At 34.8% G+C, this 68,219-nt stretch overlaps 11 protein-coding genes and 1 non-coding gene across 19 annotated transcripts; 8 read left to right on the top strand and 4 right to left on the bottom strand.

The window, feature by feature from the left end:
• Nucleotides 1-432: 432 nt before the first annotated feature.
• LOC110618291 (ribosome-binding ATPase YchF) lies at nt 433-5,815 on the top strand. The gene is made up of 11 exons (XM_021761444.2): nt 433-769; nt 869-1,057; nt 1,173-1,226; nt 3,194-3,304; nt 3,571-3,633; nt 3,741-3,995; nt 4,131-4,277; nt 4,361-4,388; nt 4,951-5,021; nt 5,110-5,169; nt 5,281-5,815. The coding sequence occupies exons 1-11, from the start codon at nt 539-541 to the stop codon at nt 5,347-5,349; spliced, it is 1,278 nt and encodes a 425-aa protein (XP_021617136.1). The 5' UTR covers nt 433-538; the 3' UTR covers nt 5,350-5,815.
• Nucleotides 5,816-7,686: 1,871 nt separating this feature from the next.
• Nucleotides 7,687-8,971, top strand: LOC110617511. The gene has a single exon (XM_021760351.2). It carries the CDS (start codon nt 8,223-8,225, stop codon nt 8,754-8,756), a length of 534 nt encoding a protein of 177 aa, XP_021616043.1. The 5' UTR covers nt 7,687-8,222; the 3' UTR covers nt 8,757-8,971.
• Nucleotides 8,972-9,296: 325 nt separating this feature from the next.
• LOC110617510 (ATPase family AAA domain-containing protein 3-B) lies at nt 9,297-14,145 on the bottom strand. The gene is made up of 8 exons (XM_021760350.2): nt 13,540-14,145; nt 13,057-13,152; nt 12,245-12,355; nt 11,864-12,173; nt 11,476-11,566; nt 10,886-11,216; nt 10,277-10,425; nt 9,297-10,030 (listed from the first exon to the last, which is right to left on the bottom strand). The coding sequence occupies exons 1-8, from the start codon at nt 13,879-13,881 to the stop codon at nt 9,511-9,513; spliced, it is 1,950 nt and encodes a 649-aa protein (XP_021616042.1). The 5' UTR covers nt 13,882-14,145; the 3' UTR covers nt 9,297-9,510.
• Nucleotides 14,146-18,313: 4,168 nt separating this feature from the next.
• LOC110616584 (protein NARROW LEAF 1) lies at nt 18,314-23,057 on the top strand. Of its 2 annotated transcripts, XM_021759006.2 has the most exons (7): nt 18,314-18,559; nt 19,252-19,368; nt 19,605-20,108; nt 20,448-20,591; nt 21,136-21,376; nt 21,626-22,126; nt 22,469-23,057. In XM_021759006.2, exons 3-7 carry the CDS (start codon nt 19,617-19,619, stop codon nt 22,900-22,902), a joined length of 1,812 nt encoding a protein of 603 aa, XP_021614698.1. In that variant the 5' UTR covers nt 18,314-18,559; nt 19,252-19,368; nt 19,605-19,616; the 3' UTR covers nt 22,903-23,057. The 2 variants fall into 2 exon arrangements, with proteins under 2 accessions (XP_021614698.1, XP_021614696.1); XM_021759004.2 differs by lacking the exon at nt 19,252-19,368.
• Nucleotides 23,058-23,952: 895 nt separating this feature from the next.
• On the top strand, nt 23,953-30,100 carry LOC110617766 (serine/arginine-rich splicing factor SR45). Of its 5 annotated transcripts, none has more exons than XM_021760756.2 (12): nt 23,953-24,341; nt 24,802-24,867; nt 24,959-25,047; nt 25,807-25,853; nt 25,950-26,030; nt 26,120-26,285; nt 26,390-26,600; nt 26,681-26,740; nt 27,131-27,244; nt 28,741-28,810; nt 28,909-28,946; nt 29,803-30,100. In XM_021760756.2, exons 1-12 carry the CDS (start codon nt 24,112-24,114, stop codon nt 29,861-29,863), a joined length of 1,233 nt encoding a protein of 410 aa, XP_021616448.1. In that variant the 5' UTR covers nt 23,953-24,111; the 3' UTR covers nt 29,864-30,100. The 5 variants fall into 5 exon arrangements, with proteins under 5 accessions (XP_021616448.1, XP_021616446.1, XP_021616449.1 ...); XM_021760754.2 differs by having other exon boundaries at nt 23,954-24,341; nt 26,366-26,600; XM_021760757.2 differs by having other exon boundaries at nt 23,954-24,341; nt 26,366-26,600; nt 28,920-28,946.
• A 2,126-nt stretch (nt 30,101-32,226) lies between these two features.
• On the top strand, nt 32,227-35,879 carry LOC110616713. Of its 3 annotated transcripts, none has more exons than XM_021759184.2 (4): nt 32,227-32,378; nt 32,561-33,662; nt 34,280-34,663; nt 35,689-35,879. In XM_021759184.2, coding segments are annotated over exons 2-4 (1,437 nt in total). In that variant the 5' UTR covers nt 32,227-32,378; nt 32,561-32,611; the 3' UTR covers nt 35,691-35,879. The 3 variants fall into 3 exon arrangements, with proteins under 3 accessions (XP_021614876.1, XP_021614877.1, XP_043813324.1); XM_021759185.2 differs by having other exon boundaries at nt 34,280-34,657; XM_043957389.1 differs by lacking the exon at nt 35,689-35,879 and having other exon boundaries at nt 34,280-34,837.
• A 739-nt stretch (nt 35,880-36,618) lies between these two features.
• On the bottom strand, nt 36,619-41,256 carry LOC110617980. Its single transcript, XR_006350980.1, has 2 exons — nt 39,741-41,256; nt 36,619-37,015 (listed from the first exon to the last, which is right to left on the bottom strand). It is a non-coding gene; the product is annotated as an uncharacterized LOC110617980 (transcript).
• On the top strand, nt 38,810-39,513 carry LOC110616714 (60S ribosomal protein L27). The gene has a single exon (XM_021759186.2). It carries the CDS (start codon nt 38,958-38,960, stop codon nt 39,363-39,365), a length of 408 nt encoding a protein of 135 aa, XP_021614878.1. The 5' UTR covers nt 38,810-38,957; the 3' UTR covers nt 39,366-39,513.
• Nucleotides 41,257-45,190: 3,934 nt separating the features above from the next.
• Nucleotides 45,191-46,641, top strand: LOC110618194 (probable BOI-related E3 ubiquitin-protein ligase 3). Its single transcript, XM_021761292.2, has 3 exons — nt 45,191-45,440; nt 45,542-45,884; nt 45,984-46,641. The coding sequence occupies exons 1-3, from the start codon at nt 45,385-45,387 to the stop codon at nt 46,539-46,541; spliced, it is 957 nt and encodes a 318-aa protein (XP_021616984.1). The 5' UTR covers nt 45,191-45,384; the 3' UTR covers nt 46,542-46,641.
• An 8,193-nt stretch (nt 46,642-54,834) lies between these two features.
• On the bottom strand, nt 54,835-56,318 carry LOC110617635 (DNA polymerase zeta processivity subunit). Its single transcript, XM_021760560.2, has 4 exons — nt 56,164-56,318; nt 55,899-56,092; nt 55,406-55,595; nt 54,835-55,298 (listed from the first exon to the last, which is right to left on the bottom strand). Exons 1-4 carry the CDS (start codon nt 56,192-56,194, stop codon nt 55,078-55,080), a joined length of 636 nt encoding a protein of 211 aa, XP_021616252.1. The 5' UTR covers nt 56,195-56,318; the 3' UTR covers nt 54,835-55,077.
• A 94-nt stretch (nt 56,319-56,412) lies between these two features.
• Nucleotides 56,413-59,653, top strand: LOC110617634 (KRR1 small subunit processome component homolog). The gene is made up of 12 exons (XM_021760559.2): nt 56,413-56,687; nt 56,831-56,907; nt 57,014-57,124; nt 57,319-57,387; nt 57,758-57,814; nt 58,004-58,042; nt 58,150-58,254; nt 58,343-58,425; nt 58,534-58,615; nt 58,802-58,945; nt 59,052-59,126; nt 59,307-59,653. The coding sequence occupies exons 1-12, from the start codon at nt 56,489-56,491 to the stop codon at nt 59,415-59,417; spliced, it is 1,152 nt and encodes a 383-aa protein (XP_021616251.1). The 5' UTR covers nt 56,413-56,488; the 3' UTR covers nt 59,418-59,653.
• A 1,550-nt stretch (nt 59,654-61,203) lies between these two features.
• LOC110618141 (elongation factor 2) lies at nt 61,204-65,006 on the bottom strand. Its single transcript, XM_021761207.2, has 4 exons — nt 64,875-65,006; nt 64,177-64,228; nt 63,986-64,073; nt 61,204-63,869 (listed from the first exon to the last, which is right to left on the bottom strand). Exons 2-4 carry the CDS (start codon nt 64,177-64,179, stop codon nt 61,429-61,431), a joined length of 2,532 nt encoding a protein of 843 aa, XP_021616899.1. The 5' UTR covers nt 64,180-64,228; nt 64,875-65,006; the 3' UTR covers nt 61,204-61,428.
• Nucleotides 65,007-68,219: the final 3,213 nt, after the last annotated feature.

The raw sequence follows: 68,219 nt of genomic DNA on the forward strand, positions 1-68,219 counted from the left end.
AAACATAAATAGAAATCAAATAGAAAAAGGCTATTTAGAGAACTTTGGATGGTAAATTTAGAGGCCGAAAATTTCTCACAAATTTAAAAATTAAAACTTTTGATGGCAACAGTCTAAAACTCTTTAGAGATGTGAAAGTTAAAACTTTTAAAAAGAGATTGGATAGCCTAAAATTTATATCCAAAAGTTAAAACTTTCGAAAGTAAATTAAACGGCCAAAAGATGCATGGACAAGTAGATTTGGCCACCGAACCTTGTCCAAATTTTGGATAAAAATTAGTGGTTGTATTAATGGTATACTTGTCAAGCGATAATGGGTTCCATAAATTTTAGGATACGTGTATGGGAATTGACCTGTGGGTTTGTAGAAACTTGGCGAGACATGATTGGTGAACAAGTTTTGTCCATACAGCCGTCCACACTATAGCAGCTAAACCCAGAGGGGTTTTCGTTGCCTCTCCTTTTCCTTCCCCAATCCAGAGTCTCATGAGATAAACCCTCTTTGAGAACTTCAAAGGTAAAACCCAATAAAATAGAAATGGCGAGAGTGGCTTGCAGTAACCTATTCCCCGCCTTATCTCTTCTTCCATCGAAATCACCATCATCATTTCTGTGCACTAATCCTTCTCTGTTCGCCAAGAGCTCCCAATTTATAGGTGTTCAAGGGATCAACAAGCGGTTTTCATCTTCTTCGAAGATAAGTATGAGCTTGAAGGCCGGAATCGTCGGTCTCCCAAACGTCGGAAAATCCACCCTATTCAATGCTGTTGTAAGCATTTCTTTACATCGTCTATGAGCTTCTTTGATTCTCCGTGCTTTGGTGAAATTTGATTCTCAAATGTGTTCATGAGGTCATTGATATGTGTAGGTGGAGAATGGAAAAGCTCAGGCAGCTAATTTCCCTTTCTGTACGATAGAACCAAATGTAGGAACCGTTGCGGTTCCAGATCCGCGTCTCAATGTGCTCTCTGACCTTAGCAAGTCTCAGCGAACAGTTCCAGCGTCCATAGAATTTGTGGATATTGCTGGACTCGTGAAGGGCGCGAGTCAGGGGGAGGTTGCTTTTATTTTTCTTTACATATTTCTGTTTAGTTCAGATTGTTGATGTATTTACAGTTGGCTATTATGGGTCGCCTTCTTATTACGGTTATTTCTAAACTTGTTCCATACAGGGGCTTGGTAATAAGTTCTTATCAAATATTCGTGAGGTTGATTCCATTCTTCAGGTTTTTATCTATCCCCTGTCAGATTGATGTTTCTTGTAGTGCATTGTTTGCATGTTTATTAATGTTGGAAACAACCTAGTTCAAGGAGAGATGTCATAAATTAAAATTACAGTTGGGATGGGGAAGATAGTTCTGAAGGGTTTATCTCGTAAACTTGATCTGCATATGTTAGTGCTTCATATAATTTATTTTGTTAGCATTTAATCCATGTAAATTACCCTTTTTTTGGTCCCCAGATATGTAAAAATTAAACAGATGTCTCTTAGTTTTTAAAGCTCAATTGTTTAGTACTTTTATTTTTAACTTTTTAAAGCTAGATGGTTTAGTACCTGTATATTGACTCCTTCGAATTGAGTCCATATTTGAAATATTTGATGTTTTTAAAGTTTGATAAAGCCAATATATAGGAATTAAAATTTGATTTTTGGAAATTCAAAGAAAACTTGTTATTCTTTTTTTACATAATTCAAGCATGAAAATGTAATTTATTTTTAAGGTAATTTTGTCATTTGTCAAATAATTAACAGAAAATTGAATAGATGGGTCTTTAGTTTGATGAAGTCGAAATACATGAATTAAACCATTGAGTGTTCAAGACCGGGAACATATAAATTCATTTTGACATCAACTCAAGGATGATAAAAATAATTTACCAATATATTTCTATTCAACTTGTTGCACTTTTGCAAGACAGTCTTTGAACAATGATTTCCAAGCAATCAAGTTGAGCCGTTCAGGCCTCCCAAGTCCCAATCACCTGAACTACTCTTCTTTATTCCATGCACATTGAAGTGTTTAAAATAAAAAGAGAAGGGGGAAAAAAGGGGAAAAAAAAAAAGAAAAAACAAGATGGCTTGCGAGTGTAGTAAAGGCTGCAAAATATAATGGTTGATTAACTAGAGTTATGTGTATGGCAGATCCCCACCAAAACAAAAAACTAGTTCAATAAGTGATTCATGGATTAGGCTACAATATCGTAGCCCATTACTACTGATGGATCCACTTGCCTTGTTAGCATTGAGTTGGCATTTTTTGAATACTTCAGCACACGTTGATTAAATAATTTTACATAGCTTTAACTCAAAGTCAGAGATTTGATTAGATGACTGAAAGATATAAGCTGTTATTATCTTTATCACTTGCATATTTAAGGATAACTATAATTTAATTTCTGTACTTTAGTGAAACCTATATATTACTCCCTGTATTTTTAAAAGCCAGCTAGTTTAGTCCTTGAAATTTGAAAAAATCAATAAATTAGTCATTGCCCTGAGAAAATATAGTCAATTCACTATTGTTATATTAATTATTTAAGGACTGTATGTTTTAAAACTACAGACTAAATTATTGGAATATATGAAATTACATAGATTAAATTGTGCATAAAATAAATAAATTATAGTTTGATTTCTCTTTGTAGGGACTAATTTGTTGGTTTTTTGAAATTACAAGGACTAATATAGCTGGTTAAAAAATATGTGGACTAATATATTGGTTTTACTAAATTACTGGGACTAAGTTGTATATATACTTTATTTAATTGCATGGGGTTGTTGTTTAGGAATGGAATTGCAAAAATGTATTATATTTTAGTGTAAAATCTGGACTTATGCAAGAGGTTTTGGGTCCCTGGTTATGGATTGATGAAGGAAAATTAAAATCCATAAATTAAGGGAAAGAGCTGGTTTAGTTGATGGGTGGCCAGAACAGAGAACAAAAAATTGAAAAGATAATGGCGTTATGTGGCTGGCACTATTAGATACAAGGAAAGATAATCTATTTATGCTAGGGGTTTTGAAATCAATTGAGTTACAAATTTTAATGAAATTCACTTAGATTTTTAGAAAACCTTGCAAATAGATACCCATAGTTTGAATATTCAAATATCCTTGCTAGGTAGAAACAAAGCTTTTGTTGATTGCTTCTCCATACAAGTGTTGTTGAAAGCCTACAAATTTTTGTTTCAGGTTGTACGTTGTTTTGAAGATAATGACATTGTTCATGTGAATGGCAAAGTCGATCCTAAGTCTGATATTGATGTAATCAACCTAGAGCTCATTTTCTCAGACTTGGACCAGGTAGGCTAAGTAGCGTATGTTCAGCAATGTTGTTTACTTGTTTTTCTGTGTGCACCTGTCCATAAGAGAGGATCCTTGCATGATTTCCTAACTGAAGTATTTTTATTATATATTTTCTTTGTCTGCTATTGCAGTTCAATTGCAATTCAAAGTGAAAAAAAGTTCTTGCAGTTCATAGTCTTCTAACATTATTGTTGGCTTTTACATTTATTAACCGCTGTAAGATAAGCTAATAGAACTAAATTATATCTTTTACAAGAATGCAGATTGAGAAAAGATTAGAGAAGCTTAAGAAGGGGAAGGCAAAGGATTCACAATCTAAACTCAAGGTAAACTTTTTTTCTTTGAAACACCATGCAAATAACATTTCCTATACACACATTCAGATGCATAGCATGGGGCTTTGAATATGTATATGCAATTTTCTTCACATCAGGAGGAAGCAGAAAAGTCTGCTTTAGAAAGGATTCAGGGGGCGCTGATGGATGGAAAACCAGCACGTTATGTAGCATTATCAGACTTTGAGAAGGATGCCGTAAAGCATCTCTGCTTGCTTACAATTAAGCCGGTCATATATGTGGCAAATGTTGCAGAATTGGATCTAGCTGTTCCTGAAAATAACCCACATGTGAAAGAAGTGAGGAATCTCGCATCTGAGTTGCAATCTGGACTGGTTACAATTTCAGCACAGGTTTGGTCATAACTTGAGTAAACTTTTTACCTGCATCTTGGTGAGCAGCTTTCTATTTTATTACTGTTCCTGGCCCTGAGGTTTCAATTGTCTGTAATGCATGGCAACTAATGATATAGAAGCTTAACTTTGCAGGTAGAGTCTGAGCTCACTGAACTGCCATCTGAAGAGAGAGCAGAATATTTGAAGTCACTTGGAGTAAGTGATGGTGGCCTTGGGAATCTTATTAGGGCAACATATAACCTTTTGGGGCTACGTACATATTTTACTTCTGGTGAAAAGGTGAGGAAGATTGATTTGACAAATGCATTCCTCTAAAGTGTTCTGTTGATTACGGTTTTTTTTTTTTGTTTCGTTTTTGACAGGAAACAAAAGCTTGGACCATATTAGCAGGTTAGTTTTGCTTAACTGGTTGTTGAATTTATTTTGTTGAACTCACTCCAACTAAGCACTAATGTTTTTGTTCAACTTGGTCTCTCAGATAAGAGTTCAACAATTTTCTGTTAATTAAAAATTAGGTTCTCCCCCCGGCGTTCTATTTAGTTGTTTCATTCTTGTAGATGGGACACATAGTAATACTTTATATACATGCCATTGTGGTCAAGGGGATTCTTGTCTGGGTTTTCTCCCACATAGTGATACTTTATATATATACCATTGTGGTCTAGGGGATTCTTGTCTGAGTTTTCTCCCACATAGTGATACTTTATATATATACCATTGTGGTCTAGGGGATTCTTGTCTGAGTTTTCTCCCACATAGTGATACTTTATATATATACCATTGTGATCTAGGGGATTCTTGTCTGAGTTTTCTCCCACATAGTGATACTTTATATATATACCATTGTGGTCTAGGGGATTCTTGTCTGAGTTTTCTCCCACATAGTGATACTTTATATATATACCATTGTGGTCTAGGGGATTCTTGTCTGAGTTTTCTCCTCTTTATTCAGGAATGACTGCACCTCAAGCTGCTGGAGTGATACACTCTGACTTTGAGAAAGGTTTCATTCGAGCTGAAACTGTAAGCATCTACTTCCTATCCAACTCATTTTATGTAATTTGTATTATATTTATGCTACCGACGTGATTCATTTTTTCCCCCCTTCCAGGTGTCCTATGATGATTTTGTTGCTGCTGGTTCATTAGCAGCAGCAAGGGAAAAAGGACTGGTGCGTTTGTTACTTTGATGTGTCAATTTATATTCTCTCTGACTTGCAACTTTGTATATCCTTGTCTATTCTCTTAAAAACTTGTTAACCAGACATTCTTGATTCTCATAGTTGAGATCTGAGGGAAAAGATTACGTAGTTCAAGAAGGAGATGTCATGCTATTTCGCTTCAACGTTTAACGGTGGTACCACTGGAGGTGAATGTATCTTCTTATTTCGTCTTCCAATCTAAACTATCATATAGCAGCAGCAGAAGGCAATGAAGTATTCTTTCATTAATCTGTGGAAGAATGGGTCCAAGAATTCAATGGGCTAAGATCATTGTCAATGCTAATGGAATGGGCATTCTTTCATTACCCTGATCATCGAAGAACACAGGTTTTGCTCCTTAACAATATGATTGATTCATGATGTAGACTCAGAATTTTTTAGAGAATTGTTTTTTTTTCCCCATATATATGGACTTTGGATGTGCCCACCTGCTGGGTTGTCACTTGTAATTGGTCTATAGTTAATTTTGAGAACGGCATGTATAATGCAGAAGGTTAGATATTTATTTTATTCATTTAGAGTATAGAGTCGGAGAGATGCTCATTTTGCTTAGTAAAAAAGAAACAATGTGAGAGGAAACTCTCTCTCTCTCTCTTTTCCTTTCTTCCTTCAATACTAGGGCAAATCATTCCTTTTAACTATGAATTTTTTCCCCCGCATACAAGGGGAGAATTTTCTTGTTGATTTCATTGTGCTTCTGGAATGAACCACAGAAATTAGTTCGCTTGAAGGATCTCATGCTATTATATTTCATCTCTATGATGCTGCAAGTACATGTTCCTTGTCTTTCCTAGTGATTTATATTGGAAAGCAAAAGCTTGGGACTTGGGAAGAAGAATATGGATCGGCCGCGATTATAATTGTAAGGTAATGCAAGGGTTCCCTGCATAAGAAAAAAAAGAAAAGAAAAGAAAAGAAAACCTTTGTAGGTGGGTACATACTTTAGATTATGGGCCATTGCCTTCAACTTGTATGCATCATTTGTGTTTGCTTTGTTTGGCCTCGTGGATTTGTTCTTGGCTCTATTAAAATCTTCCAAATGATGGGATGGGAAAGGCTATTGCTTCTGGGCAAGTAAATTTTCACCTGGAATTAAGCCGAAGGGAAGCTTCGTTACCATGAAATCCAACATATCTTTAATGCTGGTGGCTACGAGACAGGTCCCACTTGTAGTCATATTATGTTCACTATGCCACTATTTATTTTCTTTTTTTAAAAAAAAAAAAAAAAGAACTATTTGCACAAATGGAGTACGTGTTTTAGGTTTAACACTTAAGAATAAGGCTCAATATTTTCGAAATTATGGGACTATAAATAAGGTCTTTAGTCAACGAATCACTGTTCATTGAGGGACCTTAGAACAATATAATCAAGAATAAATCGATTATTTTTTTATTCTGTAAATTATTAAATCAAATGATACATTTGTAAAATTATTCCTGTAAAAATTGTGTGTACTTTCTTTGTACTCTCATGTATATTCTACAGCATGTGGTTTCAAATTCCTCGCAAACGTTTTTTAAATTATTGTGAAGTGTTTGCCGATTAGTACCATCAGTCATTGGCTTTAAATAATGAATTTCAGAAATGTAAAAATACCTTTGGACGTCCTTTATATAGAAGATTATACAGAACAACATTGGAGAATGATGACGAAAAGGATCAGTGAAATTGTACAATATCTTAATATCAAAAATTCAAATTCACTTACCAAATAATGAAAATGAAATAAAGTAAAATACCAAGAAATTTCATCATCTCAAATATTATAGACCGCATTTTGCTAACAAGAACATAGAAGAAAGAAACTCATTGGCAGATATGGAAGATGCAGGGAAGCAGAGCATATTTTGCATTTTCACACCGCACAAAATACAAACACAAGAAAATGCTTAAGCTCTTAGGCATTCAAATTAAAGAGATCACTTCACACGGTAACACGTACTTTGCCGTTGTAGGCATTGGAATTTTCATCATCATCTTCTTCTTCATATTGTTTGATAGTATAACCATAGCAAACCTCCATAGCAAGCCCGTTTAAAATAGAATACAAATGATCGCATAATAATGAAAAGGGAAAAAGAAAACAAAAAGGATTTGTCTGAAGAAGGCAATGAAGCATTCTTTCATTAATCTGTGAAAGATGGATCCAAGAATTCAACGAGCTAAGATCATTAGTCTGATCATAAAAAAAGAACCACAGATTTTGCTCCTTAATTAACAATATGATTGGTTCATGTAGGCCATTGTTTTGAACTCATATGCATTATTTGTGTTTGATTAGGCTTGGCCCACAGGGTTTGTTCTTGGCCCTGTTAAAATCTTTCCAAATACATGTGGTTATTTTAGGCGCTATATTCATCATCATAATCCCTTTCTTCTTATTGATGATAATCTTCCTGGCTTAAGAAGAGCCCATGCCCAGCTGGGAAGATCCAGATGCCTTTTGCACGTAATCATGGAGCAAAGGACTAAGGAGTTTGTCAATCGAATCAAGTGTTAGCTATGCTAAGACCATGATAATTAGAGTATATTGTATACGTGCTCGTCATGGGCTTTTCTATCTTTATTGACAGGATTTTTCAATTTTCTTCCTTAGACATGGCCCAATGGACCTAACTGATGAAGGTAACCCATTAGCACCAAGGACTCGTTAACAACAATACACGTATTTTTGGGCGCTCCCTGTTTTTTGGTGGGAAGGGAAAGGCAAAAGAGGTGAGAAATTCTGAATCAAATACTCCAATATGACTCAGCTAAGTAAACGGAGTTGGTATATACACTAGGACTTCGACTTCGACTGCAACTAGGACTAGAACTAGGTTTAGGTTTCCTTGTTCCAACATGATATTTCACAGTAATATAAACCCGACATTCCATCCCTTGTTTTCTCCATAGCCAACAATCCTCAGAACTCTTTGTTTTTCTGATCATTGATCAAACTTACTCTCGTCTCTCCAGGAAACCAACACCCAGAAAACCCTTCTCGTTTACTAGACGACATGGAAACCTCACCCCGTAAGCCATTGATCCTGGAAATCAACCTGATATCAGCCCAAGGCCTCGGCCGAGGAAGAAAGTCATCAGGTATGCAGACATATGTGGTGGCATATCTCAACCAGAAGCAGAATCAGAAGCTCACGTCAAGGATTGACAAAGACGGCAACAACAATCCTACATGGAACGACAAGTTCATCTTTGTCGTGGATGAAGTTGGTGATGATTCGACAACTCATTCTTGCCTAGTTTTTGAGATCTTTCGCGTTCGGAGATTCGTGAAGGACAAAAGAATTGGTGTGGTACGAGTTTTGCTGGACAACTTGATAAGCAGAAATCATGGTTGCATCGAAGGAGAAAGCCCAAAGTTTGCAGCGTTTCATGTGCGAACTCCATCTGGTGAACATGTGGGCATCCTCAACATCGGCGTGGCAAACTTGAACACCATGTTCCATCAAGAAATTCCCAAGTTTCTCTCTTTGGATTCTGCCCTGGACTATAGAAGATTGATGGGCAGTGAACCTGTGGCTAAAGCTTAACTGAGATTTTCGAGTTTCAAAGCATGCTCAGTACAAAAATTGGAGATTGTAATTGTTTTTGGAAATAGTGAAAATTAATCTCGGTGGATCTTTCCTCCGTGGATGTAGGTCACATCGGCCGAACCAAGTGAATTTGTTGTCTTTCTCGCGTGTGCTTGCTTTATTTTTTAATCCTCTCCATAATCCAGAAGGAACTAGCACAGATAAGGAACTGCAGTCGAGGGCCAATCTAGTGTAGCAGTAGAATTAATTTTGGTCATACACGACAAGATTGTTAATGATAATTTTCCGTAGTTGGAACACAAATTGAATTCGAGAGCTGCTTGTTAGTAATTAACAACCATACGTTTAAAATCGATGCCTACTTCTAGCATGCGTCCATGGTTCAAAGGCAACTTGCATACAAATAGATTTTCCCATATAGCATAAATGGCCTCCACATTACAATGATTTGTATAATAATTTTTTGTTTAATGTCATTTTCAGTACTCGACGGGCAGAACAACTCAGGGGAAGGGGGGAGGGGGAAGGTTTCAAAAGAATTAGAACCCCAAAACATTTATCTATGAATCATAGCAAATGAAATCTAATAAGATGCTCAAAATAAGCAAATTCCAAAAATCCCCCATTGGAAGGGGCAAATAATGAGAACATGATTCTCTGAACCGAAAAGAATGTTGGCTCTTATGGTTACCGCCAGATGCTCACCTACCTACGAACAATCCGATACAAGAAGATTATACCATGGATACTACTAGGCACTTTTTTCCCCTGGTTTTGATGCCAGTTTACTCCTCTGTTGATGTTCAGCAACTTTATAATCTACCACTTCACGGAACAGACTTGAATCAAGTACACAATTCTGACTCCCATAAACTGCAGCTTGGACACTTGCCATCAATTTCGCTATTTCTCTCCCAGAAAATCCCTCAGTTTTTGCTGCTGCCTCCTTTAAGATGTCATCAGTCAGCCCCTTGATCTCAATCTTCTGCTGCTGTTTTTTGAACAAATTTTGAAACCAACCACCAGATATTCTTGATCCAGCCTGGGCTATATACTTGTCCAAATAGAGCTTGAGCAGCTTGAAGCGTTCCTCTTCCCCAGGCAAAGGGAATTCCAGAACTTCATCTATACGATCTGCTACAGCAGAATCAAGATCACCTGGACGGTTTGTGGCAAGAGCAAGGACTATATCCTTTGATTGGTCACCAGTGCGAAAAAGAAGGGCATTGAGTGCACTTCGTTGAGCTTCACTCATGTAGGTCTTGTTCCGCCTGCAAGGTTTAGTCAAGAAATTCAGTCCCCATCTAGATCCATATATAAATTGATAATATCATGAGGTTAACAAAATAGCTTGTATAGTATATCTACCCTTTGGTGAACATTGTTACTCCCCTAGAACTTATTGCTAAGCTCTGAAACTAACCATTGGTTAATCTCATCCACGACTTGACATGAAGCCCAAAGAAAAACCACAACAGAAATATTTGCAGAGAGAAATTACGACAAAAACCACTTACTCGCAGAGAAATGCATCAGCTTCATCAATGAACAGCAACAAACCCCTCTTGGACTTCTTAGCCCAATCAAATAACTGATGTATCTTGGTAACAGCCTGCGATCCCAATGGAGCAACATCCCCACCAGTCATCAATGCATAATCTAATCCCTGCATGTAAAATTAAAGAAGATGAGAAGATGCACCAACAAATTATTCAAAGCTACTTGATATGACATGATAACAAATGAAACTACCAGTGGACATGCTTGATTCAAATCATCCTAAAATTTTCATATTTGATTCCCATTATAGGCTTCACATAGTTTACCAATATCTTCCTTTTTCCTTCTCAAGTAAAAACATGTCTTGTCAGGACGATGTCCATATATTTTCATGCATTATATTTTGAATTTTAAGAGTCCAAGGTCTAACCAAAATATTAAAAGCTAAGCAGCAGAAATGGAAAACATATCAAAAGTTTGAAGTTATCAATCAACTGCTACAACCTTTGTGCAAAGTTACCTGTGAAGTAAATTGTGTCAAGCTTTTTGATGATTGCAACAACATAGCATAAGCAATGCAAGACAAAAAAAAAAAAGGAAGAGGATAAATCAGATAAATCTCATACAGATTTATGAGCAAGCTCTCTGGCAGCCATTGTTTTCCCTGTTCCTGGAGGACCATAGAAAAGCATGTTCCGGAAAGGTGCCTGATGGGATTTTGTATTGGCAGTTGCATTGGACAATTGTTCAATTCTTTTCTGAAGAGAAGAATGTAAAATCACGTCACCAAAGCCATTTCCACTTTTAGAAGACCCTTTACTGGCACTCCGTGATAAAGTGCTCATGGTACGGGTAAAAAGTCCAGACCAAGGGTATTTCCCTCGAGAAGACTCTCTGATAAGTGATGGTTGTCCCAATATTCTATCCACATAGCTCCAAATCACCTTTGCACCTTCTCTGCATTAAAGAAATAAGAGATATGCATAAGTTTTTTCTCATGATAACAAGAAGTGACTGATAATGAACAGTAGGAAGGAAAAAAGATAATACAAAGTAATTCTTCCCTAGCATATGAATTGTAAGACAACTTATAGAAACTAAATTCTTCAATGAGTATCGGATCTATTTTAACCCACTGCAAATGGTTTCCTCAACTTCCACATCAAAAATTCCACAAAAACAAGAATCCAAATATTCAATAACAGTTCAATGTTACCTTGTTGTATAAATTCCAGCTGCAAGAGCTGTAACTCCTCCCACGGCAACAACTAACTTATTTTGATCTGTTAAAATGGCTCGTAAGCCCCCTGCAAAAAACAGATGCATCCACCTCAGTTGACATCTTCTCAAGCTATAACTCATGCACATAAGATATTAAATCAATTGTTTTGCAGTTAACAATTTGTAATATGTCTCCACTTGGATGAACTTATGAATTATCATGTTCCAAAGTTAATCTGTACAGCACATATCAAGATTTGTCTAAAGATATCAGTCGCCTGTATCACCAAAGCTAAGGCTCATAACGGATAATTTAAATAAAATAGCAAATGACTCACAAGCATGATTTATAGGATATTATTGGTTCATAATTGAATTGTTACCTCCTATGTGGTCAAAAGTAGTATTTATTGCAGCCACCCATTTCTCTCTTTCAGCATTAGCACGATCAATCAGCATTCGCCTATTAACATCTTCAGCCAGTTTTGCTTCATGGGCTCTCCCTTCTGCTTCTGCCATAGCTCTCACCCTGATTGTTTCACGTTCTATCTCAGCCTTTTCTCTCTCTGTTTGGCGCCGTTGTGCTTGAATCTGTTCTTCTGTGGCTCGTCGAGCTTGCTCCTGCCTTATTGATGATTCTTCTTGCAGTTTCACAAGCTCCTGATTCCTTGCTCTTTGGTATTCGTTATCAGCCTATAACATTAACCAATTAGACTCCTACACTAAAAATAATTTCATTCAACTCAAAATGAGGAATCACATGCCTGCATCCTTTTTCTTGCCAGTTCATCCTCATAACGAGCCATCTGGGATTTAGTTTGTGCCTGATGCTGAGCCAACTTTTTCTGTTCATCATATATTACCCTTTGCCTCTCCTGCCAAGGTGCAAAATCTAATAAACAGGTGTATCATCAATAGGAATTCCATGAGACTCAGAACACCAGGGATGGAGTATGCAAAAGCAAAATTCGTAATGCTCAATAATTTTCACACTCCAATAGGAGAAGAGAACATGAGCCTTCAGCAAAGAAGATCAGGCAGAGTAATTGTATGCTTGTACTTGTAGAGGGAAAAGAGATGAACCATGGTTACTAAGCATCCCAAGGGAGCACAGAAAAAATGCATTCCTTAGAATTACCCAACTCTAGATACCATCGCACCTTCCAGTTATTATAACTACCTGAACAACAGTGAAGTACCACTAACAGGGCAGAAAAAGCTAACAAACAACTCAAATATCAACTAATAACTGAAACTAAAAAGGAAAGGCTAGATGATAGAAAAGTGAAAATATGAGAGATGCCATGAGTCCATGACACGTTAATGTGCAATAAATTTAATGACGGACCAGACATTTGATTAAATATTTCAAATCAAGCACAACATACACCCCAAAAGGATACCAAAATACATATCTAAATTTCCTTGGAAGCAAGTAAAAAGGGGGGAAAGGGACATGTTTTGGAATGATGACCATTCAATTTCATGACCAACCATCTACCCCTCAGCTATGTAGATATACTGGAGGCGTCACAAGCTTTTAGTAAAATAATCAGAGTGGAAACGTGTGCCTCACAGTTTCAGCTTGCGCTTGCATCGCTTTAAACTCTGAAGCCTTTGCTGCCATTTCTGCCTGCTTTGTTGCTTCTTGCGTCTTGATCACTTCAAAAGCCTATTTCAAATACAAGAACACCAGTTTCAAGTCTGTACATTGACTAAAAGCCAATTCAAACTCAATTTCTGAATCAATCAACACATTTGAAAAAGTATCGGATTATTTATTTTAAGGAGGCAAATATAAAGTTGAAATGTTGCAATGAAAATCATCAACCGAAGACCATAACTCATAGACAAGAATCTAGCACAGAGAACTAGTGCGAAATGATCCTTTTCAACTGGAATATGCCCCCATACTTCATTGAACCTAAAGCAATTCCATATACAAAATAGGCAAATTGTTCTTTTTCCAGCTCAATTCCACAAAATTGTCATAAAACCCACCACCAAAAAAAAAAATTCAATAGAACTTTGACCAAAATTTAGAAAATCAATAACAGACCTTCTTAGCCTGACTAGAAGAGGCAATCTCCCTTAAGGCCTTGGCACCTCTCTCGAGCGCCTCCGGATCGAACCCAGCCGAGGTCGTCCTAGGGTTATCATTCCTTGGAGCTTTAGGAACAGAAGCCTCAGCATTAGCCACCTCAGACTGAGCCGAATTGGATGGCTGAGATTGACCAGAAGAAGAAGAAAGTGGAGGAGACTGTGAAGAAGCACCCGAAGTAGAGGGAAATAAGGTGGAGAAGTTGAAAGGGCCATCAGCAAAGGCAATAGAGTTCGTCTGGGAGAGAGAAGCAGAGGCTGCTAGGGCAGAGATTAGCCCTACTGCATAAGTTTTCCCCATTTTCTCTTCTTTAAAAAAAAAAATCCTGTTAAAAAACCCTCCCCTCCAGTGGTTAGGCTGAGTTGAAGAAAGGGTTTCTGGAGGGTTTAACGCGCTGAAGAGAAAGAAAGATTGAACCTGGAGTTAAGATAGAGGGGCGGAGAAGGTTACAGGAGTTTCCATTAATGGCAGTTAGCAGACCCTAGTTTTGAGAGAGAGGAGCAGCGAAGGTTTTGGCAGGGTTTTTCTAGGTTTTTACTTTTTTGGTCGGATCATGTGGCGGTTTTTCTTTGGAAATCGGGTTTGGGTGTAAGGACCCGACCATACTTGAACCCGAATATCGACATTTTCGGTACTGTGGTTCGATGCAAACGGGCTGTATGCTGCTTGAATTTTGGCTCAAGGAAAAGCAAATCGAGCTTTCGTCCTTTTTCAAAGACGAGAAATATAATAATAATAATAATAATATTAATATTAATATTAAAAATAAATTTTATATACTCGTAGACAAAAATTAACCTTAAAAAAACTAGCCCATCTCCAATTTAATCTCTACAAATAACTTATTAAAAAAATAGCACATTCCTCTCATAAAAAGAGAATATCAATAATAAATAAATAAAATACAAATTGACTTATTTACAGATTTATTTTAAAAATAAATAAATGGGCATTGCTGATGTGTGAAAAAAGTTATAAAAAATATAATATAATGAAAACATACATAAAATATAATAAAACCAGATTTCCATACAAAATAAATTATAAAAAAATAAATCAGAATAATTATTTTATATCCCAAACAATTATATTATAATTTTCAAATTAGGGCTAAAATAGATATGATTCTAACATGATCCACATAAAAATACATCTCAAAACCATATCAAGACGAAAAGCAACATTTGGAGTAAGATATTAATTTGTGAAAATTAATTTACAAATATGTGATATTTATAAGCTACTTAAAATTTATAAACATTAAAAATTAAAAATAATTATATATTTGGTTTCTCATTATTTATAGAAAATAATTTATATTTTAAAAAATATTTTTCATTATTTTCATGAAAAAATTTTTAATAGTAATTTTTTATATTATTTAATTTTAATTTAAAAAATAAAATATATTAATAAAATTGATATATAGTTGTTAAATTTGGATGAGATGTAACTCTCCAAAATCTAACTAAAGTGGGAGGATTGTCTATAATTCGCATAAGGGTATATTATTCTGTAAAATTTAATATATTTTTTACACCGTGTGACATATTTATGGGAGACTGTGATACCATATTAAATTTGAATCATATTTAATTCACCCCAAAATTTAGTCTATAACTCATATAAGGGCATATTATCTATTTCCACCATTGATGTGAAATTAAGTAGTGATATTAATAAAAATTTTAAAATATATAAAATATTGAGAGAAAATTATATTTTAAAATGTCTTAATTTTTCTTTTAATTATTAAAATATTTTTCTATTGATTGATTTTCCTAAATGTCCTAGACACCATAAAATATGAGAAAATATTTTCTATAATATAAATATAGTCTTAGTTAAAATGCTTATATATGGCTAATAAAATCTTGATATGTTAATAACAAGTATCTTATAAGTATATTTAATATTAAAATTACTAAAGATGATAGATATTAAATAAGGTATATAATAAAATTTTTAAATTAAATAATGGTAATACAATAATTTATTTTGTTAAATCAAGTTATAAATTTAAAATTATTGACATCAAAATAAAAAAAAAATATATGTTTAATTTTTGTTGTCAGGTGGACATATAAGTCGAAAAAAATTAATATAAATAAACACATTTCTTATTTTTAGAACTTATAAACTAAATTGACTGGTTTACAAATTAAGATCAATATCATTTAAGTCATTATATGTATATATATAACCAATAAAAAAGGTAGGACACACTACTACAATAAAATCTATTAAAATTGCAACTTTTTATTTTAGTTAAACTTTTTTGTTCTCCCTTCTACCATACAGTGAAAATTGCATTGAAACCCAATGGCAACAAAACAAGTAATTACAGAAATAAAATTAGCAACCAACAAAAGCAAATCCACACAACCCAAATCCTAGAAGCCCAATCCAATAACTCAAAGCAACAAGAGCAGCTCGGTTCAGCAAAGGAAAACTGGAAGCTTCCACACTGCCGTCCACTGTCTAGAAAACCGCTCAAACAATAAAAACCAACCAAAGAAGCCCATCACTGCAAGCAATCCTCCAAACACAGCCAAGCAACTAAAATCGAGCGTCGATGTCCAACAGAAACGAAAAGTCGATTTATGACGTTTCAATATATTATACTCGTGGAGCCTCCATACCGAGCATGACAAAACTCCGGTGCCGTTTAGTCCAACCATCATCACAATATCAACGTCAATTAGCCATGACAAACCAAATTCTAGCCGATCGGTGATTTATTGCACATACATTGCCAGTCCATATACAAAATATATGACCTCAGCAAATAACATAGCTAAACCATCAAGATCAAAATAAAAATATACAAAATATTAGACGGAAAGGCAATCAATGTCGATACTAGTTTCTCGCAACCAGTAAAACTTATTATTCTCTTTTCTGTTTCATTTCTCGCTTTTTTCCTTTTTTTTTTCTCTATGTTTATATATATATATATATATATATATATTAAGGAAAAAATTAGTCACTTAAATAATATTTTTTTAAGGATAGAAACAACAAGGAAAAAAATATTATTTTTAATGTAGAAAATAAAAAATAAAAGAAAAAACATATTGATTAAGTGGAAAAGTAGAATGGGCCAATATGTTAGGAGCCCAGAAAACATAAAAAGCAAGGGAAGGACGAAAACCATTAGATTAGCTTTTTGATGTCTGCTTAATCACTTGTCCGAACTTAAATTCTTTATCCCATTGTCCACTGCTTAAAGCCATTATTCGGCGCTAACTATCACTTTCAGGTTTTCAAGAATCACCTTGTCTCCTCGTAGTATGTATCCATAGGGTCGTAGGTCTCACTAGCAAAAACAATCATTTAAATATTAATGATAAATTATTATTTATAGTTTCTATAATATTGTGGAAATAATTAGTTGAATTTTGTATTTTTAAGAATATACTAAATAATTTAAACAGCTTTTAAAATTTAATTAAAAAATCATTTCATTAGTTTTTAAGTAAAATGTGAGATATAAGTTAAAAAATAATAATGTGAGGATGTTTTAGCTGACTTTTCAAAATTTTAAAAATTATTTAATATATTATTTAAAATATATTAATCAATTAATTAATTAATTTTTTTATGCTACACGAATTAAATAATAATTTTTATATATTAAATAAAAAAGTTATTAAAGTTTAATTTTTAACATATTTTTAGTTACAATATTATAAAATAACTAAATAAATTTTATATTATTTTATTGAATGTAATCTTATTATATTTTTAGAATATATATTTATCGTTTCACCTACAATTTTAAATGGAATATACATTTCTTAATTATATATATACACTTACAAGTTATGACTCACATTTAGTTCTATACTTCAGAAGAATTAGCCATCTGTCGGATTTTTTAAGTAAAAAAATTATCTTCATGGAAAAATTCACTAAGTTTAACAATATAAACATTACTAAAATAAAATTGAAACTTAAAACAAACATTTAATTATGATAATTAAATTATAATATTATGATTGTTATTCAAAAGTTAAATGGTGCCTTTAAATTTTTATACAATGTTAAAAGATAATTTTATATAAATATCTAATTTAAGATGATAAATCAATAAGCAAATAACACATAAATAATTAAAATTTATGTATTTTAAAAATTAAAGTACAAATTTATGGGAGATTATGCAAATATATTTGGTTTTTTTAACTTATCATTAATTTATCATTTTTTATATACACCGCTGCATAAAGAAATTACTTAATATATTTTATAATTTTATATTTCATAAAGAAAATTCAAATAAATTATCGTATTAAAATTTTGAATTAAAAATTTATTATTTTTTATTTTAAATAAAAAATTATTGAAAAAGAAATCAATTAAAATTGATTATAAATTATATTAATTAGTTCCATGATAATTATAGAAAAAAGGTAAAATAAAAAAACTTATCCCCTTGTAGAGAAATCCGAGGCGAAGACACGAAGAGAACTCCACATTCTCATTTTAAAATGCAAGAAATAAGGCTTATCTGAAGTGTGCTGTGTCCGCACGAACTCTTCATATAAACCGAAGGATTAGACAAATCTCATCATCAAGAATCACAAATCACATGAAATATTCAAATCTAACGGCTATAAGACAACACCCCATGGCTGTCGCCATAAGGCTACACACGTCAGGTACACTTCCCACCAACTCTTCTGCTACATGCATATATCTCATTAAATAATTACATCCATGGCTAACTTTACCTTGCCATTTATACTTTATGCTGTACTCATGGGTTTCTATAGAAAACCCCACCACCAGTTTGCTGCATTCAACGCAAACTGGCAATCTTTGTCTTCGACTTCTCTACAGATTATTGTTTCGATTGTCTTCATGATCTATATAGGTCTTAATTTCAAGCTATCCAACCTTTTTCAGTTGGACCCAGTTGTTTCTTAAGCTTCTCCAGCTACCACCTTTTGCCATTGCGCTGATCAGTTGACGAGTGAGCTCCTTCTCTTTCTCCTTTAGCTCTCCTTTTTTATTTCCTAATTTTTCTATGCATGAAACGGTAAGCGTCAGTGATTATATATGTAGTCCAAGGAATACGGTTTTTGTTTTCTGGGTTTGCTTTGATTGTTTCTTGTTCCTGATGCTCGAAAGTTCGCTCTTTTTTTCCCCTTATTAAATGACCTTCTCTGTCTCTGTTTTTGTCCCTCTATCTCTCTTTTTATTTTCTAAATAGTTGGTTTCGTGATGCTTGATTGTTTCTTTGACTGCTAAAAGCTGCAGCTTTTCATTCGACGATAAAAAGAAAATCAGGATATAAACACAGCTGAGAGATATACTGTTCTGATAATCCCCCCTTCCCCTTTTATTTTGGTGGAAACGTTTCTCTCAGTGGGTTCTGATAATTGTAGGGAAGTTCCTCTGTAATTGTTATCTTTCTGCGATTTCGATTTTATTACAACCATTTTTTTAACTTGAAGAAATGGAATAAATATTTGTTATTGTTGAGGCTTTTGCCCGTGAACAAAATAGGCATAAAAATTTGGACATTTCCAGACAAGAAATAATAAATCCTTACTTGAATTGTCTTTCCATTCTATCCAAATTATAGCTTTTCCGTAGAGCATAGCACGAGTATCTCTTAAAGAATTTTAATTATCCTGTTTTTTGCTTGAGGAATATTTTTAGGCTTGCAGCTGGAATGGCTTCAATGCCCTTTTTCTGAGAGACCCTTCCGCCCCCCGGAGGCCAGGGGACGATATTTGAGCTTGTCTTGGTATCAGAAGTGGGGGCTTTATAAGCAAAGTAGCAAACTTGAACTTATTCTGTTTTTGCTTCTACATGATTCTTTCTATCATACAATTGAAGCTGAGACTTGTCATTGAAATTATGCAAAAGCTTTTGATTTATAGATAAGACATGATGCTTCCTTTTTCACTATTTTGTGTATTTTTCTTACAAATGCGTTTCTTCATTTCTGTTTGTTTCTTTAAGTCTGTGAAGTTATGATTGATTTTTGTTTTGCTGCATTGTTTTGTTAGATATTCTGAAAGATGGATTGTAGTAGACTTAATATGAGGGCCCTTTGCTCTGGTTCAACACCATCAGAGGAGTCAGCTTTGGATACTGAAAGAAACTGTTGCAGTCATCCTAGCCTTCCTTCATTAAGTCCCCGAACTCTTCAACCTTTTGCTTCTGGTGGACAGCACTGTGAGAGCAACGCTGCTTATTTCTCATGGCCTAGCTGGCGGATGATTGATGCCGCAGAGGAGAGGGCAAACTACTTTGTAAATCTGCAGAAAGGGGTTCTACCTGAAACTCTTGGTCAGTTGCCAAAAGGGCAACGGGCAACTACATTGCTTGAGCTCATGACGATTAGGGCATTTCATAGCAAGATCTTGCGATGCTACAGTCTTGGCACAGCTATTGGATTTCGTATTCAACGTGGTGTGCTAACCGATATACCAGCCATTCTTGTTTTTGTTTCCAGGAAAGTTCATAAGCAGTGGCTCAGCCCCATCCAATGTCTGCCCAATGCTCTTGAGGTAAGGAAGGATGTCTATTGTTGTGTCTTTGATCCAGAATTTCATGCTTTTTCAGGGGTGAATTGCTTCTCAGTGACATCTAAACTTTTCCTTTTCGTTTTCACATGTTTCAATGCATAGTTTACTCTTTTTGGTTTCTTTCTCCAATTTCAAGCAAAATAAACATTGACCTCACTCTTTTCTCACCCTCTTTTTCTCTCCTATGATTACGCTGGGATAAATTGATCTGCTCTACCATGGGGTGACATTGTAACATTTTCCTATGCCTGTTCCATGTCATTTTACTTGTTATGGAACTCTGAACTGCTATTACAATGCATGTTTAATTATTATAATCAGGGACCAGGAGGTGTATGGTGTGATGTTGATGTGGTTGAGTTCTCATATTTTGGTGCACCTGAGCCAACTCCCAAGGAACAGTTATACACTGAGATCGTGGATGATTTGCGTGGAGGTGACTTGTGTATTGGTTCAGGTTCTCAGGTACTTAAAATACTTGTAGTCCCTGCACCATATCCTTTTGTGTATAGACTAAATGTGTAATTGTTGCCTTTGTACCCAATATATTATTAATTCTTCATTGATTCGCAGCATATAATGATCATGACAGGAGTTGGATTTTGATTCGATTTCTACCTTTTCATGTTGTTTATCTGTTTTGAATATAATACTCCCTTTCATGTCAAAAAAAGGCTTCAGGTTGAACATCTGTCTTACGATGATTGCTTTATAGAATCTGCGTAAGGGCCATTGCCTGGTCTCTGCTGAAAAAGTCCGATTTCAAGGGACATATGTTTGAGTCCTGAAAGTAGCCATTTTCATGTAAATATAAGGGATGGATTGCCTCCTGATTGTCCTGTGCAGAATGCACCTTTAGTGAGATCATAACTGGGTGATGGCTTTTGCAAACTATTTCATGAAGAAAATAGTTGAACATTAGTTGAGTAGTATCTATTTAATTGATTAATAATTTAAAATTCCCATCTCATGAAATGGGGATCACAACTGAGTTATTGCTTGTGCACAGGTGGCAAGCCAGGAGACTTATGGAACATTGGGTGCTATTGTGAGAAGTCAGACTGGCAGTAGACAAGTTGGGTTTCTAACGAATAGGCATGTTGCAGTTGACTTGGATTACCCAAATCAGAAAATGTTCCATCCTTTGCCCCCAACACTTGGACCTGGAGTCTATCTAGGTGCAGTGGAGAGAGCTACTTCATTTATCACAGACGACCTTTGGTATGGCATTTTTGCTGGAATAAACCCTGGTAAGCAGATTCCAAATTGTAGGCCTAATTATAGCAACCATATATATATTTAATGAAATGGAGATTACATTTGAAAAACTCTGCAGTCCAGGGGACATTCTGGTGTTAAAGCTGATTAAGAGACTGTGTGGTAGCTTCGAAATGAATAGGGCTTTTTTCTGTCTTTCATTCTGACGTTATAGTACTTAGATCCAGTAGTTCAACATAAGAACTTTACACTTACGAGTTACTGGTTGGCACACCTTGCAGAGACATTTGTCAGAGCAGATGGGGCATTTATCCCATTTGCTGATGATTTTGATATGTGCACTGTAACCACATCTGTGAAAGGTGTAGGAGAGATTGGTGATGTAAAGATTATAGATTTGCAGTCTCCAATCAGCAGCCTTATTGGAAAGCAGGTGATGAAGGTTGGAAGAAGTTCTGGCTTGACAACAGGAACTGTATTGGCCTATGCCCTTGAGTACAACGACGAGAAAGGCATATGCTTCTTAACTGATTTTCTTGTTGTAGGTGAAAATCAGCAGACTTTTGACCTTGAAGGAGATAGTGGAAGCCTTATCATAATGAAAGGTGAGAATGGCGAGAAGCCACAGCCTATTGGGATCATATGGGGTGGTACTGCTAATCGTGGCCGACTTAAGCTGAAAGTTGGTCTGCCTCCTGAAAATTGGACTAGTGGAGTTGATCTTGGGCGACTTCTCAATCTTCTTGAACTTGATCTCATCAATACCAATGAGGGGCTTAAAGGTTTGCCTTTTGAAATATCACTGCTTGTCTACGCCTGTTTATTTGTTGTCTTGTTTGATTTACTCATTCTTATGATTAAATTTCTTTCTATCTTTATTTTTGTTCACCTAGACTCCGATGATTTGTGAAATAACTGAACAAATCCCTGGGTGTGTGTGTGTAGATTTCCATATTGTTGTAGAAACTCCAATATAAACAAATCAGTAGAGGCATGGAAGAGTGACTATAGGCTAGCTAGTATGATTTTATTGGAAAACTGATTATTATTATGCGGCTTTTTCATGATTCTACATTATTATTATTTATTTTCTAATTTCCCATTGTTTGTTTTTGTATTTATAGTGGCAGTACAAGAACAAAGAGCTGCATCAGCAACAGCAATTGGCTCCACAGTGGGAGACTCCTCACCCCGAGATGGAATGCTTCCTAAGGACAAAGTTGAAGACAAATTCGAGTCATTAGGTCTTCAAATTGAGCATATCCCTTTGGAAGTAGAACACAACGACACAGAAATGAACCAATCGCTCGTGGAAAATGAATTTCATTTAGAAGATGGGATCAAGGTAGCTCCTAGTGTTGAACTTCAGTTTATTCCAAGCTTCATAAGACAGTCCCCTCTGCATAAAAACAACTTATCAGAGAAGGCAGTATCACAGAACCTCGCTTCTCTAAGGAATGGCTGTGATGAAGATGCGTGTGTTTCATTGCATTTGGGTGACAATGAAGCCAAAAAGAGGAGATCAATTGCTTCAACTAGTATTGAGAAACTGAAGTGAGTCGGAACAGTAGCTTGAACTTTTAGGTGTATGATTTTGCATTTTGAAACTTTTCTTGTACATTGTGTTGTATGCTGCTCAAGCAAATGGGCAGTGAGCATACTAATTCAGGATTTTACCTGGTATGATGACTTCTCAACTTTGCTTTCGCAAAATGATGTCGTGAATTTAAATGAATTTTTGTAGGTAAAAGAATCTTAACTTTCAAACACGCTGAGCAGGTTTTCATCGTCCTCTGCAGCACATATAATCATGAAACACTGACATGTCAACTGCTCGTAAATTTAAAGGTCCATACTCCTGGTGATTTTCATAATTCCACTGAATGGAATGTTCGTTTTAAAAATTTTATTTTAAAAGTGAATTATGTTAAATAAAGGGGACTGTCCTTGTAATTTTTATTTTGAAATAGGAATTGGGCGTAGAATATGAAACCTTTTAGATTTAGATTTAGTCATTTGGTGGCTTATTACTCTTACATATTAAGTCTATGAGTTCGACTCTTGACTTTTACAGATTAAGTTTATGAGTGCGACTCTTAATTCTTACATATTAAATCTTACAGATTAAGTCTATGAGTACGACTGCTTTTATAATTTTAGATTTAGTCAATTAGTCGCTTATTTATCTTACAGATTAAGTTTATGAGTGCAACTCTTACAGATTAAGTCTATGAATGCGACTCTTACACTCTTACAGATTAACTCTATGTTGCTTCAACTGCTTTTATGATTTAACAAGTTGTTTCGTTGACATTTTATTAATTTATTTTATTATATAGTTTTAAATTATATTATAAATTTTTATTAATATTTACATTTTTAGTCATATTCAAATTATAAAAAATTTGGTTTAAAAATAATTTATAATTTAACATTTATTTGAGTAAATTTAGCATTTGTTTTTTAGAAACTAACTCATTAAAGATATTAATTGTAAAATAATTTAAAATGTTATATATTTTAATTATAAAATTTATAAACAATTAAAAATTTTCCAATTTAATTTTGTATGAATTTTTAAAATAATACTATATCTTATAAGTGCATTTTTCTAAAAACTTGTCGACCAGAGATCCAACTCCAAAGAAGAGCTGTGAAGCACTGGACAGATAAAACTCACCTGGTTCTTGCCCCTTCTTTCTGTCGCACAATTTCACCGTAGGGGTTTACCCAGGGTTTCTTGTCCACTGTTGTTGCCTTTGTATCCATGGTGAAGCCAAAGCGAGGCCGTTCGCCGCCTTCCGGTTCTGGCTCGGGTTCGTTGTCCAGGTCCCGCTCGAAGTCACGGTCACGCTCTTACTCTGGTTCAGATTCTCGCTCCAGCTCACGCTCCCGGTCTTTGTCCTCCCGATCTCGTTCCAAATCGCTCTCTTCATCCTCCTCCCCTTCTCGCAGCCTCAGCTCGGGTAGCCGCAGCCCTACTGCTCAGAGAAAGAGGTACTGACTTTTTTGTTTCTTTTTCGTTGTTTACATTTTAGAATCTGAAAGTTTGTTTGGTTACTGTGAAATTGGATATTCTATTGCGAAGATACAGACATTCTTGTAGTTGATGACTAAATGGAGGAAGTGTAGGAAAAAGGAAGAAATTAGCTTTGAAACCGTTGGACCTACTGGACTTAAAAGTCTAGGTTCTTCATTCTTTGTGTGACTTCTCGAGTTTAGCTGAACTGATCTTTTTATCATATGAGAACATAATTTTTAACAGTTCTCTGGAATTTAACCAATCAACGCGTCTGTGTAATTTACGTTTGTAGAACTTTGTAGGAGTCGAAATGAAGTTCAGGACTTGAATATAGAGAGATTGGGATATTCCTAAGCTTTTTTTTTTTTCCATAATAATTTTATTTTTGTACATTTATTTATTTATTTTTTAAAATTGCACCCCTCTTTTCCCCAGTTCTGCTGTAGTGGCTAAACGAGGTCGTTCTCCAGACCTGCAATCTAGAAAAACTTCTCCGCCAAGGTAAATTTGATATGTAAACTATAGGAACTTGGGAAATGGTTGAAACATTTTTTTCAATTTGCCATTTATACCTGCATGGCACTGATTTCAGGAAGATTTCTCCCATTCGTGAGTCTCTTGTTCTTCACATTGACTCACTCAGCAGGAATGTGCATGAAGGCCATTTAAAAGAGATATTCAGTAAGTTCTGTACCTTCTTTTTTTTGTCCTTACAAAATCTATATGCTTTGTATTTTGAAATGGTTGACATAACTTGTCTATTTTTTTGTGTGGCAAACACAATCCGCATTTTGCAATCATGTTAGTTTTGTAACGACAGACATCTAGTTTTTCAATTAGGTACGTATGCAAAATTTGAGTTTCCTGTGAAATGTGTAGCTCCAATGCGAATGAGCAAATGAGGCTTGCATCTTAAGCTCATTTGTGAGAGTTTCTAATTGCACTGAGTGTCTAATTGTGAGCAGTAAGATATCCACCAAATGGACTGGTATATGAAAATTCCAATGTCCGCATTTGCAAGCTGTTGGACCATTGGAGAGTGAATGAGGAGTATTTTTTTTGAAACTTTGCCTTTAAAGATAAATGGTCTGTTTTTTAATGAGTATGAAGCTAAGGAGGGTGTGGGTTTTAATTGCGGACCAGTTGGACTTGTCTATTAATGATCAATTTTTTTAGTGCCTACTAGCTTTTACTAGTACACAAAAAGTAGTCTTTCCTTATTCAGTAATTCAATCTTTGTTGATGACTGTTTGATAAGGCTTATTTGGTTAGTGAAAAATTCTGATTTTCTGCCTACCAAATGTATGCTACATGGATGGTGACTGACTGATTGTCTAGGACATTGAGTCGGTTCTCTCTCTCTCTCTCTCTCTATTAGTCTGTTGATGCATATTTCTATTGATTGACCTTTTATCTTTCTTTGTTTTTCCTGTTACTCAGGTAACTTTGGTGAGGTTGTACATGTGGAGCTGGCAATTGACCGTACTGTAAGTTCTTAAAAGTTGTTATATTCATACAGTTGGAGGCTTGGAGCATTTTTTTGTTTTATCTTCCTAGTGCAATGACATGTTTCACTTGCATAGGTTAATCTTCCCAAGGGATATGGATATGTTGAATTCAAGGCAAGGGCTGATGCTGAGAAGGCCTTAATATACATGGATGGGGTAATGGTTACGGAGATGTGGGATTCAATGTAGTTGGTTCTATGCAACCACATTATTTATGGTGACATGATCTAACTGCCTTGATGCAGGCCCAGATTGATGGCAATGTTGTTCGAGCAAGGTTCACATTACCTCCGCGACAGAAGGTTTCACCACCCCCAAAACCTATTGCTGCTGCTCCAAAGCAGGATGCTTCCAAACCTGATAATGCAAGTGTCGATGTTGAGAAGGATGGACTAAAGAGGCAAAGAGAATGTATGTTTGAATATTTGTATGTTATGGAGCTTTTTGTTATTTTCTGTTTGCAAGTAGTTATTGTGTCTAGTTGATGTCAGCTTCTCCCAATTGTAAACCCCTAGCCTCACCTCGAAGAAGAATGCCTGTTACTCAAAGAGGTGGATCCCCTAGACGTCTTCCAGATTCCCCTGCACGTCGACGTGCTGATTCTCCTCCATGTCGGCGAATAGAGTCTCCTCTTCATCGTGGGGATGCACCACCAAGACGGAGACCAGCTTCCCCAGCTCGAGGTCGTTCTCCATCTCCACCAAGGCGTTATAGATCCCCTGCAAGGTTGGCTGCCTGCTAAACAACTTCTTGCTCAATGTCATAAGTAACTTGAAATGGTTGTTGACCAATTATCAATTCTGCAGGGGCTCTCCCAGGAGGATTCGTGGTAGTCCTATCCGCAGACATTCTCCTCCAAGGCGACGGTAATTGTTTGCTAATTAAACTATTATGTTTCAAAGCTGAAATGCCCATCCTGATAAACATTGGAAGTTATGTTTATTGAGCACCAGGCTGAAACTTTGTTCCCTGATTAATAAAATGTTGATATTTTATACATTCTATTGTATTTGGCTAAGCTTGATTTAAAAAAAAATATAGGCTTGGGTGGCGCCAGGCTTAGGTTAAAAGACCCAGCCTGATTTGGCATGGTCTGAACCTGGTCCAGCCTGCCTTTTGAAGAGGTCTTTATCCAAAGTATGTTTTTAGTAATCATAAACCATTAACCGTAATGATTGATAAAATATAATTTCTGAGGAATTGGTAGGAAAAATACAAGCTAAGCAAATTTTTAACTTTTTTTCCCTTTATCTCAGTACACCTCCTAGACGAGCTCTTAGTCCTCCAAGAAGGTCCCCACTTCGTCGACGTAGCCGCTCTCCAATTCGTAGGCCTGCTCGCTCACGTTCAAGATCACCTGCACCGAGGAGGTAAGTGTATTGTTTATCTGAGCTGTTTTATGTTTGAGAGAATCGAGGTACCTATTGAGCATCAGTTTGATTCTTTTTTATGCATTCTCAATGTGTTAGCATTGGCTATGTGAGGATATAAGAAGGATATCTTTATATTACCTTTTTATCTAAGCCTTTCAATTTCTTCTTTTCTATATTATTTCCACAGATGATGAAGCTATATTTAGGATGTAAAAGGAAGGTTGTTGTAGAAATTGAATAGGATAGTCTTTTTTAGGATGGATAAATGGCTTCACAGATGAGGTGTGCAAGCCTCAGTAAAATCCAAGATGACAGTTGTTTTTTCTAATGGATGTTATGTATAAGGGTGTGCTTAATTCTTGGAGGTCCTGAACCATAGAACCATATTGTACCAAATTGACTTATTATATTGTTTTGGTTATTCATTAAGAATCGAACCAGAACCATCCCAGAGGACCTGAACCCTTATTGAACTGGAACCCAACAGAATTGATTTCATACACATCTTTTCTAGGATTTTTTAGATTATATATTTTCAATATAATTATATATATTTGTATGCAATTAATTGTAACGTATGTATATTACAGCCATTATTTTATATATATAACATTATATAAACTATCATTATCTTTCATTCATGTACTTTTCTTAATTACTCTTATACATCGTCACTTTATCATTCTTATTGTAAGTGTGCTACATTTTATAATATGTTTAATCCTTCATATAATTAAGAAGTACTAAAATGTATGAAATATGATATACTCATACTACTATGTTTAGTTATTTATAATAATGTATAATTAAATATTATAGAATTCAGAAATAGTTCAAGGGTCCAACCTTAAAACTTAAATGGCAATTCAACATACTTATCACGAAAATAGTTGTATAAAATTGTTTCAAGATACGAACCCAAACTGGATTCGAGGAATTGAGAATTAAAACAATGAAACTGAAATTTTGGTTCAAAATTATGGTTCTTAAACTAAAACCACACGCACCAAGTGGGAATCAACTTAGTTTAGTGGGGTAGGATGAGGAAAATTCAGTTAATACGGAAACGGACTAGATTAGTAGGGAGAATTTTGAATTTTGGTTTGAAAGCAGATGGAGATGTTGTGAGAATAGATTTTGAATTGTTGAGAACTGAAGCAAAGGGGAGGAGGGGGAAGCTATGTTTAGAACAGTAGACAGGAAAGGTTAAAAATGTTGTGGGAACTTCTATGGTAAATTCTTAACTACCAAGAATTCTAGTTCACTGCCAGTTGCAGGTGACTATTATATATTAAGTTTTTTACTCTCTATATCTTTTCATCTCACAGGATTGATCCTTTTTCCTCGCTGTAAGAAACTTATGATTTTTGAAGTTGAATAACTGCCGTGTACCTTATATTATTTTTTATCCCATCATTTTTTTGCGAATTTTCTATTGTTGCTAAGCCACCTTTGTCTGCATGTCTTACAATTTTTGTGATCATGTTGTATAGCAGAGGCCGAGCTCCTGCTGCAAGACGTGGGAGGTCATCATCTTATTCCAGGTCGCCTAGTCCACGCAAGGTTTGTCATTTGTTCCTTTGCCTAAAGGTTTATTGTTATTATGCTAGGAAAGGATCTCTGTAATTATGTAGTTGGTTTTACGTATTTGATCATGATAGGTCACCCGCAGGATATCAAGGAGCCGAAGTCCTAGAAGGTGAATTTTCTTTTTTAAGAAAATCTATGATCATGTTTAAGCACACATTGTCTTGCTAGCTCATATGAGATTTCATTTGTTTGAGGTTTGTTAAAATCTAAGTTTTGCATGATATAATGGCCAATACATTCTATGAAGATATTCTTGTTCGACAAAATTCCTTCCAAATTCTCTTTTTGTATTGGATTATTCAAAATTGTTTGAATAAATTTTTAGTCTCATAATGCCTAGAAAATGTGCACACAATGCTTCCCCCTTTTTTTCTCCTTTTCCTGCTATAAAGAGAATGCAGGAGGCTTGGGCTAGACACTGTAAGGAATAAGTGGGATGGGTGATATGGTAGAGAAAGTGAATGGTTGAAGAAGTGCGAACTGTTGAATGAAAGGCTCTTAGCTAGAGAACAAAAATATGGTGGGCTTTTGGGTGAGAGGATGCAAGGGGCTTGTGCAAGTTACTAAATATCTGCATGATTTTACTATGAATTCTTTCCATGTATGGTTAAAAATTCTGTTGGACTTTCTGGTCTATTGTAATGTTGTATTTTTGGTGTATATTTTGTCTTGGTTACAATTCTTCTTTAAGGTTCCATTTATTTCATGAAAAATATTTTTTTGAGAATATTTTCTGCATATCTGGTGTTTGGTCAGAGGAAAAATATAACTTTAATGATCTTATCAACACTCTCGAACTTTTTATACATAAATGTTATAACATTTTTTTTTTAACATTGCAACCAAACAACTGAAAGGAAGTTATTTCTCTTGGAGAATATTTTCCATATACAAGTTTTCTACAAAACAGTCTTTTAACATTTTCTAATTTCTTCTTAAAATAACTAGAGATGCTTCTTGTATAGGCCTTTGAGGGGAAGAAGCAGCACCAGCAACAGCAGCAGCTCACCACCTCGTAAATCATAGGTAGTATTTGTGGCAATCTCTTCCCCCTCTCCCTCCTCTATATCTATGAGTACTGAACTAGTTAAGGTCTGTTTCAGTATGGAAAAATCCTTTGATGGCTTGTGATGTAAAACAGTGATAGAAGTTAATACTGTTCTTCAGGATTGTTTGTTTTGCTTCATGGAACCATGCTGTGCGTGCTAGTTGCCAGTATTTGTGGAGAATTATCTATTACAGTTTAGCTGCTTTTCTGTTGAATTTTATGCCTTTTTTCCCCCCCTCTCTCTCTCCCCCTCAACAGTGAACAAACTTTAATTGTCTCTACAAGTTGGAATTTTTAATTTGTACACAATAGAGGAGAGAGTAAGAACGAGTGAGAAACTTCTGTTCCTGAGTTCTTCCAAGCAGCAGCGGCCTTCATTTACCATTTGATTGCAGCAGAATTTCATTTAGAAATAGTTGTGGCGTCGTGCGATTAACAGCGCTATTATTTCCTTCACCTTCGCTTTTGGTTGGGAGGGAGAGGGGACCAAATCCCTGGCCTATTAACCTCTTTCGGTTGCAGGTATCTGTTGGAGTAAATTTTCAATAGATATGAGATGATTGTTTTAATTGGTTAATAAATTGAACATTGATAGATGGATTAAAGGATAAATTCTCATATTTAATTTGTAACCATTAAAGTACACGCTGCCAGTTAATTTAACGGATGAAGCAAATATAAATCCTCCAAAAAGCTTGGTAAAGGAAATATCTTTTGTTTTTTCTTTTTGGTATAAAGGAAGAGCTCAGAGCTCACACCAATTTCATTCCAGGTACACTACCATGTACTCAAATCACGATCCATCCAACAATAAATCATTCGGAGGGTTCTCAAGAACTGTCAGACCAGCAGCATTCAACTCTGCTATTCTTGCTAATTTATCAGCATAAAAGTTGGCCTCTATGTAGAGATGGACAATAGAAACGTCCAGCTGAGCAAGAAGCTATGGATGGCTGAAACACTGTTGAGAACTCCACGGGCAATGCATTAGCTTGTTCAAAGTCCAATAGAGAAAAGTTCCAAGCCCGTAATTAAAGAGAACTAAAAATTTAGTTTTTCTTTTCCTAAAAAAAAATTCAAAGAAACAAAACTTAAGAGTTAGGGAATGATGCAGTGAATTGGGATAGGGAAAATAATTTTTTATATATATTTTTAATTTTTTTTTTGTTTTAAATAGAAATATATTTTTTTAATTCACGTTTTTAACTTGTGAGAGCATCATAATGATTTTTAATGAAGAATTGTATTTCTATGTATTTTAATAATATATTTAAACAATAAATTAAGTGGATTGAATCAAAATGGTCGTCAGAAAGGCCGTTAATGAAACATAATACTAATTGAATTAAAAATCATGACAAACCTAAGATGATAGTTTTGCGTTTTCTTCGATGACAACTTAGTGATATTTGGAGATTTTGCAGCCAACAATAATGGGGTGACCTTCTCTTATGTTTCTAGATCTTGTAATAAAGTCGCACATTGTTTAGCTTTTAAAGCTCTGTCGAATGAAATTTTTTTATACAATCAAATGCCTCAAGTCAACTTTATATTATGCACTCTGTCTATTTAATCCTTGCATTTATGAAATTATCACCTTTAACAAAAAAAAAATGTTGTGTTTATTCTCGACCTTAATCATATAAGAGAGCTGCAAAACTGCAACATATGAATTGAATTTTAATTGAAAGGTAAGTGCTACTCATGTAATTTGTCATCATTAATTAATTAATTTATTTGTCAATTCATGAAATTTGTAATTCAATTCGGTTTATGATTTTGTTTGAATTATGGGAAAATTATTGACAATTAATGTATAGAGGTATTACTAATTATAACAATTTTTTTTTAAAAAAAATCATAATTTACTTAAAAGTAAAGCTATAAAAATTTCGGAAGAAATAAAAATATTGCAAAAAAATTATCTAAATTTGTAAGACATTTATATTGGCGGGAATTTATGAGTGGAAACTCAAGATGGCCTCACTAATAGAGTAGAATTAAATAGATAATATCTAATTAAATAAATATAAAGAAATATATAAATATATTTAAACAATAACAAGAACTAGCGATATATTTAAATGATTAAATTATAAACTTATTGTTAGTGTTTTTATTATTATTTTATATTTCTTAAGATGACAAAAATATGTAAGAATTGGTTATATGACATAAAAATTTGAAAGACAGACCGTGAATATGTAAAATTATGACAGTACTCACTCAGTAGATTAAGTATGTTTAAAAATAATTTTAATTTATTCAAATCTTTTAAGTAATTGAATATAAAAGCAAAAAAATACGGCACTTATTTATTTGTTATATTTATAAATTAAATTAAATTAAATGCTATTCTACTTCACTTTCTACGTACAAGTGAAAAAAATTTCAATAGCCAAGTTTCTGTGACCCCTCTTTCCGCCAAACCCTAATTTGTGTTTCATCAAATTTCCTTTCGATTCTCCAAATTTACACATCAGCTCTTCGAAGGTCAGTTCTTTGTTATCTTCCAGAATCATCATCAAAGTAGATGCAGAAAATTTTGATTTTTGTAGCTAAATTTGCATTAGAAATTGTTTCTTCAATTACTTAATTTCTGAATTTTTAAGCTTCACAACATTTCTCCTGTGCTTGTTATTGATGATGATGCCGCTTTCTGTTTCTATTTCCAGTGAGCTTCTGGCTTCCGTTCAAGCTTTAGCACAGGTAACTCTGACAATTTCATGGCAGGCAATGGCCTGCCATTGCCGTCTTTGGGTCGTGTGAAGCTCAGTGATCTTATTCCCTCTGAAGGCCTTCCTTCTGATTCTTACAAACTCTCAGTCTCTACTTTATCACAGTCACTTGCTCAGTATTCTGCTGCAATCATTCAGTTCTCGGGTATCGATGGGGCTCTTTTGAGATCCGGTTTGGATTCTGCTCGCCTTTACTTCCATCAAAGATCATCATACCCCTCTTCGGATGTGATTCATACCAATGATTCTCGCGAATGGTGCAAGACATCTGGTTATTATGCTGATCCTCAGCTGTGGCAGGAAACCTATGATTATAGACCAGGCCTGACTCCTATAGAGCCGAATAATTCCATGGAATTTCCTCCTGGAGGATTGCCGGACATATTTGCCCTGCTTGGAAAGGCAGCTAGAGATATATTGGATGCCATCAGTTTCTATTTAAACTTGCGCAGCTCTCCTTTTACGGAAATACTTGATAATGTTCCCTTGAGAAGTCGGGAAATATCTTCTTCGGTATTGTCTGTTTGTTGTTATGCTCGACCATCATTTCAGGGAGCACAGCACCATAATTTAACTGCTGAAGAGGATGGTCAGGTGGTTATGTATCCTGACCATGAGAACCAAGTTGATAAAAGCCTGATAACTCTTGTTAAGTCAGATAAGGCTGGTTTACATGTTAGAGATTTTCATGGTCGCTGGGTTCTGGTGGATGGAGATCTTGGTCCTCAAGAAGCCATTGTTTACCCTGGACTTGCCCTGTACCAGGCAACTGCAGGCTATATCAACCCTGCGCTTCACAGAACAGAGATTAATGACATGCAGGGCAACATGTATGGGCGCAGTTCTTTGGCTTTTAAACTTATGCCGAAGTCTATGACCAGTCTCAGTTGTTCGGAGATGAGAGCAGCTGGTCATGGTGTTGAAGCTCAGTTCCAGCTGCCAGTGCCAGTGGATGACTTCATGCAGAGACCTCACCCCACTGATCAGCTCTTTAACAGGCATAGTTTCCAAAGTTTTAATTTCTCAACATCTCAAGATGGTAGGTAGTACTCCCAAAACATTCTTGTTTTGATTGTTTAATTAGTAAAACTTTTTTAGAAATGCACCCTCTGATCAAAATTGTCTCGAATCCTTTGCATGAACACTTCACTTTGAATGGCATTTATCATCATACTTCAAGCAGCACTAAAATAGACGATGCTTCATTCTATTATTTTTAGTTAGTTGGTTCTGTTGGAGGACTTGACCATCCTTATCTCTCTTCATTTTTGAACAGTTTTTCAAATACCATTTCATTGCGAACCTTTTTTCTGATCTATAATGGAATTCAACTTAATGATTCACCTTATTGTTCAGTATTTTAGGTGTTCAGTGTGCCATTTGCTTATCTTTGTTCCAGTGACCGTGCAAGTTTATTAAATCATGGAAAGATTTTCTGCTCTCTTGTGACAAGTCTGAAAGCTTTAACATCGTTATTTTTTTCTATCATGTTAGAGGTTTTCTCTGTCCATATGTAATTTTGATAACTTCTGTTGGCAATTTAAATCTTTGGACCCTCTTCTTTTTGGTTTTTTTCGCTTTCCTTTTTCTGTGCAAGTAGTCCTTAGTGAGAAGTTTTTAACAGCAGGTCCTTGGATCGATGACATGCTGGTACAGGATCTATGAAGCCCATGATGAGGAGGAGAAAAAATAATTCAAGATCCAAACCTCTGCCCCCGTCTAAGAGGCTAAGGCTTGAAGCCCAAAGGGTTCTGAAGGAAAGAGTTCAGGATATTGCAGATAAGAAAGGGATCAAGCTAAGGTTCTGCAACCTCAAGGAGTGTGAGAATCACATTCATGGCTTGGATAGCCCATGTGCTAGTATTCGAATGGAGATCGGGTGGCCTGCTGGAGTACCATTTGTTCATCCCCATGATTTGCCTAATAAGGCAAAAATTGGTTTTCTTGAAGCATATGAGCCTGGGTGGACAGCAACTCATGCTGTGGAGCTAAATCTGACAGAACCTGGACAAGGCAGTCAACAGTCGGCTAATTGTACCTGTAACTGACCTCTTCAATGTCTATATCAATACATATCTTTTTTGTCAAATGTCTCTCATGCTTGAGGCCTCACACACACACGACTGCATGTGCATGCACAAATGTATATTTTGCATGTAGCATGCTCATAAAAACAATTTCTTGGTTATACATATCTGATGGTGATTTTCTTGAGGTTCTGTTATGAGTAGAGAAACTGCACTTATATGTTGGCTGATTGAAAGCAGCACAGAAAAGAAATAGAAAGAAGCTCTATTATTAGTGATATACTTTTTAACTCAAATGGATTAGATACACTGTCTCTGCGCATGCACACGTGTGTTTCAAGAATACTGGGAAATTATATAACCATTTTGTTTAAATTCCTATGGATGCTAGGAACTAATAGTAGCAGTGATTTATCTGCGACAAAAACGAATTGGCAATTCATTGAATTACATTAACAATGAAACAGTTGTGCCATGTAGACTTAACCAAAAAAGAAAAACAACAACAACAAAAAACACTAAGTGGATATTAACTATGTGTGTCCTTATTGTTTTTACCATGGATGATATGAAGGAAACATAACGTTTGGCTAAGGGTTATATCTGATAGGTGATCTGGTTATGGGCAGATAAAGGTGTTCAACAACTTCATTGAGTTTTTTTCTTCCTCAATAATGGAGTTTATATTTATTTGCCATTCCACGTCCAATTTTGTATAGCTGAGCGATCTGTATAGTGAACATTTGACTAGGTGTATATTGTTTGGACTTTTGCATTGATCAATGGCTGATCATGCATAGCCTTTAACTTAATGTTACCATGGGTTGATTGTAATAGGATGTCGTCCCCATCCAACATCCATTTTATTAATCTCGTCATCATGATCATTTTTTTCCATCTGCTTCTATAATCCTTTCCAGTCCCTTGTCTTTATCTCCCACTCCCCCCATTCTCACATGCACTTGTAGATATGCACGCACATGATCCATGCATATCTTTACCTTCGTTTGCTGATATTCCTTGTACTTGTGTTTGCAGGAACCAATTTCTATCTTTTCCAAATGGCAGTAATCCTTGATAAGCTTCTGACTGTGTCTGACAGAATTGATCTCCATGGTTTACTATCAGCTGTGTCGTTAAGGAGCTTGTTTGATTGTGTTGATTCCTTAGTTCTCGTAGGCTTTGAGATTGTATATTGGCTTTTCTAATGAAACTTTATTTTCTGAGTTTGTTCGTTCTCTCTTATAATGTGTTCTTTGAGCAGAATGGGACTGCATTATAGAACAAATAACAAAAAGACATGCACATTCAATGCCTTAAGAGAGAAATAACGATTTAATTCAGGGCATTATCCATGGCCTCTGATGCGGGATTGGCGCAACATTCCAAGATTCTGCAGATTCTATATGCGAAGAAAAAGTTTCAATGACAATTGAATAAGAATAAAATTACCGGTCCCGTTGCTTCTGTAAAAGTCCCTGTTGGAGTCACATTACGAAGTACCAACATCTAAACTCCCAGATCTCAGCACTGCTACCAGCCACCGTACAATTAACGAACTCCTGTAGCGGGTTTGAGGTCTATAAATCATGCATGCTCCCGGCATGGCAGGTTCTAATATTTCTGTGTGAAGTTGTGTGCTAGTTTTAGTGGGCATGGAGTATAAATTGAACAGTGCCTAATCACTGATCACTGGCATTCGCTTCAATTTCTTTTATATGTTAGTTATAATGGCAGGCTGTTAAAAGAGAACGAGTACAATGCTGGGATGAGTCCGTCTTTGCATTCGCTCGAGCATGATATTGATCCCTGCAGACCCAATTAATATTTTGTTTCGCTTCTGACCTTTCCATGTTTTTGTTAATGACCTTTTAAACTGTGAAAACCTTTGAAGAGCTTGCAACTATTACATGATTAACAACGAAACCTAAAGGGAAAACGCCCAGTAGCTAGAGGAACATTTTCACATCAACTGCAAGAACATCATGTCCAAACTTTCTTATAGCAATGGTGTGTAGCTCATACACATGATATACACACGTGATTCACCAACTTTTTGGAGTAAACTATGCAACAATGGATTCCAAGCCAGTGGCATTCCTCAACATTAACCAATGCTCATCTTTAGCAAGAAAATTGTCAACGTTGCCAGGCCTTGAATGCATGTCACGCAAATTCAAACCAGCAGATTTGAAATTGGCTCGTAGTCATCCAGCCATAAATACAGGCTTCTTATGTCCATTTTCACTTCGAAATGGTGGTTGGTTCTCCAAAGGGAGTTCTATGGGACTTGCATTGCCATAGAACTCTTCCAAGTTGTAGAAAGCCCTCTGCCGAGGAAGAAATATGTGGATAACCACATCACCTGAAATTCAAAGCCGAAACAACAATAATTATATGGATCAACAACAATGGAACAACGCTTCAGGCAAGATAAGACCCAACCCACAAAATCAATTTTTCCCGTTGAGTAAATTCCATGCTATACAAAAGGTGCTAAGCCGTCATTCAATGGCACCCGCCAAAATCCAACAGCGTCCATGAGCTAGGTTTTGTGTCCCTGATGGAACTTTTCCATAGGTCTTTTCAGCAAGATCTCTTATTTTTGACCTACAGAGTGACAAAATATCAGCTCATCCAATGCATCAATTTTAACATGCAAGTCCTGTATCTATACCAAGACTCAGACGCAATAGCATCAATACGAGGGCGTGAAAAATGCTGTTGCAGTGATAAAAAAAACCGAGTCCAATACGCCAGAGGCTTTACAAAAAGGATCCCTATATCAGCAGCTTTAACCTCACTTGAAACCTTGGCCATTGCCACAGCAACTGATGGGAACAAAGGGCCAGGTAATCATCAAAGACGGGTATTATTTTATAAGAAATAAAGGATTTAAGACAGTAAGAAATACGAGGGTTGTGAAAAATTAACAAAACATTAGCGTACCCCAGAATCATTTACACAACCACATGATAGAAGTAACATCAACAATCACAAAAACATCAATATAATAAAACACAGAAATAGCACAATGAAGTAGATAGATAAACGATATACACATTCAAAAGATAAACAATTATCTTGCTTTAATACATGTGTTGTGAGATGAGGTTACATGACAATCTTTCAGCATCACCATCAACATCTGCAGTAGCAGGCTTCTGGTAGTTTCTCCTAAATACCACCTTCCAATAATTGTTAAATAAGTCATCAAACATTTCATTAGTATTTTATACATTATGCGAAGCAAATCACTAAGGTCAGAAAGCCATCCTTCAAGGCACCAGGAGTTGCATACATGAACAAATATAGAGATTTAAAATGATCCTAGCACCAGCATCAACTTTAATTCAGGTACTTAAAAAAGAAGAGAGAGGTAAGAATTTCAGTCAGTTCTGCTATATCAAGAAGGTTTAAAAAGTGAAAACACAATCTTGTGAAATCCGATCAAAGTGCAGGTGGAGTAGGGGAGCAAGAACAAAGCAAGGAATAAATCTCCAATGCATCATATTCTCAAAGCTTTACAAATGGTATGCAATAGCCATTATTGGTAGCCCCAAACAAAAACCTTGCAAAGCAAGAACTCAGAATTGCATTCATGCGCAGAATAATTCTAACAACTACAGTACATACAACTCAAATTCACATTCTCAGCTTTAGACGAACAGAGCGTATCTTAATCAATATCAAATTAACAGAAACAGTAAGTAGAAAGAAAGAATGAGATCCCAAAAATTGAGTCAAAAACCAAAAGCAACTGAAACATCATCATACCGAGAGAGAGCTATCTTCAGATTCTTTGCGAAGAATGAAACTTGGTTTTATTTTCGACTTTTTGCTCTGGAGAGATTCCAGTTTTAAAACGAACCGTCAGCTGGAACTCACCGGATAAATGACTCCCAGCGCCGGCGATAAACAGATCAGTGACGCTGCCATTACTGCTAGAACAAACTAAACAGAGGTAGAATTCTTTTTTACATCAACGGTAGAAGCGGAATGCCTGACCCGAATACATAATCCGAGCGATGTGGATGTGCGTGCCCGTTATCATTTGGTATAACCCACCCGAAGAAAATGAATTAGGATCTCGGGTCATGGGTCAGAAAGCGGGCCTTGAATTTTAATGAAGCGGCAGTTCTGTACTTTTATCCACTATCAAGGCCCATCTGATTCTTATCAACCTCTTCACACAAACCCTAGTTGATAGTCGAGACATTGGCCACTACAAGCAGCTGCTAGCCTGCCACAGGTAAAATTCGTAAGAAAATCTCAAAACCTCTCGCTCGCCTCCGCCAGAAACGAGGATGGTCAAGTTCCTGAAACCCAACAAGGCAGTTATCCTCCTCCAGGGTCGCTTCGCCGGCAGGAAGGCGGTGATAGTCCGATCCTTCGATGAGGGAACCCGTGACCGGCCCTACGGGCACTGCCTTGTCGCTGGCATATCGAAGTATCCATCAAAGGTGATCAAGAAGGACTCTGCGAAGAAGACAGCGAAGAAGTCACGCGTGAAGGCGTTTATGAGGGTGGTGAACTACAGCCATTTAATGCCTACGAGATACACTCTGGATGTGGATTTGAAGGATGTGGTGAATCCTGAAGCCTTGGTGACTAAGGACAAGAAGGTTACGGCTGCCAAAGAAATCAAGAAGAGGTTTGAGGAGAGGTTCAAGACTGGGAAGAACCGGTGGTTCTTTTCCAAGCTCAGGTTTTGAAATAGAAATTTGGATTTCTGGTTTTTGATGATTAAATTTACTTTGGATTTAAAGAGATTTTGTTAGTTGATTGAAAAGCTTGTTAATTTGGATTTAATTGCTAGAAATTGATATAATGCCATGCGGTTTTGATTATTTATTGATCAAATTGATGAGTTTTTCACATATACACTTACGCAGAATGAGATTTTTATAGTTTTTGAAGGCATTTGTATGTTTATCTTGGGTTACTTGTTGGCAACTTATGTATGGATTTTGTCAAGGTCAATGGAATATGGGTCTTGCTTGAGATAGCATTAAGAGAAACTGCAAACACAATATAATATTAATTGAAAGTTAAGACGTATTTGGAGATTTGAAGAGTATATGGCTTACCATGCTTTGCAGAAGCCATCAGCAAACTTGCTTTTTGGTCTCTACTAATGTATATTGGTGAAGGTTGGATATAACAGCAACTTGTTGCTGATCATATAGAGCTATTTCCACCATAGAAGATGAGATATTTGGTTGCAAAATGGAAAAATGTTGGTTTGTAGAGAAAATAAGAGCATGTTTGTCTTCATTCATAATCTGCTTTAAAGTTAAGCTAATTCGTTTGTAATAAGCATTAAGTTTATGCTAATTCGTTTGTTTAAAATATTTTCTCGGTATAACCCAAAAGAAAAAAATGGAGGTCGTAGCTTTTTCATTAGTGTCTGTAAGCATTACAAGTACTTTCTGGTGCTATTCTTGTTTAATTTTAAAACGCTCAACATATTTCACTTTAATAATTTTAATAATAAATTTCTTATTGGTTACCTTTTTATTAAGCATTTTAATCGTGTGCAAGTTATTTAAATTTCATAATTTCTTTTAAATACCCTCTTTAAGTCTTTGAGAGAACGATTCTTTGTGAGAGTGAAGTGCAAAGTTGAACAGGTCTTTTACAACGCCTGATACAAATTCTAAGCTGAAGTCTTCATTTCGTTTCAATAAATTTAAATAAATGAATTTCAATGTCAATGACCAGCAAAATAGCTTCTTACGTTAGATTGGCTTCGTTTTGTGCGATTTCCATATGGCCCCCTATATGTTTGATGTAGTGCCTGAATGTTGGACTGGCCCATTTTTCTGCAAGCTTCATAACGGGCCTAAAAGATATTCAAATTCTACGAAATGAATAAAGGCAACTCTTGGATATGACATGCAAGGAGCCCAACCCAAATTAAGCGTTCTGGGATTGATAGAGCGGATATTGGATTACCTTTTGGATCAAGAAAAGCTTATCCTGATGAGGTTATGATAAGAAAAGAAGTCATTAAACTGGGTTCAATAACCACCAAGTGCCTTGCTGATATAGGTTAAAGTAATGGGGAAAATAGCAAGGTAGCTGGCAACACATAGCTTGCTACATATCAATATCATATTGCAAAAACGGAGCAAGATGATAGTCACCTAGCGATTTTGATAAATTTTTAATACATCTATATCCAAAGTTTCTAACCTTCATGAGAATAGAATTGTCTATTAAATGCTATTCAACCACTAGATCGTAGCCAAAGCAAGTAGTTGAAAACTATACGATATATCACGAGTGATCCCACAAGAAACTTGATAGATATGAGGAAAGTAATCAATGCCCATCTAAATTTCATCCGAAGGTGATAAAGAAGAAAATAGCTAATTAATGTTGAATTGGGTCAACCAACAACCAAGAGAAAGAGAAAATATATATATATAGATCATGGGTAATAAAGCAGTGATGTAAAGTAGTTTTCAATGGGGAGGAAGCTAGCATCTGGCCTGCAAAGCAATATACGTATAGGAAATGAATGCGAAAGGAGCTGTCGATGTGTGGGACAAAGCATGGATATGCACATGGAAACATAAAGGCAAGCTCAGAAATGAGAAGTGTTTGGTGCATAGCAAACACTAAGAAATCAAAAAGAAGGTGCATTGAGAAACGTGTCCTTTGGGAAGAATTTTTATCTTTTCTTTTCTTTTCCAAAGTCCATCACTCACACCTCCCATATTCAACCCACTTTGATGTCTCCTACTCATCTTTTTATTTATTTATTTGCTTCAATTATTAGTCAAGAAAGATTGATGAATAAATGTACACAATACCATATCAGTGAAGATAAAGAGAATCAAGTACCCTACCTTTATCACTTGGGTCCACATATCCATGAATGCATTCTTTTTCTTTCTCTCTCTAAAACCCACTTCTTCTATTAACCTAACGGTCAAATTTTCTGGCAGAGATGCAAAGTTAACCTCTCTTTTTAAGAATCCTGTGTACAAGTAAGGTATGTTTCCAATACAAGAAATAATGATAGTTCAACTGACCCCATGAGCTGCAGATTGCAAAAACTAATAAATAAAAGAAGAAGCTTTCTTTATTGTTATGCTGTGAAGAACCTCATTCATTAGCATCAAAAACTGCCTACCATATGTCTGTTTCCTTTTTATTTATTTTAATTACATAGAGAAGATGCAGCAGCTGACATGCTCAAAGGTTGGCTTACATTTGTTTTTGTGGGGGTGATGAATGAGATTCCCCGAAAGCTAAATCAATGAGAGATTCTCATATTGTGAATTGTTAAAAAAGATGGAGATCACATGTACAATACCAACTTTATGTTGAATGGAACAAAAGATAAAGAAAACTCCCACGTCAAGTCAAGATTCAATATTTATTTATATATCTGCCCTAAAAAGAGGGAAAGCACAAACACACATGATATCTTATAAATTCTTTATATTTATGTCTTAATTTTATCATGACAACATGTATGGAGCAATCATAGCCGTCCAATTTAGTATCTTTCTTTTTCTACATATATTTTCACAATAAAGTCAGAAAATGTAATATGGGTTGTGACCCATTACCTCCTTTCTCCTAACTTTATGATTTTTTTGGGTGGTGGTTAAACTAAAGTGTGGTGGATATTATGGTTGGCTTGATGCATGCAATAATAGAGGGGTAGAATAAAAGAGAAAGGTTTCCAAGAAAGGGGAACACCGAAACGAAATCCATCTATCTTAGCTAATAGCTATAGCTACTTTTCATCTAATCTTCTTCATATCTTGTGGGGTGGGGTTCCCTATCTTCAAGTTTCTTCATAATTATCAACAATCCCAAGTTCCTTAGTGAATCACTTTTCTTCAAATTCAATAACAAGATTTTAATATCAAAGTATTTTGATTATATTGTGTTGGTCTAATTCAAACGTTCACATCATCTACTTACAGTTATAAAATTAATTTTGTGTAGTAATTTAAAAGGGATAGGATATTAATAAAAGATGAGTGATTTAAGGATTAGGTGTCGTATTTTAAGGAAGTGGTGGCCTTGTGTCTGTACGGCCTACCTCATGCAGCATGTGCTTTCTTATAATTATGCGGAGAATCAAAGCCATTCATCATATCAACATATGGCTAAGCCCTTATTTTATCCAATCAAATATCTCTTGTTCAAAATATACTACTAAATATACATTTTGCATTTTCTGGACTACAAATTTTTTATTTCTTTTCAACTTTTTTATTTCTCTCCTTAATATTTATTGGATTTTTTTTTTACTTAATTTAAAAATTATTATGGATTATTTTCTCTCCAAAATTTAACTAAAAATAAATTTATGTATTAATTTGTAAGTTCTTAAAGCTTATAGAGAGTAAAATGAGGGAGCTCAACTTTTTATTTTAGTGTTTAGAAATTAATTTCACTTATTATTTTATTATATTATTTTTATTTCATTCATACTTTTATAATATATTTTATTTATTGGTATAACATAATATTCATTCGAAACGTATGAAAGTTCTAATACCTTGTAATATTTAGTCATTTAAATCTCACCCATAAAAAAAAAACACTGTATTCGAAATGATAAAAGACTCGCTCCATATGTTTGATTGAATCTCTCATGACATATAATCACCACTATTATAAAGTAAATTTCTATTATATTTATAATAATAGATCTCTTATCTACTAATAGATATTAATTATATTTTCAATAAAATTATTAACTAACCCTAATTTATTACAGTATAAAAATAAAATATATACAAAATTTAATATATTCATTCTTACACACTCTTTTTAATCTCAAATAATTTATTTACTTTCACCCTTTTAATAAATATATTAATTTGATGTTAAAGTAATTGTTTATAGTTGTTTAATCACCTCACATTTTCTTCCTTAATTTAGAGCATCAGTTTAACGGTCCATAAGTGTTAATCAACTCATTTTCTATTAAAGTTAAGAATTTTAATAAGTTTAACAATAATTACGCTCATAAATTATTTTTTACTTAAAATTATTTTAATTAAACATGCAATTGCATAAAATATTAAACTTATATAACTTCAAATTATTTTAATTACCATCATTCCAATCAGTGGCGTGCGTATTAATTAAATATCAATGGCAAAGTTTTAAGATTATTATGGCTTAATCAATACGTCTGGACAGTGAAATAAATAAAATACGAAAATAAGAAAATTACACTCATATAACTAAATTTACACATCAATGACATGATAACTCTCTTTAAAAAAATATTATTATTAAATATTTTCCTGAATCTGAATGCTAAAATTGAGGAAGTTTGAATTTTGTAACCAAGCGACAACTGATTATTAACTAAACGATACCATAAATCTATCCATTGTTTATTATGGCAAGAAATATGGATAGCTACCACAATTTTTCATTCAACTTATAAAAATACTTTCTAAATAAAAACATTAGTGGTTTAATTTCTTTCTTGACTGTTAAGCTGTTGATTAATTTTAGCATCAGCAATATAAGTTGTCAAAAGATTGTGAGCGACGTACTCTAATGGTATCAGTTTAATCGGTAATCAGTTGGGAGATTTTGTCAACATTAAGTTCAATATAATTCATCAATTGCATCAAAGTAGGCCCTAATTTTAGAAAACCCAAGATTTCCAAGCTAGAGAAATAAAAATTAAAAAGTCTCCTCCTAAATTTCAATAAATGAAATATTATCATTTTCAAAGTTTTATTTATGAGATTTTAATAAAAACAAAAAATTATAACAATTTAATCAATGAATTTGGATGGGAGTGGGGTAGGTTGTTTGAAAGCCAGGGAAGAAAAGAAAACGACATATTGATAATTAGCCACGTGGCAGACAAAGAGCAAAACCTAAGCAAACGTTTCCCATGCGACCACCACGAATTAACGTGTCTTAAATCAGAAAAAATCAAAAGAAAGAAAAAGGTTATTAAAGAGAGAAAACCGCCAAAGGTCCCTGACTGGGTACACCGTACCCTTCTCAACGGCCCCTTATTATTAGTTCCCTTTTTCTTGACAACAATCCAATCTTTCGCGGGGCCCACCTTTTCCACGCTGGCCTTTTCTGGCCCACCAATGTCATCCCTTTTGTCTCTTCCCTCTCCCCCCAGTCCTGTAATCCTGTCCCACACGTGTATTCGTGGACCCCTATTCCCCACCACGTTGTTCGCTGCGTCTACGTGGCTGGCAGATGCCCTGCTGCTTGTCAGTTGTATATTAATATCTCCAACAGCCTTCCTTTTTTCCTTTTTAATTTTAATTTACAGTGAAGGGAAAAAAAAAAAAAAAAAAGAGGGTAAAAGAAGCCAGTTACTACTCATTAGAATGCTTATGCTTTGTTTTACTTTATTTTATATATTTTATTATTTAATTGTATATAAAAAAAAACTAATAATCACCAAAATTTTAATATTTGTATCTATCACTCTACAGGACTCATTATTAATGTTTTGATTCGAGTCTCTCTCTCTACTGATCTTTCTCTCTCTAGACCAAACCAAACCCTAAATAAACCCCACCACACAGCCTTGCCACCTCAATTGCATGCCCCTTTTGTTCATTTCACCACCCCTTGTTGTTCTCTTCTCCTCTAAAAACCAAAGCACTCCAAAACCAACCACTAAGCCAAGAAAGCGAAACGGACACTGCCTTTAAAGAAACAGAGCAGAAACCAAATCCAACGCTTCTTCTTCTTCTTCATTTTCCCATGGCTGTAGAAGCTCGGCATCTCAATCTCTTCCCTCCTCAACTCTTAGGCAACAGGTATTTTTCCTATTTCCCTTCTCTATCTATGCATATCATCATGTATCAATGTGTGTCTGCATCTCAACGTAATCTTCTTCCTTGTTTTCATGAATTTACAGGGAAATAATGAATCACGTTGAAGCAAATCCGAATATCTTCAATACCCATATGGGATATCAGGTTCCATTATCAGGAACTACAACCGAGACACAGCTTCCCATGTACAGCTCTATAATCACGGATTCAATACCTCAAAAAACACCAATCAAATCAGAGAGCGGTCTCACCTACAATCTGCCTATGCCGAGAAAACGCCCAAGAGAATCTATCAACACTCTCCTCTCATACCCGAATTCCCAACCCAACTTGAAGACCGCTTCCCCCTTCTCCTTTCTTGGCCAAGATCTCTCCCTCCATATCGAGCAACAGCAACTAGACGTCGACCGCCTTATTTCCCAACATGTAAGTATATTGAATCAATGCCTTCATTTTAATCAAATCTTTTATAGATATTAATGAATAGTCGGTATTCACTTGTTTATAAATGATGTGATTGTACAGATGGAGAAAGTGAGGATGGAGTTGGAAGACAAGAGAAAGAGGCAAGCGAGGAGGATAATAGAGGCAATAGAGGAAGGGATGCTCAAGAGGCTAAGAGCGAAGGAAGAAGAAATCGAAAAGATGGGTAAATTAAATTGGGCACTGGAAGAGAGGGTCAAATCCTTGTGCATAGAGAACCAAATATGGCGAGACCTTGCTCAAACCAACGAGGCCACAGCCAATGCTCTAAGGACCAACCTTGAACAAGTCCTAGCAGCGCAGGTTAAGGATGAGCGCATCCGGGGCGAAACTGCAGCAGAAATGGACGATGCCCAATCATGCTGTGGCAGCAGCGGTGAAGGAGAAATGAAAAGGTTCTCGGAGCGGTGTATGATGGCAAGTGGGGTGCAGGATAAGGACACAAGCAGGCTGTGCAGGAACTGTAGGAAGGAGGAGTCGTGTGTGTTGCTATTGCCGTGCAGGCATCTATGCCTCTGCACTGTTTGTGGGTCTAGTCTCAATACTTGCCCCATCTGTAAAGCCACCAAGAATGCCAGTTTCCATGTTAACATGTCATGAGTTTACCAAAACACCAGAGAAACAAAAATCCGAAAGAGAAACAGTTTGAAGAAAACAAAATTAAAAATGTTAAATTTTACATCTTTATTTTCTTGGTCTAGTTAGAATTTGATTATTCTTTTATTGCGTTTACAATTTCTTATTTGTTTGTTTTTCTTTCATTTTGTGTTCCCATTATTGCCCATCTGATGATGCCTGATGTACAGATCATTCGGCTTAATTAAAGACGTTGCAAAACCAGAGAGAAATGTTATTTTGTAGGAGAAAAAGCTGCAAAAAGATTTGGCGAAGTATGAATACGGCAAAAGTAGGGAACCGGAATTACAGTGATATAATTTTAAATAATTAAACTTTGTCGAGAATATGGATAAGCAGGCGCATTTTAGCGGAGTTGGATAGACGAGGTTAGTTCGGGCCCTAGGAGTAAACGGAAGTGATGGGGCATTGTGGTGGGGCCCGGCCTCCTAGAGCAGGCATCTACCTGACAGATGGACAGCGATTGGTGAGATGGGCGTAAACTTCACGCTCGTTGAGCAACGCGTGGAGTCAACGAGAATAAGAAAGCGACAGGTGTGAGGCAAAAGCTGACACGTAGGACGCGCGCAAATGTCGCTGTTATTGTGCAGTGCCAGTAGTGGCACTCTTCTCTCTCTCTCTCTCTCTCTCTCTCTCTCTCTCTCGTGCGCTCACCCAAACGCATGATTTGCTTTTATTTTACTTTTTTCTATTTCCTGGTGATGCGCCCATTCACAGTTCAATGTGTTTGGTGCAAAACGAGGTGTTCTGCAAAAAATTTGATTTTTCTTGTTGTTTCTTACCTTTTACCTTATTCTCTTTTCTCCCCATTTTTTGTTTCCAAAAAAAAAAAACTTGTAATTCTCCTCCTTTAATATTTTGACAATTATTTCAAGAAAAATAAAGAAATTTATTGTAAATAAGAAAGGAGATGAGAGTGGGTGGTTGGAGAGGAGGATAGAGGCCCACGAAAAGAGGCAGGAAATGGTAAATAGATAACACCTAAAAATGCTGCTGGAGAGTGTGGCTGTCATCGCTGGGCGTATTCTAGACGACGACGTTGTCATTATTTCAATTTCGTTCGGCTGTGAACCGAAATTATTAAAACAAAAATAAATTAAATTAAATCGTCTGAAAAATCGTGATATGATGATGACGATATATCCAAGAGGTGGCGCAGGTTAGCGTGCAAGTTTGCTGAGAGTTGCGAGGCGAAGCCAAGAGTAGTGATGGGTTGTGTTTTGAAATGAACGAAGCCCGTCCTAGGCACGTTACTTCGCTGCCTCTTTTGTCATTGTCAATAGGGACTATGTCAAAAGCTACCATACCACCTTTGGCCTTTCCCCCCTTCTTTAATAAAAAAAGCTACCCCACCACCTTTCTTTTATTAAAATTTTCATTTGTTAGAAAAATAACTATGATTCAAATTCTTTTATAAAAAAATATTTTAATGTAGCCATGTATTGATATTTGGGTGAAAGTTGAAAATACGTGTTTGATGGATAAAATTCTACATTGTTAAGGCCAAGACAAATTGTTAGGCAGGTTTATCATATAACATTATATGGGAAAGAGATAGACTTTCAACTTTATGTTATATTCTCTAATAAAATTTGCTAATTTATTTTCATGGTGTGTTTATTAAATATTTAATAATTACTAAATGACATATTTATATTTATAATTTAAATTATTTGTGATATTGAATTTATACCGAATACAGGCTGTTTTTATTTATTCACTGATAGGCTGAAATGTTTGCTGCCCATTTGTGAATCATCCTTTCCCATTATTTCCAGTATAATTTTTAGTGCATGAATATTGAAAAGTTGGTCCTTTTTTCTAACTTTAGCACGTCACCTAAATTGTAGCTTTAACCCAAACGTATTTTTTATTTAGTACATATATTTATTTTTCCCTTTATTAATTATATTTAATTTTTGAATTCTTTTTTTTTTTGAATTTTTGAATTCTAGCCTAAAGAGAACTAACTTTTATACATATTTATCTATATTTTTTAACATAAAACGACATACTATCTAATATAATTTAAAAAATAAAATGTGATATATAATAAAATGATTGTCAATGGAGGACTAACAAAAAAAAAAAAAATTTGCACAGAATGATAAGGTGTCAATTCCAATTAAGATAATATTGAATTGGGAATATTAGATGGCCTTCAATAATAGTCCTACCTACATAGAAAGTGTATCCAAGTTGTTTACGAGTCATCTTCAATTCCCATTCAAGGATTTCAGCTTTCAAAATTGTCCACCTAATTAATGTGCTATTTTTCAGAAAAAAAAAAATTGTAGTGTTTGGTTTAGGAGAAAATTCAGCAAGAAAATTGAAAAAAAGAAAAGAAAACATGGAAGTTATCATGGGTCCCACATAAGCACACACAAAAATCCAAAGTTAGCATTTAATAAGGAGAAAGTAACAAGGACAACACAAAAATAATAGGAGATTTTGTTTGTAGGATCCTGTGGCCCACACATGGGCCCCCACCATATCAGGACCATCTGTCCCTTTATGACCGGCATGCCCTCCAATACACGTGAATCGGATTCCCTCCCGGGTTCTTTTCTCTCCTTTTGATTTGTTTTTATTTTATTTCTCTAATTAATTAGGTATTAAAGAAAAGAGCATTGCCCTATTGACTCGTAATAAGTGATAATGATTTTTTATTAATATAAATGCAAAGTTTAAATGGACCTGGCATATGCTAATTAAAAAGATCCTTTTGCCTAGGAATCTAATCAAAACATTTTACTAGAAAAAGAAATGAAGAATGATCCTTAATTTGGTGGGTTTTCTTTATTTTTAATTACCTTTGAAACATCATAATGGCCACTTAGTGGGCATGCTTTTCTGACGTGGATTTTATCAATTGGGATTTTATTACCAATTTTTTCATACCCTAGTTTGCTATTTTTATTTTTATTTTCCTTAATTGTCTTCTTTCCCATTTAATTTCATTTCCCTTAATTCATAATTTTATTGTGATTTACTTGCATTTGCGTGAGAATTACTTGTGATGATTTTTAGCAATAAATTGACTAATTTGTTTTTTTTTGAAAGTTGAAATTTTGTCTCTTTTCTCTTATATATCAAATATAATTGCCGTATGGATTTGTTATTGCCCAAATGGAATATTATTCGAGGGATAGGCGCAATAGTCCAACAAAATGTCAATGCCATAATCAAATTTCAAATTTTCAATATCAAATAGCCCTTAGATTCCTAATTAAATAGTAATTAAACCCAATAATTGTGTTTTTCTAAAAGAAAGAATAATTATGTTTGAATTTATTAAAAAATAAAAATAAAAATAAAAATAGACTAGTTTGTAGAAGATTGAGATTTGTCTTGAAAGTATGGACAATTGACTATATTTTTCCCAGACATAGTTTGGTCCAATTTCAGCTTAATTTACGGTTAATCAATTGAGATGCATTGCTTCAACCAATGGCTACTTGGCTAGTCTTTCAACTATTCTCTATTTGTTTTTTAAATGTGTTATTTATCACATAATAAACAATTGATTGAAACAGATTGGTCCATGACGATGATATTTATAAGTAATAATTTCTTAAGAGACTGTGTTGGTAATTATGATTATTTAAAGAAAAATAAAATTAGGTTGAGTGTCTTATTAAATAATACTTTATCTTTGGCAATAATTTTGGGAGACTTATCTTTTATTTAATTGTACTATATCTTGATAACCTAAGCATGGGAAAATATTTTGCCTTAATATAAACGTATTATTATTTCAATAAAAAAAACAAAGCTCAATTTAATTAATATCAATTTATGGTATACAAGAAATTAATTATTTTAGTATTAATGACATTTTCTTATTCATTGGTGAGGAGGTTGATTATTAATTTATATGTGGGATTGGGCCTAGTGCATAATTAGGACATGGGTCCTATGTTATACAGTGATTAATAAATAATTTTAAACTATATTATATTGAAATAAAAAAATAAAATTAAAAAAAAGGGTATCTTAGGAGATAATAGGGATTGTCAAAATGGGATAAAATATTAATTAGTTAGAAAATGGGGGGTTGAGATGTGCAATGCACATTGGAATCCCAATCTCAAAATCATGAAACCAAACAAATAAATAAATAAAAAGAAAAGGCATGAGAAGGCCACCAAAGCAAAGACATAGAAACACACAATGTCTTGTTGTAGTGAAAGAGAAATGTGAATAAACAAATAAGGCCAAATGGGGGTTTGGTCCTCTTTCCCAATAGAATCACATATCAATTTCATGTGAATTATATTCTTTTGTTTAACATCTTTCTCTTCTTCTGCTATACACTCATCAATAAGACCTCACATGATAGAGAGAGAGAGAGAGAGAGAGAGAGAGAGCTCTTCCTTTAATAAATGCTGGAATTCATCGTCACGTACACATTACGCACTAGGCCAACCAAATTAATGCCGACTATGAAGAAAGTGACACTTGACCCAATTGCAATTTTTAAAGCAGCTTAGGTCCATGCTTGGTGCTTTATTTTTATTATTTTTGTTCACTTGAGCTGGGGTGGGGCTGCCTCGCCTAGTAATATTGGCTTTGCAGTACAAAGCATAGAATATGAATCCCAATCCAAGAGGCAACCATGATGGGAACCCTTCCTTGCTTGCTTTTCTATGTTTGAACCTCATCTCTCTTATATTCTTGTTAAATATAATTTAATTTATATGGGTTTTGATTTTAAGGACCACATATGCTCACGTAACCAACCCATCAAGTTAAGACTTTGATTTCATTTCTAATTAAGTATGATTGTAATGTCTAATGGGATATGTATCAGTAATTTGAATTTACTGAGACTAATATGGAACTCGTTGATGAGAAAATGAATTTCAATTAAAGAATTGGTAAGGATTTTGATTTTAATGATGATGATATCCAAATTTACAATAAAATTTTATTAATTTCAATCTAAAATATAGTTTAGCATTAGTGAATTTTCACAAAAATGAAACTAAAAATGTTAATTATGAAAAATTTTTATCCAAATTCAACCGTTGGCTATGCCTACCATAGTACCATACACCATTAATATTGAAATGGGTAATGAAAATTTAATTTGAAAAGGAAATGGTGGGTCAAGATAAGAATCCACAAACCAAAAATAAAGAAGGCATAAACCATTATTTATTTATTTAAATGTGGGAATTTCAATCACCTGCCATGAGTCTACTTTACGTGGATGGATTTGGTGTGATGGGTGGAGTAATGCTAAAGATAAAGCACATTATTTATTGCAATTTTGAATCTACAAAATCCCACTACGCATGAAACCTTGCAAAAAAATAATAATAATAACTTCAATAATGGTAAAAGTTTTTTTTTTTTTTTTTTTTTAAAAAAAAAGAAGAAGAGTAAAGCAAAGGGGGGAACTATTGTAACTATTCTTTTTCTAGGTTTTGAGAGATTTTGGTGTGGAAGGAGGTTCCCCCACTGGGCATAATATCCATGTGCTATGACTATCAAGTCCCATTCACCACCCCCATTAATGGGGCTTGGGAGATTGTGGTTGCTAACCCAACTCCTCCATCTTTGGTAAAATCATTTCTCTCTCTCTCTCATATCAATTGCCACTTTGTCTAAAGTGCTGCAATAGTTCCTTTTCTTGTCTACATTAGCCACCACTAAAATCAATTCATGTAGCTTGGCAGATGTAAGTGGGGAAACATGATAACTATGGATTTTACATGTGGATGGATAGGATGAAGATTGAAGAGATGTGTGATTGGACTAAGTAATGGGTTAAAATAATATAAAGTGATTCCAAAGAAATCATACCTATCAAGACCATAGAGACATAGATAGATGTGTATACTATGTTTTACATATTTATATATATATATATTTTGCTTTTGAAAGCTTTCACATTCTAGCAGTGAAAAAGACATGAGAAATTCAGATGGGAGTTGAAAGGTGACATTACAAAGAATCAGCCAACACATTGGACCAAATTACACTAAGGAAACATTTGGTAATATTGCCATTATTGAGTGCAATATTATTGTGCCATCAACTATCCATTGCTCATATATACTGTTATTGGCCCTACCAATAATGGACCATCAAAACTGCTTGCTTTAAATTTGGACCCCTTTGGATCATCATCATCATCTCTTCAATTTATTGCTTTTTTATACATGTACAGATCATGGGTAAAGACATACTAATTAATTCTAAATAATAATTATTTATAGACTTTAATCAAAATTGACTTAAAAAAAAGAAAAAAAAGTGATTGTTAATCTACGGTAGGACATCATATCATTAATAGAAAAATTCATCCTTTAATAATTGAAAATCTGAATTTAGGTCATAACATGCCTCAAAAGGCATGACCATTATAGACCTAATTGCTTGACATTCCCTTTTTTTTTTTTTTTTAAAAAAAAATTTCTAGATAGGCCTTAAAAAGAACCCACCTAAATTAGTCACTTATCAATTCACATTACAATTCATGAAGTAGATTTAACTAATTCTGTTCTGCCTAATCTATAACAGCACTGTGGTTGTGTCTGAGTCTGATGTATTAATATTTTCCAACTAGTAATGGAGGGTATTGCAAATCAAGAAGATTACATCAGTTATATAAGATCTTGAACTTTCCATCAATCAACAATTTGGATGGCTCAAATTGCTTTGGAAATGGGAATGCTTTGCTTTCTTTATGAGTTTGTATTTTTTTGACAAGTTGTGAATTTGGATTTTTTTGTACCCATTCTAGTACATCAGATGCCATTGCTTTCAATTGCCACTGTGGACTGCCAGAAGATACACACTTGGGGTGTCATTTCACTTTCTTTCTTCTTTGGCCACTTGAAACAACCATGACTCAATAAATATCATTGGGCCTCAAACTGGGTTCCACCACTTACTGATTATGCATCTGCCCAATTTATAAATGAATGGACTTTGTTGCAGTGACAAGACTTCTCCAGTGTATAATGAGAAGCTGCACAGCCTGTGACTGATCCCACCATCTCATTAGGTTTAAGCCAGACCTGGATGGATTCAGATGTTCAAACAGTGGATTTGCTGTTTGGATTCAGAGAAAGGCATTGGGAAAATAGATTTCACCTTTGTTACCTAAGGTCTCTTTACCTTTAGTGAAATTAATTATTAGTCTAAGAAGCTTAGTTCCTTAATCAGTGCATCAATCATCTGTTTCTTCCCTTCACACTTTGAGATCTTTAAGGATACGTTCCATGTGAGAGGATGTGTTTGTATCTGTGGAAAACATGTATACGAGATCAGAAAATATCCTACAAGACTTGTTCAGTGTAGAGCATGACAAGAACAGATGATGGTTTCCAATGTTTCATAATGCAAAATAAGGACAATCTCATGAATAAACAATAGAAGTGTCGGTGATCTACTCTGCTGGACCTTTATGAGAATTTTCTGATTCATCACTCATGGGAAGGTTCCCACTCTTAACCCTGCGTGGAATTACCATCTTTACAACTGCGGGATGATGGATCAGGCCCATATGGCGAATACCCAAAAAAAACAAATAAATAGAGAATGGAAATCTCCATTAGCATCGACACCTAACAAGCTAGTTATGTGGGCCTCCCGCCAACCCTTCCAACAAGGCTTCTGTGTCTTGTTCATATCCAACGAGGATGATTCTTTTATGCAAAAATAATTTCTTTTTGGGCCAAAGGTAATAATCTATTAGTAGTCGGACACATAGCCCTGGCCCACAAAAGAAAATTTTGGAACCCTAGCTAAGATCCTAACACCCTTAATCCAAGAAAAAAACAAAAAAAAAGCTCAAGGCTCATACAACCCTCCAAACTAATCAAGTAATAAATCGCAACAAAGACACAAAAGTAACAAGTGCTAGATCCCGGAGTTGCCATCGTCACGAATAACGCAAAGCCCTCATAGAGCCAACGACCTAAAACACACAAATCTACAGCAAGAAGCACAGAGCAAGCCAGACAAATCCCTCGCCTAGAGGCACATAACTGCAACACAAAATCACCATAAAAAATATACACAACCCAACCCAAAATGGAGAAAAGGTTCTACTTCTGTGCTGAGGGAAAGAAGCCTTTCATTGTCCAAAAGGGGCAAGAGATGCCACTGGCTGGTAGAAGCAATAGAGTGAGAAAAAGAGAAACAAAAACAAGAGAAAAGGGCATGCGCGTGCATGAAAATTCAATGCTCCGCCGGCCTAGCTCATTTTAATTTTGGAAGCCAAAAAGACCAAGATAAAACATAAATCGATGAAACATGTGCTTTAGATTGCCTTGATAGATTGCGAGAGAAGAGGAGCAACAATTGAAAATTTGTTCAACCACCTTCGAAGTTCTTACCAAAAAGATCATGACATAATTTTACCTTTTGGAACATGCAGAATTTCCTAACATATCATTCTACTATGTGTTAAAATAACAATTGAAAAAGAGTATCAGTCCCATGCACAGATATTCAATGACATAAATACATCAATTGCAGGAGTCTAGTAACTCCCCTCTTCAGGCTTCGGCTCAGATAGACTTGGGTGTTCCAAATATAGTTGCATGCACAAAGGCTCGCTACTCATTGACTTGATTGGGGTTATCAGTGGGGGTTGTCGCCATTGCTTTGTGTCAGTTGGGATCCATAAGTCTGCATGCTGATGCTTGCTTGCACCAACCTCAGGAATGGAACTAAAGTAGGCTGTTATTTCCCACCTACAATCTGGTAAAAAGAGTAAAAATTAACTGATCCTTTTCTAATCTCATTAAACTACTAAAGAATTCTCAACAATTAAGCAATAAGGTAAAGGCTATTGCTGTGTTCACTACCCCGTGGGAGGACTTTGGTAAGAGGCCCTGAGCCAGAAAGTTTCATTAAGAATGACCTAAGGGAGAATTCCAGGTCACTTTCTTCCACCTTCAAGTCACAAGACTGGTTCACTGTGAGCTTGAAAATGAATCTCTCTACTGGGATATTATCTGTGCTAGAAAATATTACAGCCAATCTGTTGACCAATCCCTATTTTTGTTTCAGAAAAAGATACACAACCATCAAAATTCTGCAAAGCATAGTAATCAGAACAAGCACACTACTGTGTCTTCACATGAAACAGACAGAGCAGAGTGAAGCAATCAATATCAATGAGAATTTGATCTATTTAGCAGAAGAGAGCATTTGATAAAGTTCACCTATCCCCCAAATGAATAATTCCAAGTGAAGATCAAAAGAGTCGATATTCCAACAATACAAATTCTAGAAAAGGATTATCACCCAACAGAATTGAATAAAAGAATAGCACAAGTGGAAAAAAAAAAATCCAACCTTTTGGATGAAAGGAAGGAGTCCAATCACAGCAGAGTGAATATAATCTCTGAGCTGCGGGTGTCTAGCTCTCTGCACCACAACATTCATGTACCTCCTCCTCTCAAATGCACCGCTAGGGTATACTCCTTTGAGGAAAACGATTGATGTAATTGCTACCTCTAAGAATTCCACTAATATCCGAGCTCTTTCGTCTGCGATTTTGGAGAGTGAAATTGTTAGAAGAGGGGTAGATATTAGAAGAAAAAGAGCATAGGAACCGAACCTCGAGGAGATTGATTTTCTCTGCGTTCCATGGGCGAGGTAAAAGATCAACAAGAATGCCAGTGTGTTGATCTTTTTTTTTTTTTAATTATTTTTCCCCTTTGAAATTGGAAAATAGGGAAGAAGCTAAGATTGTCAACGACCAGTCGTTTTTTATTTTTCAGTAATGAAATTTCGATTTAGCCCATGGGCCTGAAACTGGGGTTTAGGCCCAACTCCAACGTTATTTCAGTTTATCTTTCTGAAACTTCTCTTTCGTCTTCCCTTCTGTCTAGGGTTTTAGGCATTGAGTATCAGTCACAGGGAGCAATCAATTAACCAGGGAAATGGCGGCTGAGAATGGAGATATGGAAGTGAAGGAATCGACGAAGAAGCAGAAGCACAAGGGAAAGCATGACAAGCCGAAGCCGTGGGACGAGGACCCAAACATCGACCATTGGAAGATTGAAAAATTCGATGCCTCTTGGAATGAAGGCGGCATGCTCGAAGTCAGTTCATTCTCCACTCTTTTCCCTACATACAGAGGTCTCTCTCTCAGTTTCTATTTACACGCCCCTTTGTCATTTTTTATGTGCTTTTTGTAGAAAAACTTCTCTTGCTAGACTTCTTCGAGCTCATTCAGGTCGTTCTATATCGTCTTAATTATGTGTTTTCCATTCCTTACTCAGAAAAATACTTGCAAGAAGTATGGCCAATGGTGAAATCTGCTTTGAAGGAATATGGCATTGCATGTGAGTTGAACCTGGTAAGAATTTACTTTTTTCTTGTTTTTCTGAATTTTTTTTGTATGAATTTTCCATTAATTTCCTTCTACATGTTTGTGTGAATGGGCTTATGTTTCATTGCTTCAGGTTGAGGGATCAATGACTGTTTCAACTACTAGAAAAACTAGGGACCCCTATATCATTGTCAAAGCGAGGGATCTCATTAAGCTTTTATCAAGAAGTGTTCCTGCACCTCAGGTATAATTATCTAGTTCCCCTTTCAGCATTTGCCTGTGTCTGTCTTTCCAATTCTTATTGCTGTGTGATAGTTGTGAAATAATTAAAATTTTGTGCCACTTGTTTTTCTGGAAGTTAGAATCGGTCTAAATTATGACAATTGATTGACTAATGTCTTCTATTCCTTGATGTTAACTCGGTTTTTGATGTGATAGGCAATCAGAATTCTGAATGATGAAATGCAGTGCGACATCATCAAGATTGGGAATTTGGTCCGCAATAAGGTATTGATTGCCTAAATATTTTCATAGTTATTGTAGGTGGATATTTTATTATCTTACTCTTTTAAATTTCTTTTTTTATGCTTTTCTTGAATGTGGGATATAAAATCCTCGTTTTTCATGTCTTGAAGCAGTGAGGAACAGTTTATTTTTAGGTAGTTCTCTACTTGTTAGGTAAATAGAGCTTGAATTTTTTTGGGAAAAAAGAATATCTTTTTGTGAATATTATCTTTTTAATGTGCGGTATCTTGATTATGTACAGAAGTCTGGTGCAAGAACTTAGCCTGAAAAGTTTTGTGGTCTCTGCAATTTGCAATTAACTTGATAATAAAGTCTATCAAGAGCTCATCAAAGTTCGTATTGTTGCTTGCAGGAGCGATTTGTTAAACGACGACAGCATCTTGTGGGTCCAAACTCTTCAACTTTGAAGGTATCTTCAGTTCCTTAGCTGTACCCTTTTTTTTGGAAGCTTCCCTATCCCCATTATTCCAATCCCCTTCCTGTTTGAAGTGAAAACTTGTTAATTTAAAGGGAGCCTGTGTATGGACAAGATAAGCATGCTGAGAGATCATCATTTAGTTCTTTTTACTAGCTTTTCTTACACCATTACTGGGTGCAGGCCCTTGAGATTTTGACAGGCTGCTACATCTTAGTTCAGGTAATTTTTACTACCGATATTTTTCTTTTTCAAACACAAACTTTTTCTTTTCCACCTGGCATACAGTATTGTAAATTTTTTTGAAAATTATCTGTGTGATTGAATAGGGTAACACTGTTGCTGCTATGGGCTCATTCAAAGGTCTGAAACAAGTTAGAAGGATTGTGGAAGACTGCATTCAGAATAAAATGCATCCTGTGTACCATATCAAGGTGCATATAATTCTTCTAGTTCCATCTAGATTGTTTTGGCTTGAAGCCTGTTAACCGTCTCTTTCTCTGTGACTTTCTTGTTGTGTAGATTCTCATGATGAAGAAAGAACTTGAAAAGGATCCAGCACTTAAAAATGAGAACTGGGACAGGTTTCTTCCCAAGTTTAAGAAGTATGATAACTACCTGATTATTCTTCTTCTTTATGTTGTTACAATTAAACTTAAGACTCTTTTATGCCGGCTGCACCTTTACCTTTGATTTACATACAACTTTTTCAGGAAAAATGTCAAACAAAAGAAGGTTAAGAGCAAAGAAAAGAAACCATATACACCATTCCCTCCTCCTCAACCACCTAGCAAGGTAAAAGAACTACGGCTTTTCCCTATAATATACAAGTACCCGGCTAGAGATTCATTCCATTATTGCATCTCTGTTATTCACATTAACCATTTAGATTTTGAAGGAACATTTTTATCATTAGTTTATGTTTTTCCTAAAATTTATTTTGTTTGATCATTAGCATGCTACATTTTGCAATATTTGCAGGTTGATATGCAACTTGAGACAGGAGAATACTTTTGGAGCAACCAGAAGAAACAAGCAAAGAAGTGGCAAGAGAAACAGGAGAAGCAAGCAGAAAAAACAGCTGAAAACAAACGAAAACGAGAAGCAGCATTTATTCCTCCCGAGGTTCTATTCCATAACTCTTTCAGCCAGTTTTACCCATTTTTTCCCTCTTTAATCTTCATGTTTTAGAAATTAGAATAAGCTCAATGATCTCTTTGTAATACTGTAGGAGCCCAAAGAGCAGAATGCTGGTACATCTGAGGTTAAAAGTAATGATGTGGCTGCCATGGCCATCTCAATAAAGGTATATTTCATAAATTAATTCTAACGAAATTCTGTTTGCTTTACATAGAGAGGTATTTTGGAGTGTTGCCATTGCAATTTACTTATTTGTTTGTGCTACGGAAATTTCCTTAATATCAATGAGCTTTCTTTTCTTAACAAAAGAAGAGAAGGTTAACATCTGTTATTTGTTGTGCTGCAGAAAAAATCTAAGGACTTGGGGAAGAAAAAGGCTTATGAGAATATCAATGCAGAAGAATATATTGCTGCATCAGGAGAGTTGCCTATGAAAAAGAAAGCAAAGCGTGTTTAGTCTACAAAGTGCAGCCTTGTGATATTAGTTTTGGCTTGGCTAAGTTGCATGCCATTGTATTCCTTTTTCATTTTTTAAAAGTTTTTGTTGAGAAGCAAGCATGGTTCTGATACATGAAGATGATGACGTGTAGGGACGATCCTGTATGATCCTTAAACCTTTCACTAATTTTTACCCTTGTTAACAAAGTGTACACTAATTTAATGTAACAGATCATATATTCTAGGCGAACACCACATAACGAGTCTGTGTTGTCTTCATCATAGCTTGCCTCTGATGAACGGTACTGGTGCACAGGCCTTTGGAGAGATTCTACTGCGCTTGGTGAAATATTACTCACCCTTATTCAAGACTATAGTTTTTAGACATTCTGCCATCAATTTTCAGGGATTATTTCTGTGTCTTTGCAGACCTGCCCACAAATTGGTTCAACTTAGATTTAGTTTCTAATAAATCTAAATCTAAATTTCCTAATTACTATGAACTAATCAAATTTCATTTAACACGAAATCATTAAGAATTGACTTAAAAGATATTTGTACCTATGTTATTGAGGTGGTTTATCACGTAAGTGTGGAAGATGCACCCCACACTCTTATGTTGATGAGGGGACCTGTGAGAAGAGATTATGAGGAAAGGCTGGACGTTGGTTATACCGATGTGGGTGGTGTTAGAAGTCGTTGCCTCAAATTAGGGAATTAGTGGAGCTCTAATTGAGCCGTCCACAACTTTTACAGATTATTTAGGTTAAAACACAAAAATGGAATTTTGCTCTCCGAAAGACCTTGATAGCGAAGGGACTTGCTAATGAGGCTGCTGCCGTCTTTTTCTTTCGCGTTAATGGACCACAGATTATGTCAAATGTGGCTGCGGAGAGCGTAAGCAAAAAGGATACTTCTTCCATTACATTTATCGATTCGACGATATTGATTCAAGCGTGTCCAATCGTGAGCAAACGAATGGTGAGATTGGAAGGAGTATTGTTTCGCAATTTCTCGACTCTCACGGATGGACTAAAATTTGTGGCTGCCCATTTTGTGTCATTGGTGCTCCTAGTCCTAAGCAACATAACAATCATTGATCCAGCTTTGAGAAAGGTCCGCAGGTTTGGTATTTCAGAAGAAAAACGAGCGCCTTGAGTTCTTAGAATTTATACTTCTTTTATTTGGTACGTTTCATTTTATATAAAAAAAAAATTAAATAAATGTTTATAAAATCATATAAAATTTCATTTTTTTTAAATAATTTTTTTAATTAAAAAAATTTATAATTTCTACTTGTAAATGAAAAAATTAATAAAAAGAAATATTTAAATTGAATCCTTCCAGAATTATTAATTGCAAACTGAGGGAATATAAACATGGGACTAACTAAAGATGTGACCTTGGAAAAAGTAGCAAAGAGAAATCTTTGCAATCTGTGCTGACCATGTACAACAGAGCAGATGGATATAATAGTTCTAGAAGATGATACTATCAATGCTGAGATTCTCAGCAATATGGTCGTTACAAACAATTAATTCAAGGTTGCTCTAGTATTAGGAGAGGAAGCAGAAATGGCGACTCAGTTGCTACTGGCCAAGGAGCCTCGTCAAATTAGCCAGACTTTGATCTGTTCAGAAATATATATATGTATATGTTCGTTTCTACTCTTCCAAAATCATATCATAATTTAGATATATACAAGAATTAAAAAGGCATAAGATTTTGAAAATTATTTATTCACACGACCAATCCTTCATACTCGCGAGCAAGAAAAGCATTACCAAGACATGGAAACCAGAACATTAATGGAGAAAGCAACATCTATAGACTTAAATAGCATTATAATCAACCAATGTTGGTTGGAATAGTTCAAAACATGGCAAGGTAACACATATCATTGCAGACGTTACGCTAGAACAAACATAGAGGACGAATGATCCCAACAGCAACAAAAATTCAAAATGAAAACAAAGAAAAAAGGCAACAAAAGCATTCTCGTCCGTATCATCTTCACACTCAAGATTTGACTACAGCTTGTCCTCGTACTCAGATAAAGGTGTCATCTGTTCCTTCAAGCCCTTCCTCTTGCGGATATCTGATACAAGTTGTGCTGCTTGTGACCCAGCCTCCAAGGGATCAGAAGACATCATGTCCCAATGATCAAACACACACTGTGGGAAAGCTTGTCCTGATGTAGCAGCCCTCAATGTGCTGGAGAATCCAAAGGACTCGATAACCGGGAGGTATGCCTTGATGTTGTAGAGAGGGGTACCAGGCCTCTGCAATTCCTCAAAGACATGCCCACGTTTCTGGTTAAGAACGCTGTAGATACCACCAAGGGCCTGCTCTGGGGCTTGGATCTCAACCAAGTAAACTGGCTCGAGAAGCCTGGGCTTGGCTGTAAGTTGTGAGGCATAGATAACTCTCCTAGCAGTTGGAATGACTTGACCACCTCCTCTGTGAATAGCATCAGCATGGAGAACCACATCACAGACTTCAAAGCATATGCCCCTCATGTTCTCTTCAGCTAAAGCCCCTTCCTTTGATGCCCACTGGAATCCAGCAACAACAGAATCCTTGATTTCATTGAGGTACTGAACTCCCTTGCACATATCAACAACCATGTTAGGCCCAGTAGTCTCCGGACCAAAACACCAAATTTTCTTAGCCAGATCCTTATCCCAACCAAATTCCTCGGACAATATCTTTGCACGTGCCTTAGGATCATCCCTTGGACCAATACGACCATCATCAATAGCCTCAGCAAGCCCTTCCTCCATAGGCCTTGCCTCCATGTAAAGTCGGTTGTGCTTGTTGGGGGACTTGCTCATCACCACACGGCAGGATTTCTCAAGGACAGTCTCCCGGAAGGACACAACAGGGTCCGACTTAATGATCTCAGCTCCACCCATGAAATCATCCTGCAAGTCCTTCAAGCAGATCTCAAGGTGAAGTTCTCCAGCACCAGCAATAATGTGTTCCCCGGACTCCTCAATTGTACAAACCACCATAGGATCAGACTTGGCCAAACGCTTAAGACCTTCAACAAGCTTGGGGAGATCAGATGCCACCTTACACTGAACAGCCACACGAACAACTGGAGACACAGAGAACTTCATAGCACGAATAGGATGTGCATCAACTTCTTTCTCATTGGTTAAAGTTGCATTCTTGGTGATAAATTGATCCAAACCAACCATGGCAACAGTGTTACCACAAGGGACATCCTCCACAGTTTCCTGCCTCTTTCCCATCCAAATAACAGTTCTCTGAACACTCTTAACATACAAGTCTTTCTTCTCACCAGGGACATAGTTTGGACCCATGATCCTCACCTTTAGACCAGTTGAGACCTTGCCAGAAAATACACGACCAAAAGCGAAGAACCTACCCTTGTCAGAAGCTGGAATCATCTTAGAAACATAAAGCATGAGAGGGCCCTCAGGATCACAGTTCCTGATAGCAGTAGCATAAGGATCATCAAGAGGACCCTCGTACAAGTTCTCAACACGATACTTTTGAGCCTTGGAAGGAGGAGGTAGGTGAAAGATCATCATTTCCAAGAGAGCGTTGCTTGCAGGAAGCCAGGTCTGCATAACACGCTTCATCAAAGCCTTGCCCATCAAATCCTTCTCCTCAGACTTCATGGTGACTCCGAGCTTTTGCAACATTGGCCACAATTTATCCTTCTGGTCATTCATGCAAGTATTGATAATCTGCTTGATGGGCTCGTAACAGAACTGCACAAAGCCACGCTTGCAAGTTGCAGAGCCTGTGTTCTTGGTAGTCCACTTCTTGGTTGCAGGGTCAAAGAAGTTCTCACCCCATAGCCTTTCCATCATCTTAGACTCATCAACTCCAAACTTTGAGGCATACATCTTGGCAAAATTTGTCAAGGTGAAAGCCCAACCATGCAAACCAGCAGAAAATGCAACAGTTCCTTTCTCAGGGTAGACCTGACAATCACCAAGGAGAGGATCTTCATATGTTGCCATGATGACATTAGCATTTTCAATGACCCTCTGGAATGTTTGGTAAGCCTCCTCTCCATCAACCTGAAGCTCAAGGAAGCACCTGTCCATCTTGTTGACAGTCAATACAGGTCTAATCCTTTCACCCAAGGCCTGACGAAGCACAGTTTCTGTTTGAACACATACACCCTCCACACAATCAACAACCACGAGTGCACCATCAGTAATACGAAGAGCAGCTGTGACTTCAGATGAAAAGTCAACATGTCCGGGGGAATCAATGAGATTGATAAGATACTCATTTCCATTCCTCTCTCCCTTGTAACTTTTAAGGGATTCGTCACTCATTTCATAGTAGAGTGAGATACCAGTGGATTTGATTGTAATACCACGCTCAGCTTCATCTTGACGTGTATCAGTCATACGGACATCACCAGCAACTTCTTGCGCAATGATACCAGCAGCAGCCACAAGAGAATCGGTAAGTGTTGACTTCCCTGCAAGGTAGAAATAGAAAGAAGATATTAAGAACATCTGAAATTAAATCAAGCTGCATATATCAATAGATTAAACATCCCTTCCATAAGATCAAATTTGCAAAAAGAACTTGTACCATGATCGACATGGGCAATAACAGACATGTTACGGATGTTGTGCTTGAAGTCCATAATTCGACGAAGCTCCTCAGCTGTAAACTTCACCTGTAAAAATTAAAAGAAACTCTCAGTAAACATCTATTCCAACCAGAAAAACCGACTCTCCCAGACTGATCCAAGACAGATGATCCAAGACAGATGAGCTTACCATCTTGACTAGCTTTTAGAATTCACCACAAATTACTAATAAACAAGGACACCTGCACAGTAAAACAATATCATTTTATAGTGAAATTTACAGAATAAATTGCCGCTAAAACATAAAAATGCTGAAATCAATCAACTAATAGTCCATTTCCACAGTAAGAGATATAAAGATTCTCACTTGCAATGAACAAAAAAACATATATTCACAGTCAGCTGCTTTCTGCCCAACCAACTCTTATTACAACCAACTTATAACAAAGAGGTCAACTCAAACCCCCAGAAAATGATTTGCAAAAACTATCATCGTAGAAAACGCAATATGGCGGCAAGTGAATTAATATCTAAGTCTCCATGTACATATCAGCTGAAAAAGACTGTCGCATAATAGATCAGAATTTAGAACACATCTAAGATTTGATAGTGCAACTATATTAGGAAAACAGAACCATCTAATACTAGTTATCGTTAAACTTTACGATTTACATCAATAATCATCTACTTTACAAAAACATCGTCACGAAAAAGTCTGATTAAGAATTCAAACAAAGCAAAGTTAAACTAAGCAATGAAACAACAAATACACCGCCAATTAGCATAACGAACTACCAGATCGAGAGCTACCAGGAAAAAATTAGAAGAAACAAAACCAGTCGGTGATACAAAAAGAAATAAACAATTAAGAGAAACATATAAACGGACCGGTCGAAGAGCGGAGACGGAGGCGGCGAGAGAAGAGAGGGGTTTGAAACTCACTCTCTTCAGTAAGCAGATAAATGAGAGACACCATCGCAAATGAAGCGTATATATATGAAAGCTTCTGTGCGTGGTGCCCTAGGGTTTCGTTTCTGGACATAGATGGGCTTTGAATTTCAGTCGGCAGTCGCTGGGCCCAGGATCGCTTTTATACATGGGCTCAGCTAGAAGTGGGAGAACAAGCAAGGGTACATATAAAGATGCCCCGTACATGCCCTCTGTGATAATTATATAAATTGGATATTTATTATTATTATTAATAAATCAATTTCTATAAATTTATTAAAATATATTTATATTTTTTATTTGTTAATAAAATAATTTTTTTATTTTTTATTAAAAATAAATAAATAAAATATTAATTCAATTTTTCTCTTTTCTTTGTTTAAAAAGAGAGGTTATTAAAGTATGAATTCATATTAAAGTATTAAAAATAAATAAATAAAATATTAATTCAATTTTTCTCTTTTCTTTGTTTAAAAAGAGAGGTTATTAAAGTATGAATTCATATTAAAGTATTAAAAATAAATAAATAAAATATTAATTCATATTTTCACCGCATCAATACAATATAGTGTGAGATGTTTATAGTTATATGGTATTTATGTTTTTAAAAAAAAATTATTAAAATTGAAAAAGTGTAATTGGTAATTTTATAGTACAATAAATTTGTTCTTAAAATTTATAGCAGATCAAAAATATTAAATTTTATATTTTAATTTAAATTTATTTATAAACTATTATTAAAATGATAAATAAAACTAAATAAATTAAGAATAAAAAGAATAAATAAATAATAGTTTTATTCAACTTTTAATAATAGTTTAAATACAATTTTAAATTGAAAGATAAAATTTAATATTTTAATTTCTCTGTATAGTTTAAAGATAAATTTCACTTTGAAGCCAATTTTATAGTATATCGCATAATGATATGATGTTTTCATTAATGATATAACAGATAATTAATATTTTTTAATGAAAAAAGTTTTAAAATTATATAATTAATTTGACTATTTTTAAAATATAGCGTATAATTTTAAAGGATAGTAAAGTATGAAATTTTTTTATAATTATTTTATCTTTATCATGATTATGTAGTGATAATGTAGTAATGATATAGTATTTATATTAGTGGATTAATAAAAGAATTAAGGATTAGATATAAATTTTTAAAAATTAAAAATATAGACTTAAATTAGCTATAAAATACATGTATAATTATAAAAAATTATAAAGTATATAAATCTTTTACAATTATATCTAATTTATATAGTTTACGGTTAAAAAAATAGAGTTTTCAAATTTTAACGGCTATTTTAAATTATTTTTCATAAATATATCATGTATTTTGATTAATATTTTATTATTATATTATTATTAAGACGGTTAATTTTGAATAACTTTGAAATATAAAATTACGTGGTATAATTATAAAAAATAAAAAAATTAGTTTTTCATCGATAGAAAGTAAATAAAATAATGAAATAATGAGGAAAACATTTGATATGCTGTTATTATATTTGTTACAAATATAAAGGATATAATAATAAAAAAATATATTTTAAATATATTATTTAAAATTATTGGACAAAATCATTTAAATATTATGAAAATTTATATTATTATGAACTTTATTTATTTACTTAATAAAACTAAAACTTTAAAATTAATCATACCAATAAATTAAATTAATTGAAGAAGTTAACAGGCAAATTATAATATAATTTTTAAAATTTTATTTGATTAATAAAATAATTTTTTGAAATACATATTTTTACATACGAACACATATTAATTTTTTAAATTAATAAAATAAACATAGAATGTACAATTTGTATAATAATTAAAATATAATTATTTTTCATGAATATAAATAATTATTATAATAGATATTATAAGTTTTTAAAAAAACATTATAATTAATTTAATTATTATTATATTATTGTATTTTTAATTTATTTATTATGCTTATAATTTTAAATAATTGATATGGTTTAAAAATTTAAGTTATAAAATTTAATTAATAAATTTAAAAGGACAATATAATTTGAATAAAAATAAAATATTCAATTAATGAAAAATAACTTTAATTTTAGAACTGATTAACAATGTAATTGATTGATTTTATATCAGGTGTTTATTCATTATCAATTAATTTTTTTAATTTTTATTAAATATCAAATATCAGTGATATTCAACCGTTAAATCATATAAGGATAATAGAAAAATAAATAAAAAAAAAAAGAATGGGAAAACACGCTTGAGGTAGCTTATTTATTAACATCCAATATAGTGTCGTTTTTGAATTAGTATTCTTTTTGAATGGTCCAAGAAAATAATATTTGATAGGATTTAGGAGTTCTGTTTGAACCAAGACATATGATCTGTGTAGGACTCGATATCTATTTGGTGTCAGGAGACCAATGGAGTATGACTCTAATCCTTCATTTATTCTGTTACTAGTCCGAAACACATGGATCCAAAATTTTCAAAACTCTTCAATCCGCAATTCAGGCTGAGCACCACTTTGGTAAATTACAATTGTTTGATTCATCGGGTTCTAAATCTACCAAGTTTAGTAATTTTAGTAAGAACTATATCATTTAAGATCCCAATGGCTCTTACGGCAGGTGAAGGAAGCTGATGGCGACGATGAGGCCGCTACCTTCTCTTTTGCTCATTCAAGGATTTGTTATTTTAATCTAACATTAGGCATGCAAGGTTATTGCTCTCTATCAAGTTTCTCCGTTCATGCGTATTTTTATATGTTCTGGTGTCCAACAATCTGAGAACTAACAGTATTCAATTCAAATTAAAAAAATCAATTGAACTAAATTAATTTAAAATTTTAATTTAATTTTTTATTTATTTTAATTCAATTCAATTCGATTTTTAATTTTAAAATTTTCAATTATTTCGATTTAATTTTAATAAAAAAAATTAAAAAATCAAACCGAATAGATCAGTAATAATAATATATTATTTTTAATAATATGAAGAAATTAAATTATATTAAAATTAAAATATTTTAATTAAATTTTAAAATATTAAAAATAAAATATAAAAAATAAAAAAATTATTAAAAATTAAAACCAATCAAACCAAATTAAATGGACCCGAATAAAACTGACTCAATTCGATTCAATTTTTATAAATACTAAAATTTTGATTTTCAATTTAATTTTAAACCGAACCAACCGAATACTCACTCCTACAACACCCTCCCCAGTAAAAAAAAAAGAAAAAAACCCTCTTAATTGATATAAAAATTTTACATATCTAAGTTGTG

The sequence above is a fragment of the Manihot esculenta genome, chromosome 6, assembly GCF_001659605.2.
Source record: "Manihot esculenta cultivar AM560-2 chromosome 6, M.esculenta_v8, whole genome shotgun sequence".
Taxonomy (NCBI): Eukaryota; Viridiplantae; Streptophyta; class Magnoliopsida; order Malpighiales; family Euphorbiaceae; genus Manihot; species Manihot esculenta.

Bases quoted from the DNA above. Each gene is read 5' to 3' on its own strand.
- LOC110618291 (XM_021761444.2), top strand. From the start codon at position 539: ATGGCGAGAGTGGCTTGCAGTAACCTATTCCCCGCCTTATCTCTTCTT. The intron at 1,227-3,193 runs GTTTTTATCTAT...TTTTTGTTTCAG, and splicing joins AGGTTGATTCCATTCTTCAG to GTTGTACGTTGTTTTGAAGA. The intron at 4,278-4,360 runs GTGAGGAAGATT...CGTTTTTGACAG, and splicing joins ATTTTACTTCTGGTGAAAAG to GAAACAAAAGCTTGGACCAT.
- LOC110617511 (XM_021760351.2), top strand. From the start codon at position 8,223: ATGGAAACCTCACCCCGTAAGCCATTGATCCTGGAAATCAACCTGATA.
- LOC110617510 (XM_021760350.2), bottom strand. From the start codon at position 13,881: ATGGGGAAAACTTATGCAGTAGGGCTAATCTCTGCCCTAGCAGCCTCT. The intron at 12,356-13,056 runs GTGAGGCACACG...GCACCTTGGCAG, and splicing joins TGCAAGCGCAAGCTGAAACT to GAGAGGCAAAGGGTAATATA. The intron at 12,174-12,244 runs GCATGTGATTCC...TTAATGTTATAG, and splicing joins TGGCAAGAAAAAGGATGCAG to GCTGATAACGAATACCAAAG.
- LOC110616584 (XM_021759006.2), top strand. From the start codon at position 19,617: ATGGATTGTAGTAGACTTAATATGAGGGCCCTTTGCTCTGGTTCAACA. The intron at 20,109-20,447 runs GTAAGGAAGGAT...TATTATAATCAG, and splicing joins GTCTGCCCAATGCTCTTGAG to GGACCAGGAGGTGTATGGTG. The intron at 22,127-22,468 runs GTTTGCCTTTTG...TTGTATTTATAG, and splicing joins TACCAATGAGGGGCTTAAAG to TGGCAGTACAAGAACAAAGA.
- LOC110617766 (XM_021760754.2), top strand. From the start codon at position 24,112: ATGGTGAAGCCAAAGCGAGGCCGTTCGCCGCCTTCCGGTTCTGGCTCG. The intron at 24,868-24,958 runs GTAAATTTGATA...CACTGATTTCAG, and splicing joins AGAAAAACTTCTCCGCCAAG to GAAGATTTCTCCCATTCGTG. The intron at 28,811-28,908 runs GTTTGTCATTTG...TGATCATGATAG, and splicing joins GGTCGCCTAGTCCACGCAAG to GTCACCCGCAGGATATCAAG.
- LOC110616713 (XM_043957389.1), top strand. From the start codon at position 32,612: ATGGCAGGCAATGGCCTGCCATTGCCGTCTTTGGGTCGTGTGAAGCTC. The intron at 33,663-34,279 runs GTAGGTAGTACT...ATGCTGGTACAG, and splicing joins TTTCTCAACATCTCAAGATG to GATCTATGAAGCCCATGATG.
- LOC110616714 (XM_021759186.2), top strand. From the start codon at position 38,958: ATGGTCAAGTTCCTGAAACCCAACAAGGCAGTTATCCTCCTCCAGGGT.
- LOC110618194 (XM_021761292.2), top strand. From the start codon at position 45,385: ATGGCTGTAGAAGCTCGGCATCTCAATCTCTTCCCTCCTCAACTCTTA. The intron at 45,441-45,541 runs GTATTTTTCCTA...ATGAATTTACAG, and splicing joins CCTCAACTCTTAGGCAACAG to GGAAATAATGAATCACGTTG. The intron at 45,885-45,983 runs GTAAGTATATTG...GTGATTGTACAG, and splicing joins ACCGCCTTATTTCCCAACAT to ATGGAGAAAGTGAGGATGGA.
- LOC110617635 (XM_021760560.2), bottom strand. From the start codon at position 56,194: ATGGAACGCAGAGAAAATCAATCTCCTCGAG. The intron at 56,093-56,163 runs GTTCGGTTCCTA...CCAAAATCGCAG, and splicing joins AGAAAATCAATCTCCTCGAG to ACGAAAGAGCTCGGATATTA. The intron at 55,299-55,405 runs GTAGTGAACACA...TCTTTTTACCAG, and splicing joins TACCAAAGTCCTCCCACGGG to ATTGTAGGTGGGAAATAACA.
- LOC110617634 (XM_021760559.2), top strand. From the start codon at position 56,489: ATGGCGGCTGAGAATGGAGATATGGAAGTGAAGGAATCGACGAAGAAG. The intron at 58,426-58,533 runs GTATGATAACTA...CAACTTTTTCAG, and splicing joins TTTCTTCCCAAGTTTAAGAA to GAAAAATGTCAAACAAAAGA. The intron at 58,616-58,801 runs GTAAAAGAACTA...CAATATTTGCAG, and splicing joins CTCCTCAACCACCTAGCAAG to GTTGATATGCAACTTGAGAC.
- LOC110618141 (XM_021761207.2), bottom strand. The intron at 63,870-63,985 runs GTACAAGTTCTT...TCTACCTTGCAG, and splicing joins TATTGCCCATGTCGATCATG to GGAAGTCAACACTTACCGAT.